The sequence below is a fragment of the Urocitellus parryii genome, chromosome 16, assembly GCF_045843805.1.
Source record: "Urocitellus parryii isolate mUroPar1 chromosome 16, mUroPar1.hap1, whole genome shotgun sequence".
NCBI lineage: Eukaryota > Metazoa > Chordata > Mammalia > Rodentia > Sciuridae > Urocitellus > Urocitellus parryii.
The window spans coordinates 10,834,047-10,906,135 of NC_135546.1; positions in this window are offsets into that span (position 1 = coordinate 10,834,047).

Genomic DNA, 72,089 nt, shown 5'->3' on the forward strand with positions numbered 1-72,089 from the left:
GTAGGTCCTCTCAGAGAGGAGAGGGACAACATGCCTTTCCTGCACTCCAGTTTTATTGGGGATTACAGGAAAATTTCCAGAGAGTCCTGCCCAGGTCTACCTCTTGACTTTTGACTGACAGCAGGGTGACGTCAGACTTTCAGGTACCCACTGCCATTGCAACTGTAAGTCACCTTGGCCCATGTTGACCAGTTCTAATTGGATTTTTAACCATACATTCTTACAGATTTTTATGGTTAGGAGGAACTATTCTTATCCCCAGTGTTTCAGGATCTGGTCACAAAATTCTCCTCCTTCAGGGTAACTTGGGCTCCTCTTACCAACATTATTTGGGGCCTGCGTTTCTCCTGCAGTGAATGAGTAGTTTGTTCAGGAATGTGACATAGCCGGTTCACTTAGGCCAGGCAAGGTCTACAGGTAAATTGCTTCTTAGAAAACAAAGCATGTGGGAGGTCAGCATCATTGGCCCATTTTATAGAATTATTCTCTTAACCTCGTGTTCTCGCCATCCTCATCTGTCTGTCCCTTAACAAAGTGATGTTCACCACTTCCATGCCAGCCCATGACGATCTTTGCACAGATGATTCTCCATACTCTTCCCCATCTTAAGTGCATCTTTGCACAGATGATTCTCCATCCTCTTCCCCATCTTAAGTGCATCTTGAGGCCCAGGTGATGACCTTGGGAGCAACATTACAGATGGTAGAGTTAGAACATGGAGTGAGCCCAGATCCCTGGATCACTGCTTTTTGGAGAACCAGCGACAATCAGGATAATCTATTTTGAACTTTATTTGTACTATAATTAAATTTTGGTTTGTGGAAGTCATTGTACATTTTTGGGTAAGTTATCTGGGAAATCACATAGGTCATATGTTAAACTTTGAAGAAGGGTCAGTCCTTCTCAAAATCACCCATAATAAGTGTAAGTGGTGATGGAGAGGTGTGTTTTTTTTTTTTTTTTTTTTTTTTTTTAAAGGATCATTGGATTCTGTTAGGCAAAAGGAATTCAGGACAGGCTGAATAGCAGATGTCTAACACAAATTATACATTCTCCAAGTCCACCCAAGTCGAGCTTGGTTTTACCCTGTAGTCCTTAGCTGTGTTGGCATCTGGTAAGTTTTTTGAATGCATGAGTGCCTGTATAGAAGGAAACCAGAAAATCAGCTCAAAAACCTTGCCTTTTTCCTCAAGTGCAGCATTATTTAAATGAATTTGAATTTTCTCTCCTCTCCTTCCCTTTGCCGCTGTTCAAGCATAACCTAAACTGCACTTTAAACTGAGCACAGATTTAATGAGTCAACACAATCCCTCAGCAATCAGCTTATGTTTGGGCTGTGTCTATAGAATATTCAGATCCTCAGGGGTCCTTGGAACCAAGGAGTGAACGCGCAAACATGGCAAACAAGTGCAATAGCAAATTATTCATATTGACAAACCAAACAGTGGCATAAACCCAACACAAAGAAATGATAAATGTCTGAAGTGATGGAAAGGCCAGTTGCCCTGTTCTGATTGTTAGATATTGTACACTTGTATTGCAATATCACACTGTACCCCATCGATTTGTACGATTACTCTGTGTCAATTAAAAAAGTGCAAATATAAATATGTATGTATATGTGTGTGCGTAAGTGTATATCTATTTTTAAATAGTGGGGTACAGAACAATTTGACTATAACATATACTGTGACCATTTTTGGTTTTACTTGTAACAATCGATATCATTGATGCAATACATAAAGGAAAATAATAGTTATTTGGAAACTGGCCAGCAAGAGGTAAGCACTATGTACATATTAGCTCCATATTAGCTCATTTCCTTACAGTCCGTGTGTGTGTGTGTGTGTGTGTGTGTGTGTGTGTGTGTCCTTTTTGTTCCACAACACCTGGGAATTAATGCTGGTACAATCTATTACAAGAATAGTCATTATCCTTTCTGGAGCAAACTAACTGTCTTACCTCCCAAAGTATATACAAAAAAAAAAAAAAGAAGAAGAAGAAGAAGAAGAAGAAGAAGAAGAAGAAGAAAGAAAAAGAAAGAAAGAAATAAAAGCAAAAGAAAAATTATTTACACTTTTCTCCTGGAATTTTTTTTTCAGTTTATATTGACACCCTTTTATTATAAGAGTCCTTTCCTATTGGTTGACCTCCCTTCTTCCTTTCTACACCTGCATCTTTCTCCCCTCACTCTAAAACATACTGAGGGGCTCTGGCACTAATAGCTCTGATCTACATTTTCTGAACCCCTGCCTCCAGTAACTTCTTCCATACATGTCCCTGCAGTACTCAGAGAATAGTAATAGGTGATAAAGTCTTCAGAGTAGAGCACCTGTAAGTTAAAACACCAGACAAAAATAGGACTTACCTCGCAGTTGATTAAATTGCATGTAAAACATATAGAACAGTGCCTGGTCCGTTGTAAACCACGAGCTATTATTATTGCCACTGTGTTGTTAGCTGCTTTTAATAACAATTTGGATGCATTGTTGTTTCAAAGTCTTCCTTCCCATCTAGGATTGAGGATGATGAGATAAGGTGGGAAAGGGGATGAGGAACTCCTTGCATTTGTATTTTACATATTTGAGATCATGCTGCATATAAAAAGATATTTTATGTATTTTACTTAGGGTTTTCTTCAGGAACATTATCTCATGTCACTAACATTCCCAGTGTGAATTGACAACACAGCAGCAGTAGTATTTTAGATATCACTTTGAAGTGATATCAGCTTGAGGGGCAGAGACTATTTGTAGTATGAACCCATTTAAGAATTACTACTGGCCTCAACCTTAATAATAATTAATAATAATAAAACCCCAAATACCTGATCAGCTAATTCATTCTATTCAAGTATTCACCTAATGTTTATTGAGCCCTTATTATGTGTTGGGTACCACAGTTATATTTTGACATATCATATATACATGGGTATGATTTCCCCTCTTTGTGGTTGTACATGATGTGGGGTTACATTGGTTGGGTATTCATATAAGAACATAGGAAAGTTATGTCTGACTCATTCTATTGTCTTTCTTATTCCCATCCTCCCTCCCTTCCTTTCAGTCCCTTTTATCTAATCTAGTGAACTTCTATTCTTCCTTCTCTGCTGCTTAATGTGAGTTAGCATCTGCATATCAGAGAGAGCATTTGGCCTTTGGATTTTTGGTATTGGCTTATTTAACTTAGCATGATAGTCTCCAGTTCCATCCATTTACTTACAAAAGCCATAATTTCATCATTTTTTATGACTGAGTAACATAAACACACAAAATTAAATGTGGCTTCTGCTTCTAAGCAGCTTGCATTCTGGAGGAGTATAATTCATCAAATGATTACATAAATACATTGGTATAGCTTGCAGTGAAGGAAAAGCAGAGTGATAAAAAAAAATAATACTTTGGGTACTATCTTTAGCCTTGGAGCTAAGAAAGGAAAATTTAGGGGGAAAAAAGGAAAATTTAGGAAGTATCTCCAGGAAAAAAGACATTAAAACTAGGACTTAACCCATGAATAGGGAATAATAACAAAAAGGTCAAGAAGAAAATTCTGGGTATAGGAAGAGCATGTACAGGGACCCTGAAGTGGGAAGTAGAAAATCTGTTTGAAAAACTGAAAGAAAGGCTAGAGTTGTTGGAATCCAGGGCATGAGGGTGAGATGGTTGTAGTGAGTGGGCCAGGGGTAGGGAGAGACCTTCTTAGTCCTGTAAGGGATTTTTACTCTCTTCACAGAGCAGTACAAGTCTTTGAACAGTTGAATCCAAAAAGTGAATTTGTTCAAGATACTATCAGCAGAATGAAAAGAAATCTATTTCCTTTGGGATTATGCAGGCCATAATGGGAAATAAAGAGTTATTTCTAATATTTTAAATAAAATCTGTAAATGTTGACAGGGCTACACAAATCTGTAATTATGAAACAAAAAGAAACTTTAATAGACCTCTTAATTATGTCTTTAATGAGTCTAAGAATATAAAGTTAGTATTGTTTAATAGATCTTCCTAGAAAAAAATCTTGCTACATGTGGAGCTGTTGTGGACTAGTGGGAATATCCAATAAGAAATGAGGTTTGGGGGCTGAGGTTGTGGCTCAGTGGTAGAGTGCTTGCCTAGCATGTTTGAGGCACTGGGTTCAAATCTCAGCAGCACATATAAATAAATTAATAAATAAAGTAAAGGTCCATCAACAATAAAAAAAAAGAAAGAAATGAGATTTGGGAACCTAGTTGGGGAAGGAAGCTGAGATTCCCCAGGCATGGGAATATCTTACCATTTGAAACTAGCATTTTATTGTTTCAACTAGTAAAAAGCAGGGGCCCAGAGCTGTCCAGGGCCTCTAGCAATTCCTCAGGGTCCAGGGTTATCAAGTGGGTGATCACACCTTTCTCAGAACAAAATGCCCTCTGACCAGATAAATGCAGAGAACATTCAAGGGGCATGCAGGGCTGTGGGTGTCATATTGAATAGGTTAACAGGAAGTAATCTCATTTAGATGATTTCCAATAAGATGAAAATGCCATGTGGTCAACCAGATGTCTACAATATCCAATGAAGAATTGGATTTTTGGAAATGTTAGGCAGCTAGTCAGTCATGAATGGGTGAGCAGGGAAGGACAAGGAAGGGCTGGTGACTGAAAACCATAGGGAGCCTCATCTGATTGTTCAGCACCTGAATAAAGGGACCTGGTGTGTCAAAACTTCCCCCAGCTGTGGTTGCAGGTGGCCTGGATCCCCCATTGTCTTAGAAACTCACAATCCCCAATCACCCTGGCAACCAAAACATCAGACACAAAGATAGCTTGCTGAGGGCTATTCAAAGGTTAATAAACCGATTAAAGGGGTAGGACGTTAAGGTAAAAACAAGGGTACTCTTTCCTTAAGAACTCTAACCCTGAGCACCACACTATCCTCTCTTGGAGGTACTGCATACATCCATTCAGCTCCTAGGCTGTCAATCAAAAGTTAGGAGGTGGATCTGGGCAGAACTCTGAAAACTAACCTAGGACTTCCAATAAAACTGGAGGTTAGGAAGGGCATGTTGTCTCTTTCCTCTATGAGAGGACCCACTCCCTCCCTAAAGAATGTCCCCTTTTCCCCTTTCCTATCCCTTCTAATGAACTCATCCCTGTTACTCTGAGTGGCATGACTGAAATCTTTTTTTGGCATGATTGCAAGAATTAGGGTTTGAAGAGGGGAGTGTCTCTGTGCTACCTTAGTTTCACAGCAGGCTTCTGCTCTGTATTAGAAACGTACTGAAAAGTAGCTTGTTTTACTATTTTCCTGGGTTGGTCTCTCTCTTCTCTCTCTCTCTCTCTCTCTCTCTCTCTCTCTCTCTCTCTCTCTCTCTCTCTCTCTTTCACACACACACACACACACACACACACACACACACACACACCTATATCTGTCTAATCTGGATGAATTTAATTTTTTTTTTCTAATTAAAAACATGTTCTTGGGCGGGGCATGTGGCTCAAGCAGTAAGGCACTCTCCTGGCGCGTGGACCGCTGGGTTTGATCCTCAGCACCACATAAAAATAAAATGAAGATGTTGTGTCCACCTAAAACTGAAAAATAAATATTAAAAAAATTCTCTCTCTCTCTCTCTTCTCTTTCTCTCTCTCTTAAACAAAAACAAAACAAAACAAAACAAAAACATGTTCTTGGAATGTTCCAAGTTCCTAGTTCATTTATTAGATCCCATCTGATATCTAAATACTGACTGCAGTGGTTCTTGTCCTTCATCATTTATTAATGCAAAGTATCTGCATTTTTTTTCTCCCTCTCTTTTTCTTCTCTGGTTACTGGGGCTCAAACCCAGGGTTTCACAGAAGTATCTGTATTTTAAACAAGGCCTCAAGTGAAGCTGCTAGTTGGAGGACCATGCTTGGACTGCCACTGCCCTAAAGAACACTTTACATTTATAAAGGGTGAAATTTGAGGTCCAGGCATCCAGGAGACCAATACATAAAATCAAAGGGTATCCATCCAATGTTCTCCTTAGCCTTAATTCTGAGACTAAGGAAGGTCATTCAGCACAGAAGTGATTCACATTCTATTTCAAATTCCCCATTCAAATATAATAGGATTTTATTTTACCAATCACGTTTTACCTAAAAGTGCTCTATTTTTTTTATACATGGAGATGAAGCAAATTTTATTTTGAAAATTTTATGGAACATTACAGAGGTGTTACAAAGCAAAGTCTGGAATTACCATGACAGTGACTCAGCTTCTTATTAAAGAAAATAAAATGCAAAACGTTTGTCACACATCTCCAGATTTGGGTGATTTATTTTGAATGCCAAAGCAAGTGTTTTTATTTAGAAGCATTTGGATTTCTTTCATTCTGAGACAGGACAGACAGTCCAGGCAGCAGTTTTGGTTTATTCCTTAACTTGACATGTAAGATGTCTAAGTTAAGATGTATGAAGATAGAACTGAAATAAATTACGTGTCCAAAAGCCATATCGATTTTTTTTTCTTCAGGAAAACTTTATCCTAGCATCAGTTTAGACAAAAGAGAAAATGAGAGAGACTAGGAAAATATAGTGGCTTTGGAACTATAAATTTTGATCACTCTTTTACTGTAGATCATGGAGTATTTTTGGTCCTTTTTATTTTTCTATGTTAGTTCTATCCCCATTATTATTTAACTGTGTGAATGTGAGAAACTGAATTGCAATGATTGTGCAATTCAGTTTTCATTTGTCAATCAGTGTTGAAATTGAATTACATTTAGTTTTTAAGTTCCAATCTGTTGTTAATATTTATTCATCTAAAAATGATTGAAGTTAATATTCTGGTATCCTATTGTTCTGACACATTTTGTTGAAATTTGTAAAGAAAATTTAAACATTGTTCTTATTCTCACAGAATTTATGATCTCACTTAAGTTTACAAGTTTGCTCCTTCTGAATTTATTCTTCAGATTCCTAAGCCAAAATAATGTCTTTTATGCGAGTACAGGTAAATGCTGTCAAATTCTTACCAACTGTCTCTCTGAAGCAAAGAGGTGATAAAAGCAAAGGAAGAAACATACATTATAGTGTTTGTTGATTTCAGTGGAATAAATACCCCTGCCATGGCCATATGTTCAGTAGAACATCATTACATAGCATCTGCACTATTATAAATAGGTTATTCTAAGAAAAATATGGTAAAATAAGAAGTAATGAGTTTTGAGTATGTTACTGTTTTTCCAATATAATTAGTTGTAACAAATACAAAGCTGTTTATAAAAAAATTAAACATATTTTGATTAACATGCAATAGTTATACATGGCCTATAGTATGCTATTTTACCACATGTGTACACTGTGTACTGAAAAAATCAGAGTGATTAGCCTTATTCACAATAGCCAAGATACAGAATCCACCATCAATCAATGAATGGATAAAGAAGATGTGGCACATATACACAATAGCATATTATTCATCCATTAAAAAAATGAAGTCCTGTCATTTGCAGCAAAATGAATGGAACTGGAGGACATTATATAAAGTGAAATAACAATTTTTCATAATTATTATGTCCAAGCCTGGCTCAAAAAATTTCTGAAAATTTAATTCTTGGTTCTCAAGAGCTTGTATGAGCTGACTCCTGCACACCACTGGCATGTTTTCCATGAAGATACCAAGACCAGATAAAATGTACAAAGATTTTACTGAGGCCTGCCCATGATTGAAAATGTGCAAATCTGACCCTGAGTGACAGACAGAGGGATAGGAGGTCATGTTTTCAGAATAAGGCTTAGCCTGGTATTCCTACTGTGCCCAGTCACTGCCTGTGGAGCAGCCCATGTCAAGTGCAAGGAGCTACTTCAGAAGAAGCTGGGGCCCTTGCCCAACTCTGTTTCCTGCACTTCCGCCCCACCAGGCACAATCCTATGGCCACCAAACCCTCAGTGTTGCAGTGTTCATGCCTTCCACACCTGGTTCAGTTTATGTCATCACCACAGGTGTTTTTTTGGTTTGTTTTGTTTTGTTTTAATATGTACATATGATCATGTTTTTCTGCTTCTCAAACCACTGAGGAGCTTCTAGATGGTTTCAGAATAATCCTGAAACTTTCCAACACATAGGATCTTCACAATTTGCCCTGAGGTTTCCTTACCATCTTCATCTACCTGTCCCTTCTGTGCTCCACCAGATGTCTCCCCATTGTACCACACCTGGCCCAGACACCCCTATTTCCATCCTTTTGTCAGCATGTAGGTATAAAATCCTTGTAGTGTTTTTTGTTTGGTACCAGGGGTGCTTTAGCACTGAGTCACATCCCCAGCCTCCACTCCCTCTTATTATTATTATTTTTTAGATTTTGATTTAGGGTCTTGCTAAGTTACTTAGGTTCTCACTAAGTTGCTGAGCCTGGCCTTTAATTTGTGATCCCTCTGCCTCAGCCTCCCAAGTTGCTAGGATTACAGTTGTGCACCACCATGCCTAGCCTGACTGTGGTTTTAAAAGTGCAGTTTAGAGTCTCATGGGACAAAGATACAAGTGGATAGTACGTTTAAGAAAGAAAGAAGCATTGTTAACCAGAATATTTACGGTGAGAACCTACTCATTTAATTAAACTTTGGTTAAGGAATAGATTTATACAAATCACACACACCCATATATGCACATGTATATGCATATATGTGTGTGTGTGTGTGTGTGTGTGTGTATATACCCACACACACACATATGAATGCATGGATATATATTAAGTTATGTCTATATCTGTATCTCATATATTTTACATCAGGATAAAATAAACACATGCAGTCTCTTGTTATTTTTGAGTCTACTAATTGGGATTTCACATCATTTTTAGTTGTCTCACTTTAATTTTGTAGCATATTTTGGTCACTGGCTTTTTTTTTTTTCCTTTCCAAAGTGTTCATGTTCATTTATATTCTCATGTAACTGACAGCTTTTTTTTTTTTTTTGACATTTATGTGTGATATTTTTTCCCACTTTATTTACTGAGTCAGTTAGGTAGAGACTGGTTAAGAGGAAGTGTGTAGAAGACACTATAGAGCTGTGGCTAGCAGCATGGACAGTGCAGAGAGCCTGTGTGTTTGCAGTATGACTCATTATTGCATGACTTTTGGGAAGTTATTTTAACTTTTTATGCCATAGTTTGCTGCAAAGAGATGCAAAAATGATACTTTACAAATTTATGAAGGTTAGAGTTTGAAAAGTTGTTTTATAAAAAGGACCTGGCACCTAATAAACCTTATACAAATACATATTAGCCATCATCATCATCCACACCATCATCACAAAAGAGAAATAACCACACTTTGCTATTGTTATGATTTGGATGTGAGGTGTCCCCCAAAAGCTCACATGTGAGACAGTGCAAGAAGGTTCAAGGAGAAATGGTTGGATTGTAAGAGTCTTAACCCAATCAGTTATTTAATCCTGGTAGGGGGATTAACTGAGGGGTAGCTGAAGTGGTAGGATGTGGCTGGAGGAAGTAAAAATTGAGGTGTGGCTTTGGGTATTATATTTGAATCTGGAGAGTGGAGTTTCTCTCTCTGCTTCTGGATCACCATGTGAGCTGCTTACCTCTTCTACCCTCACCCACCATGATGTCCAGCCTTACCCCAAACCCTGAGGAGTTGAGCCAGCTTTCTATGGACTAAGACCTCTGAAACCCAGAGCCCTCAAATAAACTCTTCCTCCTCTACAATTGTGCTGCTCAGGTCCTTTAGTCACAGCAGCAAAAAAGCTGACTAAAACAGCTATGGACCTACTGAGGCTGGACTAACTGGAGTGTGTCAGGCAGTGAAAGTTTCTAGGCAAAAGTGACACCAGAGTTGAGATCTTGAACCATCATATCATAGCAAGATTGCCTCAGTGCCAAATACAGCATTGTGCATGGAGAACGTGCATGAGTACCTGTCAATTGTTAATCATCCAATGGGCTACTGGATGAGACAGGGCCAGGAGAAAATATAAATGAGTTCTAAGCAGTAAGGCAAAAAAAAAAAAAAAAAAAGCAAGAGACAAACATTGTCATTATTCTGTCCTACTAAAGCATGACATTTTACTTCATTATTTTCAATAAATTTTCTTTCATTTTCTAGATACATTGTTAGACATTAATTGGTGCCATACACCAATTAGAAGCCAAATTGCACAATGCCACCTCCTAAGAAAACTAATTTTTCACATGGATAATTGCCATCAGGCTGGATTTGTTCTTTTTAGCACAATTACTTGGCCTGCATTAGCAATTCAAATAATATTTCATAATTTCTTTGCCTGTGCAAGCATGTAAATTAACAAAGGGGAGAAAAGGTTTAATGTTTGATTGAAAAAATATATACTTTTAATGGATTTGGACTATAGTTTTGTTATTTAATAGTTTATACCAGTTTGGCCAAATCTAAATCTAAACTTTGTTTTAGATTTCAAAGCAAGCTCAATAACTAACAATAAAATATTTAATTTATTTTTTTTACATTGCCTTTTTTTGTGGACACACCAAAATAGAAAAAAGTATGTTCTTTGAATTTAGATAATGCAAGTATAAATGATGATTCCACGGTACTTCAAAATATAATCTTTCATACAGTGTTAGGTTAATGAATTCACATTTTAGAATCAGTCTTCCATAGTTTGATCTCCCCTGCTTAGTTAAAGGGGCTTAGTGTGGAATTACTTGCATGGAAAAGAAAAAGTAGATAGGATCTAAAATTGCTGATTCATGACTTCAACTGCTTCTACTTCTTAAACTATATCAAAAAGAGGTTGGAAAAATTATAATAGACTATTGTCCCTACTGACTTTAAACTTTTAACTTTATACAAGATGCAATAATTCATTATCTTTAAGTGAGTGAAACTGAGGTGCTCATTCATCTGATGTGATAGGGTTGTATAACAAGGAAACAATTGTGAATCTGAAGATATTTGGATGGTGTGCCTTCTTCAGTCAAACGTCCTAAGTTTTTATTCCAACTCTATAATGTGTTAACTGGATGGCCTTATAAAACATTGTGCAAATGAGACCTGGAAACCTGGTACTGTTAATCATTATCATTATTACTCTTGTAGGTCAGCTGCATGAAAGCCTTCAAGAAAGCAAAATGGTTGTACATCTCCAATACCTTCAAGTAATTGTGGTTAAAACAGGAGCATCTACTCAGAGTAAAGAATCATGTCTGTACAGTTTAGCGAGCCTTGCCACAACATGAGCCTTGCCACACAACTCAGGGGATATGTGGAATTATTCCTGCCATGTCTTATTTGAGAAAACCTGAGCCCATAAACTTAAAAATAATCATTAGTTTTTAATTTTATAGTGCCCAAATTAAACTTTCATGAGGCAGTTTATTGGCTTACCTAGCTAAGAATAATACAGGAGCAAATCACCTTGTCACAGAAGAGTGGAGGGCACAACTATATTATAAGGTCTGGAAATGATTACTCAATTCAGTTAGGACTTTCCTTCTGTCTTTGATATATTCTGTATCACAGAGGAACCTTTCCCATTATGGAAAGAATCTCTTTCAGCACCCATCACTTCCTACTTCCATTTCCTCTCTAATTCCATTTCCCCAGTCCAAATATCATTTGTTTTTTCCTAAGCTGTAGGATGTAATTCTACAGATGCTACTCTCTTCACAATAATCCTTTGTAAGCAGCACTGCCATGTTATTCTTCCTAAATACCAATTTCTTACCTGACAGTCTTTAGTTACCATAAAACTAAGAAGAGCCTTTTTTATCTTTGCATTCAGAAACCCCTGTAGTATGACCTAGTTTACATTCTCTACACTTAACTTTTCCCAGTTCCTGTGTCTTCTGAAACTGGTCTAATCACTGGGACCTCCTATAGCTCAAGATTTTCTGTCTTAAATTTCCCCCAAGTTCCTCTCCTTTCCCCACTCAAATATAATTTCTCTAATTTCCTCTTAACATAAAGAAAAAGCAGACTTTGGTACAAAATACCTTCTTGCTGGTATAATAAATTCGGCTGAGCATTCTTATACTCAAGATATTTTATAGTCTGTAGGCAGTAATCATCAAACTTGTATTTATTCCATTTTATAATTATAATGATTTTTCCAGTTAGCTTAACTGGTTCTTTTGTGGGTTTTTTGTATAAAAATTCTTAATGTAGAGTTTCTTAAAAATTCTCAACCTAGAATTTCTATAAAACACATATTTTCCTATCATATTTTTAAGCCCAAAGAGTTTTTATAGTTTATTTTTATGATACATTTCCTAAAACATACTTATTATGTGTGGCCAATATAAGTGTCTATAAAGGTAGGTAGTGTTATTTTACTTGGAATATATTTATTTTGTTTATTTATTCAGTAGCTATTTTAATTAGTATCTTAGAGTAACAGGCTGGGCACAAAGGGCCATAACATGAGCAAGACAGACAAAATTTCTTCCTGGAGGAGGGGGAAAAAGACAAGAAACAAAGACATAATTTTCTCTGATCTTTTAAGCTGGCCTAATACTTTTTTGAGTTAATATAACTTATGAATTTTTTCCAGCTAATTTAATTTGGATGTGGTTACTTGCAACCAAAAGAATTCTGTCTTTCCTCAGTTATGAAGTGTCAAAGATAATGATGATCCTATATATCTCAAGAGGTTTTGTTAAACCTCCCTCATTGGCCTTTGATAGAACATTGCCAAACTCAACTTCCTTTTACTGTATTATTCACTTGTTATTAAGTAGCTCTAATGTAAATTCAGGATATGTGTTTTCGAAGTATAGAAATGATCATATGAGTAGCTTCCTGATAAGTTGATGAGAATCATCTTTAAGTATTATAATCCTTGGTCCTTTCAATGTCAGGATATCAGTTTGGGCAGGCCTGGGAGGGTGTCATCCTTACTGTTCTACAGTCATCTGATTTAAATTTCCAGGCCAAGCCAATCCCATCTCTCTTGGAATTTCTAGGTCTCCATCCATGTGGCACTTGCCTTAGGTCTCATACTACTGGTGTAGTATGGGCCCTCCATCTGAGGCAGGCCAACCTCCCCTTTCCCCTCCTGGGTGTTATTAGACAACTTTATGTTTGTTCTCCAGTCCCTTCCAGGGCCAGATGAGGTACCAAACCATCCAGGTACTTCTTCATCTTGTTACCCAGAATTTATTGATCATGGAACCCACCCCTTTTCCCCCACTAAGTAAACATACTAACAGAAGTTGGGAAATGATGTATCATACAGACTCTATTTTATGATTATTGGCTTTGTTTTTCAACTTAATTCCCATGCTTAGTAAGGCACACATCACATTTCTCTTTTGTTGTTTGACAGAACTTATTTCATTGGATAAATGTAGCATGTAATCAGTTGATTGTAGTTGATTATTGAAAGCATGAAAAAGCATTTATTGATTAAACAGTTGGGTTAAGGGATGACTTTGTAGTTTAAATCAAACTTTAACATTAATTAGATGTAGTACTTTAGAGAAATGACCCAATATTTCTGATCCTTGCTTAGTTATCTATTCATTAGAGAACTCACTCATATAGCCACAGTGTTTTGGAGGGGAAGATTGAAAAAGCTACATGGCAGAAGCCTTGATAAATATTTCTTTCCTCACCTTTTTAAAGTATAGTTTTCACTTTAAAAAAAAAGAATGAATTTGGTGAGAAGCATTCGTACTTTGTAGATTTTAGGACGAATTAGTGGGAAATTTTCTTTTGTTTTAAATGAAAATATAACCTGTTCACATGAGTGATTGAATATAAAAACTACAGAAGAATTTGTTAAGTATGCTAATCCTTCGAAGCTATCCAGATGTTCTGAACCCCAAAGTCTGGGAATCAACCTCTAGTGTAAACAAATTACCTAAATGGTATTATATAATGGCCCTTATCTTGCTTTGGGACCTTGCCAAAGTCTCGGCTTGGCACAAGATCACGAGCCACCACACACTTGTAGATTCGAACAGCAATTCTTTATTTCCCAACTCACACGGCCCTGCACAAACACGTTCCGGGGAAATCCAAAATCTGCCCACCCAATTCACCTACTCCACGAGGCTTTTTGCAAATCCCATTTGAATCTCACAAGAACTCAAAGGGAACAAGCAGCAGGAACACCCTAATCCCAGCAGCAATAATCTTCAACCTCGAACTTCCCTAAAACCACATTGTCTTAAACCGGGAACGCCCTAAACCCAAATTGTCTTAAACCGGAACGCCTTAAACTCAAGGAGCGGGAAACTTCCTCAAACTTGATCATCTCTAAACCCGGATCCTCCCTGGTCTTTGAGCAGGGTCACCTTTCTCAAACACACATGCAAGGTCACAGCAAATTTCCAAGGCAAGTCCATTTAACATGGGGTACGCTGGCAAGGAAATATCGATGCGTCATTCCTACTTGGCAATGGCCCTCAGCAGGACCTCCTTGCTCTATGTGGTGGAATGACTATATCTCCATTTACCTCATTGATTTCCCATGTGTGAATGTAGTCATAGTTTATTTCTTTAACAATATAACCATTAAATAGTAGAAGACAGTCTTTGGATTAAGCATGGTATAAGAACATGGGCATTTATTTCCTCTGGTTAGTGCTGACACTTTAATAACATGAGGATCAGGGCATTAAATAAAGAAAGATCTACTTGATCAATGAGAAAAGGAGAAGAGACAACAGCTGATGGGAACTGTCGACCTGTGTTGGAAGATGGAGTGAAGATGGGGAAAGGTCCCTGCTGGGAGGGAAAGTCAAGAAAGAGAGCAGAAGACTGAGGACTCAGAAACAAGACTTATATAAGAAAAATCAATATAAGGAAAAGTTCAATTTTAAAATTACAGCTTTACTCCTTGAGGCTAAATCTGCGTCCTTCTCTTTTCTCAGAGAAGCTCAGAGATACCAGGCAAAGGGGAAGACATGGCTGAGGTAGCAGTCTGATAAAAGAGTAACCAAATCACAGATTCAGAGGCCTAAAACTCCTGAGCATTTACTTCTTTCTTAGTTACCATGATCAGCTGCATATGCCTTGGAGATATAGCCTCAAGCACAGAAATTCAGCTATCTCTCCAGGAGAAGCAGTTGCCTTGCTGGTCACCCCACAGTGAAACATCCACAAACCAGCCATCATTTAATGGACGTCCAAGAAGCTCTAGTACCTTCTGAGTAAAAGTAGGTAGAGAGCACATTCCATCACATATTTGTGGTAGGCCTTTGACAAAAAAGGGAAACCAATTCTCATAGAGGAACAGGAAAAATGTGAACCTGGGGGAATAACAGTGTCCAAGAAAATTACACTTCTCAATTGATAACCTTAGAGAAATTAGAAAGAGATATTGTATCTATGAAATAAGGAGAAAATACCTCTTTGGTAATGATAATTTTAATAACTGATATTTAAAATAACTGAAACATATTTGGAAAATGATTTCAAAAACATAGATTAGGAGCTGTAAGAGAAAAGATAGGACAGATATGGGGTTATTCAAGGAACATTTAATAGTGTTTCAGAAAAAAAAGAATGAAGAAAAGGTAATGGTGAAATTTCAAAAAAAAATAATATAATAAAGTAACCTTGGAATACAAGATTAAGGAGATCCTGTTTTTGTTTTTAAACAGGGAGATAAAGGACTATGTAGTAGGTTATATATAAGACTAGGCATCACAATTATAGTCAGCCAACTCTGAAAAAAAAACACAGAAATGTTTTCACTAAGCAAAGGTATGTAGTGAGGGAGAACATTAAATTCTGACTTTGGTTAGTATGTTTAATAAGGATGTTTTAAGATGAACAAAAAAAATTTTTTTTAACTTCCTGTTCCATTCTTGGAAGCCTGTGGATCTGTGTTCTACCTAAATGAAAGAAGAAGACAGAGGCAAACATGTAATTCCAGAATTAGTAATAGTCTACAATGATGAGAAGACCTGGAGAGAAGGTGTGTAGTGGGTCCAGAGAAAAACCAGGCCTATTTGGAACAGAAGGTCAGAAGCCTTCTGGAGGAAGAGTTCTTTAAGGAAAAAAATGAAAATAATGTTTGGCATCATGAAAAATCTTGTGAAGAGATTTTGCATATTGGTAGAATACGAAAGAGAGCTATACAGAAAAATATAAAAATGTTTTTTGGGCTGGGATTGTGGCTCAGTGATAGAACACTTGCCGCCCATGCGTGGGGCCCTGGGTTCAGTCCTCAGCACCACATAAATAAATAAAATAAAGATGTTTTGTCCATCTACAAATTTTTGACTATCTACTAATTTTTTAAAAAAATGTTTTTTAATATGTGTTTTTGAACTCTAGAAATTAGAACATTGCATGAGAGGAAGTGTTAGCAATAGTGCATACCTTTGTTTAGAAATGAACAGTATTGACAGATAATAGCCAAACTCCAATGACATGCTGCATTGATGAGTATACTTTTCAAAGAGAATGGAGAGTACACATCTAAGGCAGGCGAAGCTTTACCCACCTTAATATAAAGCCAATAGATAATTTTAAAATTAATAAATTCAAAGATAGCAATACAAATATGTTATCGTGCTTTGTGGTGGTAAATACTAGGAAAAGCTAACCCTGGTTACCTGGGTAGTTGAGAAGGGTGAAGCGTGGTTGAACAGAAACACTGTTTTTTCATTTTTTTGTTATAATTTCTTACTGACTGAAAAATTACTATGATTAGCAATAAAAGTTAAATTTAAAAATATACAAACCCACTAATTAGTAGGAGAGCACACTTTATTTAATTTATTTTTTGTCCTGAAAAATAGAAAAATGAGAAAAAAAAAAGAGAGAATCATGCAATTTTACATCTGCTGGAAGATTTTCCAAAGCATGCTCTTATGTGTTGATCTGCATGACAGTTCACAGCATTAGCTATTCAGAGAATTAGTTTTCTGTGTTGTATTTATTTTTAACTATCATAAGATCTTGTTATAAATGAAAAATACTTCAATAGGGACTCTTACAGCAATTGTTCTTTGGAGATGGTATCTACAAAATGTGATTATCTCTAATGGCAGGATCCTAGGAGGTAATAAACCAGAGCAGGGCTCCTGCTGAGAGAGTCCTTTAAGGTGATTTAGAGAAGAAAATGCACATGCTTTCCTCCAAAGGAATGTGAGAAAGGGTTTACAAATCATTCATTCAAGACGTTCGTAATTATTCTCTCCCGAGTTCTGAAGTATGGAATGGAAGACAGGGTGAATAAAGGAGAATGATTAATACAGAAGGGGAGATTGTTTTAAAATGCAGGTTTGGTGATTTTCCAGACATGGGAAGGACAACAAGAAAGACAGTTTGCAAAGGGGGTGGCTCTGGCAGGCCACTCTAGGCAGAGCCACCTGGGGAAGCACAGGGTTGGTCAGGAGGCATGGCAGGAGCCTTTATTGTGGTTCTCAGGGGAAAGGCAAGGCAAACCAGGGTGAAAACAAGTTTAGGATTGCCTAGTTCGAATAACTCCGGGTATGCTAAGGAGCAGGAGCTGCCTCTCCTTGCCTGATACCTGACCCCAGAAGGATTAGGCCGGAGAAAGATTGTCTCCAGTAGAGCCAAATGAAGGAGGTGGTTTGGAGTGTGGGTTCTGGATTGGTTACTTGGCAAGTACAGAGTGCACTCTGATTAAGTGATCTCTAGGGACTGGCTAGTACTTAGTACTGGGAGAGACACACCCTCCATACAAAGACCCACATGCCAGAGAAATAAAACTATAACAAATAAAGGGGTGGGATGTAGCTCAGTTGTAGGGCACTTGCCTGGCATATGCGTGACCCTGGGTTAAATCTCTAGTACTGCAAAATAAAAAAGTGTTTTTTAAAAAGTAGAAAATTGAGTTAATGTATGAACAGGCCAGTGTGCAACAGAATGAATGAAAGTTTTAGGAAGGTATAAGAATCAATTGACCCTTCAGTATTTGATGGCACCTGTCCAAGCAGAGCAGGATTGCAGATGGGCTAACACCATGTTCTCCTGAGGAAGGGCTTCCTGTTGCAGACACGAATCTTATTTAAATAAGTTTATTTAAATAAAGATAATATGAGATTGGGTAACCTCAACTAATTCAACAAAATGTGAGCGCATATGGTATGCGAGACACAGTGTTACAGCAAAGGATCCAGATTTGAGTAAAATGGAGCCTGTTTCTTCATGGAGCATAAAGAAAGAGGAGAAAAGTCAAAGATGAAAATAAAGCAGCAGTGGAAGAAGTCAGGCGACTTGATGATGTCACAAAGGAGGGAAAGGGGCAGAGGTGGCAGCATGGATACTGTCTTCCAGTGCCCACTGTAAATGTGGCCAACAGGTCCTGCTGCTCCTATCTCTTCATCTGATCTGACCTCCATACAGTGTGCATATGAAGCTGCCACAGGGAATCAGGTCATGTGTTCGCCTGTTCTTCCGTGGATGCTCTATAAGTCAGGAGAAAGATACTGTCTTTACTGAGGGGAGCTGGAAAACCATCCTGGACAAGAAGTAATGCTTCAGATAGCCTAAGAAGGGTGGATGTGTTTTCCGAAAGCTTTCAGATTAGGAAATGTGGATTTCAGTGGCCTAAGCAGCAAGAGCAAAGATGTGGAGGTGGAAATGGAGGAGAACTGGGTTAACATTAATTAGGGAGCAAGGTTGGAATTTAGGCTGTGTATGTGTAAGGAAGGGATGACAGACAAAAATCAAGAAGGCAGAGTTGGGCCACACGGAATGCTGGCTGTAAGGTAAAAATTGAAAACAAGTAATATGGTATTCCCAGCCATGTATGCACATGCACACACATATAGTCTGCAAATATATATTCCTTTAAATATAACAGATATAACACTGCATATTTTATTAAACAGTTTATTTATTATGTTATATATTAATAATATGGTTTACTTATGGCAGCGGCCTGATTCTGGGAGACCACAGTCTTAACCATTATATCCTACTGTATTCTAATATTTGATGGAATTTTTTAATCTGTACAAACTGTGAAACTATTGATCTCTGAGATAGAGATGGGTGCTCATAAGGATAGATAGACATTAGGAAGGCCTTCCTGGAAATGGTGTATGAAAAGAGAATGGAAGTGGTGGAAGCAAATCAGTGGACTTTGAATGTGTCATTTTACTAGGCTGCAATATAAAAGTGCTTCTGTGAATTGTTTTATGAATAATTAAGAACCTCCAAATCCCCTCTCCCACAGGAGGGCCTTTGTGTGCATCAGAATAGGAGCAAGAACTGATGCTTGAGAGGTAACTGAGCAGCTCTGTGTCCTGTCTGTATCCAGTGGGAAGTGAATTCCTGATTTCCTCCAGTTCCAAATTACATAAGCAGTACTTGCCTCTGCAGAAATGACCTATTCACATGCTTTATTCAGGGAGATGAGTAATTTCTTGGAGTTGTGGGGGAAGTTCAACCATTTCTTTGAATGACATTGTGATTATACTTAAGAATTCAGCTAAGTCAGATGGGACAGTCATCCATCCCAATGGAAACAAACAAACGTTGCTCTGATTTTCTGCTTGGAATTGCACACACAAGAGCTCCTTGTCTTGGACAACCCTCTAGAATCTTCCCTTGATTCCAAATGAGTAAGCACAGGAGATTCTCTTCCCTTGGCAGAACTGGAAACCCTGAACCCTAGTTTTCACACTTTCTTACTCTTGCTACTCCCATGGGCAGACCCTGGGTCAGGCAAAAATGCTAATTGAATAAAAAAGAATTGCCACTCTTGTTAGATTGTCACAGAAGCTATTGCAATGGAGAATTTGCAAGGTGCTACTTGACTCTATTGTTGGATCCAGGTTTCAATTCTCACTGGTAACTTTTCTGCTCCCTCTTGTCCAAAGTTTAACCAGGAGCCTGGGCTTTGAATGGTGCTCCCTATGGGTTTCCATGGAACTCACCCTACAAGTCCCCCATTCCCTTATGTTTTCAGTCATATGACTACTAGACATTGATAGGATAATGTAGATGGGGGTGGGGGTGAGCAAGCTGCTTTGATGTTATAAATTTTTTTAAGAGAGAGAGAGAGAGAGAGAGAGAGAGAGAGAGAACTTTTTAATATTTATTTTTCAGTTATTGGCGGACACAACATCTTTGTTTGTATGTGGTGCTGAGGATCGAACCTGGGCCGCATGCATGCCAGGCAAGCGTGCTACTACTTGAGCCACATCCCCAGTCCTGATGTTATAAACTTTAGACACAAACAGGAAAATCAGTGTCAGCTGACATGACAGGACTTTTAACTCTTGTCACCTTGAACTGCCCCTAGGAAAGGGGTAATATTCTGGGACAGATGACAGACTATGTATGCCTTTTCCCTTGGGGAGAATTGGTTACCCTGGTCCTCTGCAGTATCACTTTTTGATTCTGTAGAAATGCAATGAGTTTATGAGGTAGCTCCCACTGGACCAGACTGTGAGTCTGAGGAGGCCAGGGGCTGTGCCTCCTTCAATGTGGTGCACTTAGCCTCACAGTTAGTCTGCTCCCTGTGCCCTCAAGTAAAAATGAAAACACACACTCAGGTAGCACATGTTCTTTGATAACTTGAAAGACTCCTTATGCCTGTTGCTTTGGTCCTTCCTTCTTCATTTCAATACTGTACTTGGTCTTTAATTTGTACTTTGGAAATCTCTGATTCAGGTAAATAGTTAACTGTAGTTATGTGTATTGCAAAAATCTAAAGCACATATATAAATGAAAATAAACCCAAAAGGATCCCTTTGTCCTTTCTTGGTACTCCCTACCCTTGATCCACACCCTGCTTCAGAGGTGGCCTCTGTGGCTGGTCTGGGAAGGGTATTATGTGTGTATTTTGAAAATCTCAAGTTATCATCACAGTCCAGGAAGTGCCAGTTCTGGCCACTCTCTGTGCAGAACAAGGACAAATGCAGGGCGTTGGTTTGCAATGAGAACACGAAGATAGGATGCAGAAAACTTTAGAGCAGTTTGATAGTCATTTTTATGTTTCAGGAACTTAATTAAAACCCAAATCCTGGGGCTGGGGATGTGGCTCAAGCAGTAGCGCGCTCGCCTGGCATGCGTGCGGCCCGGGTTCGATCCTCAGCACCACATACCAACAAAGATGTTGTGTCCACCGAGAACTAAAAAATAAATATTAAAAAAAAAATTCTCTCTCTCTCTCTCTCTCTCTCTCTCTCTCTCTCTCTCTCTCTCTCTCTCTCCTCTCTCACTCTCTCTTTAAAAAAAAAATAAAATAAAACCCAAATCCTGAATTTGTGTTTATTTTGTATGTCTTTTCTTTTTCATTTCCCTTTTACTAGTAATTCACATTTATTGTATTTTTAAAGTCTCAGTGCACAATGAACTAGAACAAAAAAGGAAAGAAGCCAAACATGTCTTCAAGTCATGAGGAGTGGAAGTTGCTTCCTCAAAAGCCATTCACAGCAGATATTGTTTTGTTGCATATTCACCCCTTTTGGGGAGAAGAATGGTAGTTTGATGTGATTTATATATTCAGAACTCAGGGAATTGGAAGCTCGTGGGGAATTAGAAATCTCAGCAGTAGTTTCCATACTGCATGTACAGAACACCATAAAATAAAATAGAAGTTTCATGCCTGGGACCAAATTATAACTGCTTTGGGCATAATAACTTTTAGCACCTTGGACAGAGGTTTTATATTATCGCCTGTAATGTTGCATTAATGTGATCTGGGGATTATTGATTTTGGTGAATATGTTCAGTTACATGTTTTTTCCTGGAAGCTTTGCTGTGGGCCCTCAAGAAGTCTGAGGCTCTTTCTAGATCTACTGACATATGTCTTCCTCAAATGTAGGTGTGACTGTGTCATCAAATTCATACTGTGTTTTATCTTTAAAGATGACCAGAAATTTCCTTGGTTATACCTACATGGAAGACTTAGAAAGGGTTTTGTGGACATATGCAGTATCTTACCCAGAGGTGACAACTGATGTTCTTCTCTGCAAAATTCTCTTCCTTCCCTTTTCACAATAAGCATCATGAACACAGAGGAAGATGTGAGTTACAGGTCATTGTGCTAACTCCATGTCATGGTCCTGAAGCTGTGTTTAATAACAGCAGAACTAACACAACTACTATTTAATGAACATTTACTCTATGCCTATGTTATGTTAAAACTTTTGCATATATTTTTTTTTCATGTAAGCTCTACAGTGTCCACTTTTCTATTATGTAGTTGTATTCAAATTTCACAAAGGAGGAGAATGTGATATAAAGGCCAATGGCAGAACAGATTCAGGACAGCAAATTTTCTCTTAATGAAGGGTCATACAGGAAATACTTTAGATTTTTTGATCCAATTAGACTTCTGTTGCAACTACTCAACACTGCCACTACAGCTGCATAGCAACCATAGTAATCAGTGAATGTAAATGAATGAGAGAGTGTAACTATGTTGTAATATAACTTTATTTGCAAAAATAAGCAGTGGTCTGGGTTTGGCTCTCTGAGCACAATTTGCCAATCATTGTCTACATGTCTCATGTATAGTTGTTTGTTTTTTTTTTTTTAAGAGAGAGAGAGAGAGAGAGAGAGAAATTTTTTTTAATATTTATTTTTTAGTTTTCGGCAGACACAACATCTTTGTTTGTATGTGGTGCTGAGGATCGAACCCGGGCCGCACACATGCCAGGTGAGTGTGCTGCCACTTGAGCCACATCCCCAGCCCTAGTTGTTTATTTTTTTTGGTGATGGGATACCAGGGTTTGAAGTCAGGGGCACTTGACCACTGACCCACATCCCCAGCCCTATTTTGTATTGTATTTAGAGACAGGGTCTCATTGCGTTGCTTTGTGCCTCCCTTTTGCTGAGGCTGGCTTAAACTCGTGATCCTCCTGCTTTAGCTTTCCAAGCCACTGAGATTATAGGTGTGGGCCACTGTGTCCAGCTACATATCTAGTTTCATAAAGGGTGTTGCTAAGACCAAGACTGAACATGGACTCATCCAGAGGCAGTAATGAGAAAGATTTATGTCTTTCAGATGTCAAATCTTTTGTCACTTGGTACCTTCTGACAATGATCCTTAAGCATTTTGCCTAATGTGATACATACTATTTTTTTTATTTTTTCAAAACATTTTTTAGTTGTCAATGTACCTTTATTTTATTTATTTATATGCGGTGCTGAGAAATGAACCCAGTGCTTCACAAGTGCTAGGCAGGTGCTCTGACAGTGAGCCACCACCCCAGCCACTATTTTCGACATTTACATATGTAAAGGGATATACTCCTATGAGATTATAATGTAACCTTTCTCTCCCACTCAAACAAACTTATGTTTTTAAAAAGAGTAGTATTACTACAGAAATAACTCTGCATTTATTCTGATTTACTAAATGATATTAAAGCACACATCAACATCCAAATGTTTTCACTTAAAAATAGATTGAAACACATTTTTCAACTGATTATGACTTGTGGGAATCCTAGTAAATCAGGAGCTGAAGAACTACCCGTCTTGCTCAGTGTCAAGTGTAGACACGTTGATTCTGGCCACTCGTGTCCTTATAGATCCTTTTTTTTTTTTTTTTTTTTTTTACTGTCATGTCATTCAGGTTTCTCACATTTGTCACAGAAACCCACATTTCACTAACTACAAATTTTTTTCAATGACACCTGAAGATAATTATGATAACCCTTTGTAACTGAAGGGAAATAATGTGTATTTTTAATATTTGTTATGTCCCTTCATAGATTGCCCATTACAAGTTTCCAAGATACCTTGCTTATTCTTGGATAGGCATTAACAATGATGTTAGTACAATTTTTTTTCAATGTTAAAATAGAAAATTGATGAAGAGATGAAGCCTTTTAATTATTACCTTTTAAAACCTGAATTATTTTTCTTAGAGAGTGAATAAAAATTTAAAAGTTTATTAACAGCCTAAATGTTTATGAAAGCCTCTGAGATTCATTGAAATTGCTGCTTGAGAATTTATATATTTCAATCTAGAAAAGGAAATAATTGAGCCATAATTTTTGTTCTTCATTTTATGCTTCATATCATAGTAAAATTCTAATGGGGATGCTGACATGAACCATACCCTTAAAAAAAGTTTTTGTGGAAAGAAAAAAAAAAGTTCTCACAAGAAATTTTATACTCCAGGTGGCAAACAGACATGGTACATGCCACTGTAATTCTGGTGTTAATGAAGGATTTCCAGGTCAACTTTGCTGGCCAGGCTGGATTCAACTCTTATTTAAAGTTTACATCTCCTTGTTTAGCTGGGTCTTAGCTGTGGTTGGGACATCAGAAGGGACAAATAATTCCAAACACAGGGTTCTCTTCCCTTCATCTTTCCGTAAGAATGGGGACTCTGTTTACAACGAATTTGAGTGACATTGTGAAACTTGCTAGAGAAAATTAGCTCAGAAAAGAAAGTTGCATAGACCATCTAGCATTTTTGAGAATTATTTAAATCTAAGTTATTACTTCTTGAAGATTCCTGATATGCAACTAATTCATGGTCTCTATGTTGTCCTCTTTGATCCTAATTAGGGATCTTGGGAATAGTATATTCACAAGACACTCAGAAGTTCTCTTTTTCTGTTTGTGTTTTTTCCCCATTGCATACCTATCTGAAGTTAACTTTTTTTGTTGCTTTTTCTTCTATTTTTGGTTTCTGAATATCAAAATATTTGTCAATAGGTTTTATTGTCTCTGAGTGACTTTGTTGTTTGTGTGTGTATGTGTGTGTGTATATGTGTAAAATTAAGAAATATCTAAATATTCAGGGAATGTACCTGGGGCCTAACTACTAAAGCATATCTTGCAAACTTACTTATTCTGTGCTGAAGAAATGATCTTGAGAGCTAATGACTTACCTGTTAAAATAAGATATATCTCAAGATCAGCTGACCTTCACATACAGGGTGGTGGTATAGAATATAGAGTATGGACTTGACATACTCAGATAACCTAGGTTGGAAGTCAGTGACTGAGCCTTCCCAGTTGTATGAATCTTAACATAATTTGAGGATCGTTTATCCAAAATTCTTGGCAACACAAGTATTTCAGGCTCTGACTTTTTTTCAGATGGCAGGATATTTGCATATCTACAATGAGATACCTTGGGGATGAGACCCACATCTAGAGAGAAAAATCCATTTATGTTTCTAATACAACTTATACACATAAACCCTAAAGGTAGTTTTTTTAAAATATAATTTTTAATTTGTTATACATGACAGTAGAATGCATCTATGCACTTGGATATACCATACGTAAATGGGGTATAATTTCTCATTTTTCTGATTGTACATGTTGCAGAATCACATTGCTCATGCAGTCATATATGTACATTAGGTAATAATGTCTGTTTCATTCTACTATCCATAAAGAAGAATAGAATTACTTCAAGTGAAGTAGAGAGGATTGAAGGTAGTTTTATACAACACTTTTGGTGCCCTTGTGTTTTGACGGTGATACACCACATGAGATCAGGCCATCTCTTAACTGGCATCCTGTTGGTTCTCAAAAAGGTCTGGATTTTGGAGCACTTGAGATTTTGCATTTTCAAATTAGGGAGGTGAATGCCAATAATTCATCTTATCAGCTTGGGCAATTATGAAGACAATAGGAGGAATATTAGTACTCTTAGAATTCAGTTAATACTTGGTATAATTCTGGGTTTTAAGAATCCTCAGTTTTTTTTTTTTCATTAAGAGATGACGCTAGGATCTAGAAATGTGTCCACATCTCTTTTATTACATGAGTGTAAAGTTGTGTTTTGAATCAGACCATGTGTTTATTCATTTCAGATTCAGATATGTGTGTTCTTTCGGTTGGGATCTGATTATTGCTCCTCAAAATGAATTTCCTTATGATTTGCTGGAGATGCCTTTTTAAATCTGGTTCTCTCCAAAGTACTAATGGCTCCCAATATCCTTGTATCCTTTGCTAATCCATCCCTCTTCAAAAGTTGTTTGAAGACCTAAACCTCCTGGATAATAGGTCTAGGGAATTGCTAGTTAAAAGAATAGACTCCTTTGTAGATTTGAAATTGGACAAAAGCAAACTGAGAAGGACAGTAGGTCTCTCTCACTGGCCTTTTCCCAGGGATTGACCTAACTGCAGGAGAAGCTGAAGAGTGTTCCATTGTGCCAGAAAAAGGAAAATGAAAAGGGCACTTTGCATTGTCTCCTCCAGCCAAGATTTTAAAAAGAAGCATGCTGTATCTCAGTTGTTGCTCTGATCTCAATCTTAAGTTATATTTCCCTTATTCACAAAGCAACCAATCAATTTTTCAACACAGAACTTTATACTCAAGGAGGCAAAGAAGGAATCAAGTTTTAAGAAGATTACATTGAAAAAAAAAGTCTATAGTTGTCTAGTTCATGGCTTTAGTTGACATCCTTTTAAATTTCTATGTGACCATTTTTATTTCCACTGTCACTGAACACATACTGTGTTAGTAGGCAGAGTTCTTTGACACAGGCATGTCACATAACATACATTGATAATGTTTTTGAGAGACAAGATTGAAAATTTTTGGCTTCAACACAGAATTTTAATGAAATGAAATTATGAATTCAAATTGGTCACCTCAGAAATTATGAAAAAACATCAAAACAAAAAATGGACTTGGCTCCAGTTCCACGGTTGTTATATAAATACAGTTATCCCTCTTTTATTTCTTTACAAGCACTTAAAAAAAAATCCTGATTTCATTATGATCAATAACCTCTTAAGTTTCCCATCTCCAACGGATCTTTATTCTCTGTTATTCAGGATTTTCTTTCTCCTGATTCATCCCCTGGCTGTTTCTAAATGTCCTGCCTGTTATCCCCCTCTAAAGTTTCTTCACTTTAGTCATGCCTCTGTTTATGTGACTGTCCTCCCTAAATATGTCTAGATAACAAGGTCCTACTCAAGGTGTAAGTCTCAGTGTGGCCTTCCTCCAGAATTATCAAGCCCACTTTGATTCTTTATACATGACTTTTTAGAACTTTTGTCTGTGTGTCCTTGTAAGAAAAGTCCTTGCCTTATTCATCATTTTATCCCTAGAAGTAGCATGAGACAGAACATAGAATGGGTTTAATACCCATTTGTTGGAAAAATGAATTGTTTTAGTCAGCTTTTTTTGCTTCTGTGACCAAAAGACCTGAGAAGTACAATGTTAGAGGAGGAAAAGTTTATTTGTCACTCCCAGTTTCAGAAGTCTCAGTCCATTGATGGCTGACTCCATTGTTCTTGGCACAAGGTGAGACAGAACATCATGGCGGAAGGGTGTGGTGGAGGAAAATAGCTCAGGACATGATGATCAGGAAGTAGAGAGACTATGCTCAATTTACCATGGACGAGACATACACCACAAAGGCACAGCCCCCGGTGATCCAACTCATTTAGCCACACCCTACCTTCCTACAGTTACCACCCAGTTAATCCCCATAAGGCGATTAATGCACCGATCAGGTTAAGGTTCTCATAACCTAATCCTTTCACCTCTAAACTTTCTTGCATTGTTTCACGTATGTGCTTTTAGGGGCACTTCATATCAGCCACAATATGAATGCATTTATATATTTGGTCCTTATGTTTGTTTTACTGATTTGGATGTCATATTGCTCTGGACAGACTAAGTCATTCTCCCAAGTACTGGCTGAGGAAAACAAAGGCTGAATGGTAGAGTGCTTGCCTAGCATGCATGAAGGTCTTGACTTCAAACCCAAGTACTGCTGATAAACAAACAAAACTCAAAGACACTGCATGTTCTTTGTGGTTCAGTTGGGCCAGGGCTGCATGTGATATTTCCTCTAGTCCCAGAGTTGATGGAGCCTCCTCAGTCAAGAGCATTCTGATTATTGTCAGCATAAGAAGAAACATGGCACCCACAGCCTCATTCTAATGCTTCTGCCTGGAAAAGACATATGTCACTTCTGCTATTTTTTTGATTAACCACAGTGAAACATTTTGAGTTCAGTAGAGTGGGGATATAATAATTCACCCTTAGGGAGAAACACAATACAGAGGAAATTTGGGGCAAAGAGTAATATAATCTACCATTGGAACCTAAGCATTTATCATCTAGCACATTTATTTAATCATTTGAGTTGTGAAACATACACAACCAGATTGAAGAATCACTATAGAAGGAAAGTCCCTTTCTCAGGTCAGCAGCAGGCTGTCCACAATGAGTAAAGAACATGAATCTTGCCATGTGTGGTGGTACACACCTGTAATGCAACTCAGGAGGTCAAGGCAGGAGGATTGCAAGATCAAGGCCAGACTTAGCAACTTAGCAGGCCCCAAGTAACTTAATGACACCCTGTCACAAAATAAAAAATAAAAAGGGTTGGGGATATAACTCAGTGTAAAGCATCCCTAGGTTAAATCCTCAATGTCCCAAAATAAATAATAATAATAAAATAATCTTCAAGGACTATGAGCTAGTATAGATGATATCATTTTTGATAGCTTGGACCACAGTTTTTATATCATCCCTCTGATGAAACATAGACACAGAGCTGTTCTTGTTTGTTTTGTGGCATGGATAACCTTGTTCCCAATTTTACATTCTCTCAAATGCAAAGACCAGGATGTTGAATAAACTACCTTCACTGTTAATGACTTTCCAGTCTGGTGCTTTTCTCCACAGTCTGCTCCCTTCTTCGATTCTTGCTGTAGCCCAGACCATTTCAGATATCTGAACATTTGGGCAAAAATTTCCATACTGCAGGACAATAAAGTGATTAAGACCATCATCATTTGTCTTTCTCTCTTCGATCCGTGTGACTTTCATTAGCTTTAATTTAATAACAGCATCTCTTGTTATTGAACGCACTTAGAGTTCACTTTGTTGGTTTAATTTCTAATTTTACCTTTTGCAAAACTTCCAAAATATTTTGTTTGAATCTGTGGCTTTCTGATGCTCACTCTGTCTGCTTTATATGTCCCCCATTTCCTCCCTCCCTCCCTCTCTCCCTTCTTTCCTCTTTGCTTTCTATCTTACCTCTCTCCCTTTCTTCTTCCCTTCCTTCCTTCCTTCTTTTCTCCCTCAATGGAAAGCAGGCAGGAGTTGTGACTGGAAGAGTCCTTCATTTATTGAATGTCTACCTGATACCAGGTGCATTGCTAAGGAGTGGGGAATTTGTATCCTTCAGATCAGACTAAATATGGCACATTCATATGCACAAAGAATACACAAAGTTTATTCTTCTAGTGCAAAAAAAAATGTTGTAAACTGATGGCCATAAGGTATTTAGAGCCTTGTCTGAGGAATCCAGACATCCTTATTTATCTGAGTCATCCTTAGCAAGGATAAAAAAAGGGATAGCTCCACCTTTCCATCTGCACTTATTACGAATGCACCTGAAATAACTTTTTTATTTTTTATTTTGGGTACCATGGATTGAAGCAGGGGCACTTAACCACTGAGCCACATCTCTAGCCAATTTTTATATTTTATTTTGAGACAGGGTCTTACTGAGTTGCTTAAGGCCTCACTAAGTTGATGAGGCTGGCCTTGAACTCACGATTCTCCTGCCTCAGCCTCCTAAGCTGCTAATATTACAGGTGTGCATTACTGTTCTCAGCTATAACTTATCTTTAATAGGTACACATAGCTCACATTTGCTTTTATTATTGACATTCTAACTCATCACCACCTTGGGCCCTTTTAAATAATAAAACAAGGCATACCCTGTGCAGTTCCAGTCAGGGATCCTTAAAGGCAAAGTGATAGCAGCTGTTTTTCAGAGGAGTTCACGCTGATCATCAGCACCCCAGACCTCCTTTCTCCTTAAGCTTGGAAATGTACTAGTTTCAGGACCAATGTGCATTTGCTCCCATTGATGAGATGTACTCCCTTACTCTCTCTTCTGCCAGGTCAGTGCAGTCCATGTCCTAGGGCAAAGTCGTACACTCATCCATTCATTATCTAAATATTATGGAGCACTCCCTATTTTGCAGGTAATATTGGGTACAGAAGTCCGATAGTTAAAAACTCTGTTATGGCCCTCATGGAATTCCCAGTTCCTTGAAGATAGAAGCAGCCTAGGAAATGATCAGGTTGAACAGAGAGAGACAGAAGCTGTAATCCAAGGAATCCACATGGTCCTCTGAAAGTATGAAGGAGAGTCATCAACCCCACTTGGGGGAATGTCATGAGAAAAGGGATATGTTCCCTTGATCTGCACTGTACACTCTTTATCATCTCCCTGCTCCAGGCAGTGTTTGTAGAATGTCCTGGTGAATCCTTTACATTCCACTTAGGAGAGTAGCTCAGTTGGTTGCTAAAGTATATGTTTGCAGAGAGGATGTTTTTAAAGCAAACATTTCTTTGAAATCTAATATGCATGCAGAAAAATTCACAGATCACAAGTGGGCAGCTTGGTGCATTATCATAATAAGACTAGGGTTAATGCACAAAGCCTCGCCAGCCCCCAGAAGTCCCCTTTGTGTCCCTGTCTGGCATTATCTCCTGTAGGGTGAGTGCTGCCCTGACTTCCACCACTGATTAGCTTTTCTCGGTTTTGAACTTTATGTAAGTGCAGTGAAGGCTGATGTCCTGTTGTCTTTTGTGTCTCTTTTCTGAGCCAGCTTATTTGTGAGATTCTTCCATGTTGTGAGGTTTAGATGTCTGCATATATTTTTATGATTTGTAGGTTGGTCTAATATTACAGTGTATGAACCTACCACAATTTGTTTATCTATTCCAGATTGAGGGCTATTTGAGTTTGTGGGTTTTGTATACCACCATCATATCCCTCTCTCTGCTCAGGACCTTGGCAAGCAACAGTAACCACCTGCTTTGATGATGTTTTCATTTTTGTACCCTTATGTGATACTTTCTATTAATTTGCAAGTTATATAGTGTCTTTTTTTGTTTGCTTACTTAAGAAGTTTTATCTTAAATTTAAACACCTTTTTAGCATTCTTAGTGATATCAGAAGTAGAATGTTAATACAGGTGATAAACATCATAGAGGTGGAATTCAAATAAATAAATTGAAGATAGTTTGGCTCAGAGATTTTTTTTTTAAGGAAGCCAATAGTTTATACAGTTTGGATGTTAGCAACCATCATGCTAAACCTGCTGGTTTAATAATTTATCAGAGTACCGGTGATTGATTCAAGCTTACTTATTAAAGTTCAAGAAAGAGCTGGGTTCTGGATGCCAAGAGTGTGATTCGACCCAGGCACAGTCCACAGCAAGAAATCTAGGCATAGGGAAGGAAGCAGGGGAAGACATGCAATGAGGGTTTTCATTTGGGAATGGGATTGACAGAGAAACATACGAAGAACGGAGTGGCAGTGCTAAATCTTTTACGTGTCTCACTGAAACCCAGGACCCCGATGCACAGGATGTGTTAGGAAGATAAAATGATTGGCTTTCATTTCTTCCTTCTTTCCTCATGAATGCAGCAGCATGGAATGTGCAAGGCACCCTCCGCAGTCTGTTCCATTTACTCTATAACAGCAAGCCTGCAGGAGCAATGTGTCTGGCAGTGGTGGGTATAGAATGGCCTTCATGCTTGGAACCTGTAAATTTGTTGCCTTACAGTTCAATTTGCTAATCTGCTGACCTGATGATAGAGAGATTTTCCTGGATTATCTGGCTTATTCTGATATAACACAAAGGTCTTTAAAAATAGAAGGTAGGGGGTGAGATTAGAGGGAAGTGATGGCAGGACTTGAACTACTCTTGCTGATTTTGAAGCTGGAAGAAGTGGGCAGGAGGGTGGGGGATGAGGAAGGTCTTTAGAAGCTGGAAAAGAACATGAATCCTGCTTGGAACCTATAGAAGGACAGCAGGCAGCTCTGCCAATTTTAGGGCAGTGAACCCATGTTAGACTTTTTTTTTTTTCTCTTTTGGTACTGGGGATTGAAACCAGGGGTGCTTAACCATCATGTCACATCCCTAGCACTTTTTATTTTGTGACAGTCTTGCCAGGTTGGTTAGGACCTCACTATATTGCTGAGGCTGGCCTCAAACTTATGATACTCTTGCTTCAGCCTCCTGAGTAATTGGAATTACAGATGTGCATCACCACACCTGGTCCATGTCAGACTTCTGCTCAACAGAAATGGAAGATAATAAATTTGTGCTGGATACGCCACTAAGTTTGTACCCAGGCAAATTCATTGTGGTGTGCCCTAATAAACTACTACAGTTCCTAAGAGACGCTGAGACAGAGGCAATATAAGTAACAAAAACAGATTGTAGCCTGAGAAGTAAAAAGGGCTGGATTGGAAACCCAGTCTGTCTGACTCTGAAGCTAATAGTTTTGTTTGCTAACTCTAGTGAGCCAAGACTGGAACACAGATTGGGTCATTGTGTGCTTTAGATGTTTTAATATGCCCATTGGATATGAGAAGGAAAGTCAGAAGAACTCTAGGAACTATAAAAGAAGATTATCATTTGTACAAAAGGATTTATGGAATTGTAAAACCTTTTCAATACAGTTTTACATAAAGTGATATCTATGAGACTATTCATGATGTATGTAACAGAAAAACCAACTCAAAGCAGCTTAATAATAAAGGGACATTGTTGGATTACATAGTAAAACAATTCAGGGGTGTCTCTAGCTTCAGTGTAGATTTAATCTAGCATTACAATTGAGTTAAGATTATCTCTTTCTTTTTTGCTTCTTTTCTCCCTCTCTTCCTGCCCCCTTTATCAAATCATCCTCTTCCTCCTGTTCCTTCCTCTCCATAGTCTGCTACCATTCTTTCCTTTCTTTTTTCTCTCTCTCTCTCTCTCTTTTTAAATTTTGGTTCTAGGGATTGAACCCAGGGGCACTTACCACTAAGCTACATTCCTAGCCCTTTTTATATTTTATTTAGAGACAGGGTCTCACTGAGTTGCTGAGGCTGGCTTTGAACTCAAGATCCTCCTGCCTCAGCCTCCTGAGCCACTGAAATTATAGTATGCATCACTGTCTTGTTTTATTTTAAAGCTACCTCTCACTAGATCCCTGGACAGTTGCCTCCATCTCATGATGCTGGGTACTCTCTTTGTGCATGCATTCCCTTTTACAGGAAAAAAGAGAATGTACTTGTGTTACTAGAAAAGCAAAACAAAAATTGAATTAAAAATAAAATGAAATTCCCCGTGATCGAAAGAGTTTAGGCCATGCCCACAGCTGTCCAGTGTAATTAGAAGTACATCTTCCCTAGGTCACATGTGACTCCAGAGAAAGGATGCACTTTCCTGGAGTCACATTGGTCACCACATAGAGAATCCACTGGGAAGGGGGACTGGTTCACAATGATGCAGAGGAAGCTGAAGACACACTCAGGCGGAAAAGGGGATCTGCCAAGGTAGCAGAAGTGATCCATCAGACCAGGAGGCCAAGTCCTCCTCTGGTAAGACAGAGACAGAATCCTTTGTATTTACAAATAGTCTGTGTCACACCTGTTCAACTGTGAGGTGGCTGAATTTTCTGTTTGGGCTTAAGGATTCATAGAAACATTGGATCTAAACATTTCATAGGATATGATCTTACCAATGTGTTATATAACCATTGAAATCCCTGATTAAAGGACTCTAGGATTTTTTTATAGTATTCTCTCTCTGTATCCATTTTTTTTTCCTGTTCAATTCATTATTTCATTATTTCTTGAAAAGCATGATTTGGCAGGATACCATAATGACAGAGAATCCTGTTATTTACTTAGTAGCTATTATTCTACCCTAAGTCACAAGGTTTTTTTCTTACTGCCTTAAGAAAACTTGGTAATTAAATAAGCGAGAGGTTGACAATCTCTAGGTTTCTATTTATAAGAACTCCCAACTCCCCATTAAACTCACAGCCAAGAAAATATTAATCAGTTGCCAACAAACAGTTCTGTGCTAGAGTTCACATATGTTTCTCCTAGAAATAGCATATGCTTGGATGAATACCAGAGAGCTGTACTCACTAGGGGAAATATTTTTGTTATCAGGGGTTCCTTTATACTGTGACTGCATGTGTGTGTGTGTGGGGGGGGAGGGGTGGCCATTTAAAACACCGAAACTCACCTGGTGGTCGGACAGGAAGATAACTGGTTTTTCATTTCAGATTTTTACTAAGTATTCTGCTTGCTGATTACATAGAGGGTGAATTATGCTAATATCTACTCTGAAATCTGTATTTAACCAGCAAAAAAAAAAAAGTTAATAAAAGTTCTCTTAATCAAGAGCAAAATGTATGGTTACCTGTGCCAGCCAAGTGATCATCACTGACCCCTCTGATCCTAAAAAGATGGCAATAGTGATAAGATTAATTGCACCTATTGGGATTACTGTAAAGAAACAAAAATGAGAACATCCACACAAGGCATTTAGCAGATTGAGAGCTCACAGTGAGTGAAGCTCATCTGATTATCATTACAATTTCATCTGATCCTCACATCTGTTTGCACAGGGAAGGAGACTGAGGTTCACAGAAGTTGAATGACTTGTCCAAAATTTCGCAATCTAATGACTGACAGGTTCATATCAGTTTCCCAAACTCCACCTTTTGTTCCCTTAAGTGGACATTATTCTTCCCTTGGGCATTCATTAGATAGTCACTAGTCTGTCTCTCATTTTATAAATCTAATTTTTTAATTGGAGAAAATTATGGTTGATCCACAAAATAATTTTTTCAAGTATTTCTTTTTAGTTGTAGGTGGACACAATACCTTTATTTTATTTTTTTATGTGATGCCCAGGATGGATCCCAGTGTCTCACACAAGCTAGGTGAGTGCTCTACCTCTGAGCCACAACCCAAGTCCTCCACAAAATAATTTACAAAGAATGATAAACATTAATTTTTGATGTATTCCATATGCAACTTGTTGGCACATTCCATATACCACAAAATCAGTATTCAGCCATTCACAATATATTTGTTAGTGCCATACACATTTTTGTAATTATTATGTTGCATTGTGAATTCTGGCACCCACATTAATGAATCCAGAATTTTCTGCTTACACACAATCTGAACTCACACCTCCTAATTCTCTATCTGATAAAGCAGGGAGAGTTATCACTGGGATGTAAAAATGGGTGATGTGCTGTCATATATGCAAATGAAATAACTGTTGTCAAAATAATGATATTTGCTCATTGGGAGGATTAATAGTTACAGTCTGCCCTCTTTTTCTGTTGAGGTTTAATTTAATTCTGTGGTGTGTATTAACTGAAGAAATTAATTTGGGTTTAATTATTGTGTGTGGCTGTTAATGTGCATGCTTCCGATGAGTATTTAGTTTCAGTGAACCACCAATCCAGCAGTGATGTTTACACTCATCTGCTGATGGTGAACATCTGATGGAGAAGGTGGCATATGCTGGATGGGTTCCAAGTGCTAGGTCATCAGTAATAGGTTGCTGTAATTCATGGGGGAAGAAACACCAGGCCTGGGGTAGAGGGGCACAGCAGTTTGGGTACTGACTGTGCTATTAGCAAGCTATGCATAAGTTTCCACTAAAGAAAGTCAAGGGAAAGCCAATTTACCCTAGGGATTTGTTTTAAGAATTAAATTAATTAGTGTATGTGGAAACAGATTTACGAGTGGCAAACTGCTGATTGAACTGAAAGGAATATCTGGAATAAAGTTCTTGTGTATTCATTTAATGACAGATTCATTAAAGACTCAGGTAAGATTAGACAGGTACTTACAAGGCTCTCAAGAAAGCATTTGTTGATGAATAGAATGCAGGTTGATTAGATCAACATCCTCTCTACTAAAAATATTAACGTAAATAAAAATTCTTTATTGCACTCTGGGGATGCGGCTTGGTGATAGGGCACTGGCCTAGCATGCGTAAGACCCCGGGTTCAATCTTCAGTAGCAGGAAAATAAATTCCATATACCAAGAAAGATGGTTGAATTTTCTAGAAGTCTGCTCATTTCAAACAATAATTATCCCAACAGCTCAGGAGGTTGAGGCAGGAGGAAGGTGAGTTCAAAGCCAGCCTCAGCAAAAGTGAGGCACTAAGCAACTCAGTGAGACCCTGTCTCTAAATAAAACACAAAATAGGGTTGGGTATGTGGCTCAGTGGTTGAGTGCCCCTGAGTTCAATTCCTGGTACCCCCCATTCCCCCACCCCCTGCCCAAAAGAAATTCCCATGTGATTCCTTGTTACAAGATTAAGATACATGGATCCCTGAGCCAGACAGGTGGTGTAGCTGTGTCATTCGCCAGCTGGGTGATTAAGCTTTGTGAATCAGGGTTCAGTTTCCTGATCTAAAACCAGTGGGTAAGATTTCAGGCACTTTTATGAGGATTAGCTTTGACATTGTTTATAAAACAAATCCTAATCCATGGAAGCTTCTCAATCAGTGTTCACTTCATCTCCAGTAAGAGTTTTATCATTTTAACAGGATTTTTCGTAATGGCCCATAATTCTTTCAAGAGAACCAACAAAGATGACAAATTGTCTCAGTATCGACCATTCAGACTACTGGATGTGGTCCTGGGTGTGTTTCAAGTTCACACTCCCGTGGCCTTTCCTTTCCCTGCTCGGTTCCTAAGCTCAGATTTTCTTATAAGTGAGGAAAATAATGATGTTGGGCTGTCCAGCCTCACGCTGTGGTCCTGTTGGCTCGGCGAGGTCAGTTGCAACTCTATTTGTCCTTTGTTTGCTCAATCCATCCCTGTAAGGTCCAGAAAATAAATGTCTAGAGAGGGGAGACATAGAAGAGGCACAATGGGAGAAGCTGACCTCAAGTTAATGGAATTTGGGTCCTTTGAAAGGGAACACATTGCCTGGGGAAGCAGGCACAAGCTGTGTTCAGCAGCCAGGCAAGGCCTTCTCCTTTCTTCCTGTGTCCTTTCATTCTCATTTTCTCAACACAGAATACATACCCAGCCATTTCTCACACCCCACACATAGCAGGTCTATTTAGACAGCAGTTAACTCTTCCATGCATTTTACACATGTCTGGCATGGGGACAGTTGGCAAGTAAATCTTTAAAGTTCAGGAGAGTAAGCCATTCGTTCAACCTGTTAGCAAATATTTATTGGTAATTTTTCCTCTGTTCAAAAGATTGGGGACAGAGGGGAGGAGAAAATAGGTCAAATGAATATCTAATTTTTTTTTGTACCAGGGATTGAATCCAGGGGTGCTTAACCACTGAGCCACATTCCCAGCCCTTTTTATATTTATTTAGAGGTGGGCCTTGCTAACTTGCTCAGGCTGGTTTTGAACTCACAATCCTCCTGCCTCAGCCTCCTAAACTGCTGGGATTATGGGCAGGCACCACCACGCTTGGCAATGTCTAACTTTTTTGAGTGATTATTTATTTATTTATTTATTTTTAAGTGCGCTATTATAGTGCTCAGGCTTAAATAAGTTCATTAATCTTTGCAAACTTATGGGGTAGATACCATTATCACCAATTTATAATGGAGGAAACAGACTCTAGGAGGAGGTTCAAGAACTTGTTTAAGGATCTAGAGCTGGTGTAGAGTAGAGCTGGGAACTTACCACATTGAACTTGCTGATCATGTGCCTCCTGCCAGGGTCTCTGTAAGAGCTGGAAAATAGGGGCTGGGGTGGTGGCTCAGTGGTAGAGAGCTTGCCTCGAACATGTGATGCACTGGGTTCGATCCTTAGCACCACATAAAATAAATAAAGGTATTGCATTAAAAAAATGAGCTAGAAAACAGCAAAAAGCTGTTAGAAATTCCAAACAGCCCTATATGACTTAGCAAGTGTATAGAAGGATGTTTCACAGGATTAGTATTGAATATAATGATTCTCCAGAAGTCTTTCTTTTTTTTTCCTTTTCAAGGCTTTGTGCTACTCAATTGACTTGTACATCCTACAAAGTATATGTGTTTGCTACACAACTCTGAGGAGTGGCATTCTATTTATGAGCAAATATGTTATCCACCTTCAGTATGGTTCAAATGTGATAGAAACACCAATCTCCTTCCCTGTGTTCATTACTTTTCCCCGTGCACATGTGTTTTTCCTCAGCCATATTACATGTGACCTCTCTATTGTAACGTGAAGACCATGTTGTAATTATTAGAAATCATCTTACCACTTCTGTCTTATTCCCTTCAGTCTACTGCCTATTTAGATGTAGTCAAGTAAATATAGTCAAGTAGTATCAGAATCACAGAGGGGGGAAAAATCTTTTGATTGTTTTTTCCCCTTCTCTGTGATTCTGATACTACTTGACTACATTTTCCATTTAAACAAGATTTGGTGGAAATAATCTAATATTTTCTCAAATTCCCAAAGACTGGTCTTATCTTCACTACGAAATTAACCTGGATGAAGAGCTCTCTTGATTATTTTGACCATTAAGAATAATTTCTTATTATTCTATATTTAAAGCTCACTCATTACTCCCATGAAAAGCAGCTGATATTCTCCTCTCTTTCCTATGGGGGCAAATAAAATAAAAGATAAATAAAAGAAAAGAAAAGAAAACCCTCATACTTCAACTAGACTTGAGTTCCATGACCAGCCATTTTTCAATTTCTTCCAGGGGAATCTTCCTGCCTGGCCCCCTGGAGACCTTCTTTGGGGGCTGTCTGGCCAAATGTTAAATTTTACTACCTGCAGGTGGTAGGATGTATTCATAATGAGTTTGCAAATGTTTCTTTCCTTTCCTGAGCATTTAAAGAATAATTCTCTCTCTTTCTCTCCTGCTTTCCTTTTTTTCCAGCTAAAATTCAGACTGAGCTTGTCAAGAGCAGTAGGCAGCAGCTTCAAAAGCTGAGGCCCCCTGGGCCTTCAGGAACGTGAGCCTTGCCAACGAGGAGCTCACATTGTCTTATGAATTCTGATAAGGCCTTTGAATTTGAGAAAACTAGAAACTAAGTTCTCTTAGTTTTCTTTTAGTTTTTTGGAAAACTTTTCATTCTTTTTAGATCTTGATGCTCTACACTTCACTAAGTGCTATTGTTGGCCACTGTTGCCAGCTCACCTCTGATCAAGAAATGGGAGAGTCACTTTGAGATAAACTGAGGCTGGGTTTTCAGAGTTCTGATTTCTTTCATTCAGAAAGATTTGAGCCCTTGACCTTGAATCCACTTAAACTTTGAACCAAAATAAGATTTTTTTTTTTTTTGTCAAAGATTTCTTTGGGCCAGGTGCAGTGGTGCACACTTGTAATCCCAGCAGCTCGGGTGGCTAAGACAGGAGGATCATGAATTCAAAGCCAACCTCAGCAAAAAGCAAGGTGCTAAGCAACTTAGTGAAACCCTGTCTCTAAATAAAATACAAAATAAGTCTGGGGATGTGGCTCAGTGGTTTTTTGCCCCTGAGTTCAATCCCTGGTACCCACCACCAAAAAAAAAGAAAAGAAAAAAAGATTTCTTGGTACCCACCTCTCCCTGGGCTTGAAGACTTAATTTTTTTTTTTAATTTTGTGTATATATAATTTTATATATAAATAAAAATAGTAGTTTTATACTGGGAAGTGAACCCAGGAGTGCTTAACCACTCTGCCATATTCCCAGCCCTTTTTATTTTTTTTATTTTAAGATGAGGTCTTGCTAGTTTTCATAGAGCCTCTTTAAGTTGCTGAGACTAGCTTTGATCCTCCTGCCTCAGCCTTGTGAACCACTGGGATTGCAGGCTGGGTTCTACTTTCCCCGGCAAGACATAGCATTTGAGCACTTATAAAACTAAATTTAGAGACTCAGAAATAGAAATGCAATATGTCCGGAAAGTCTCAAAAGACAATGACATTTAACTTCTGTCCTTTTTTAAATTTCCTATTCTCACCCATCAGGTTATGATGACAAGTAGGCTATGATATCCTTTCTTTCCAATTTAATCTAAAAATCAGTCTCGGATGGTGACTCATGCAATGTAAACTTGAAAGCAACTCACAGGAAAACATATGACTGGTCACTTGGACAAGGGGAGCTGTCACGTGAATCATCTGAGTGGCTCCTCTCTTCCTGCTCTACCTCACTGCTTCAAAAGATAAGATGATCTCATGTGAGGGCACATAATAACACTCAGGATTGGAACAGGTACAAGGATCTCAATACACATCTACATGGGACACTTAGGGGCCCTGGGACATTTTCTGTAACTCTCTTTAAAAAAGGAGAGGGAATTAGACCTGGATTCCCATTGTCCCACCATTTCTTCCTCAAGGGAAGAAATCAAGAGGGTGAGAACACATGCAGTCATCAAGTGGTGGCCCAATTGTGGGGCCAGGTCCTCTGTAGCAGGCATCCATCACCATTCTGTCTTTGGACACCAACATCCCAAGAGAACTCATTTATCTTAGGCAACCGAAGGCTTCAAACTTCAAACAAGACTAGGGAACAATGTTAATATTTTGTCATGGCTTGACATTAAATATTGCGAAGGTTAAAGGTTTGTTTTTTTTTAAGTGTGAGAGACAGAGAATGAAGGAAGAGAAAACACATGGGAGAGATGATAGAGGAGATGATTATACCTCATCAGAAATAGGTAATAATAATGGAAAATTTGGGGCTGGGGTTGGGGCTCAGGGGTAGAGCGCTCGCCTCCCATGTATGAGGCACTGGGTTTGATCTTCAGCACCACGTAAAAATAAATAAAATAAAAGTACAACTAAAAAAAGAAATAGAAAATTTGCTTGATAATAACTTCCCTGTAGAAAGGATTTAACTTTGTCATAGAATTGTTGCTTGTGACTGAAGTGTTCTTGGTAGTTTAAAGGAAGTGTATTTTGTTTGTTTGTTTTCTTTGACCACAGAGCACAGAGAAAAGAAAATAGGATAATACTGGGCTTTGAAATTTCATAAAAGACCAGAACATTTAGGAGCCAGACTTGATTATTTTGTTCACCTTCTACCTATTGGTCCTCAAATTTAACCCTGGAACATTAAAAAAAAAAAAAATCAGAGAAAGATGTTACCAAAAAGATGTTGTTGGGTCGTTTTGGCAGATCCTAAAACACAGAATTTGGAAAGAAGAATAAAAACAGTTGGATTATTTAGCTTGGAGAGATAAGAACTCAGAAAGGGTTAATAATTAAAGTAGCTACCATAGTACCTGTGTAAGATGTAAATCCATAATAACCATGAACATATACCAGTTTGCATTAATGAGATTTAGGGTGAATTTAAGGGTGCAATCATAAAGACTATTCGAGTTCCTTTCACTGTTTCCCAGATCCTTCTAACAGCAGGATGCATTGGTATTAAACCTTATTCTCAATGAGGAGAACAACATAGGTAGAGCCTTTTTTTATTGTAAATGTACATTTATTTTGCTTATTTAAATGTGGTACTGAGGATCGAACCCAGTACCTCACACATGCCAGGCAAGCGTTCTACCACTGAACCCCCAGCCCCAGCCCCAGAGCCTTATTTTTTTATGCAAGAAGAGTAAGGCTCTGAAAAATGCCAAGTCTTTATATCAACCTTGAGGAGACTGTGACTGTTGTTTGCAAAAGTGAAATGGCTAGTTTTGCACTTTTAATGAAGCTTGGAGGCAAACAGTTTATAACCCTGGAAATATTTAATTTGAGGAAGTTTATGTTAAGATAATAAAATAATTAACTTTTTCTCATTAGATGCATACAGAGTGGGTAAGGTTATGTGTTCTGGAAAATTACATTTTTGCTCTCTCATTGACTTAACATGTGCGGATTGATGCAGATCAGATAGCTAACTGACAGGCACTTTACAAGTTTACCTTGTCTTAACTAATTGCCTGTTCAGAGTCACTGGAGGTTCCATTTTAAATTAATGACTGTGAGGTATTAAATTCAAACATGTATCTTGAGAAATTAGGAAGAGAATAACAAACAACATACTGTATCTTAGCCCAGAAAATAAACAGTTCTTAGTGGTCTGATACATTAAAGCAAGGGGGAAGGAAACTGTGCCCACTACAGCAAACTTGGCCCACAACCTGACTTTTTTTTTTTTTAAATAAAGTTTTATTTGGAATATAGTTGCTCCCATTTGTTAGAGTGCTACTGGGGCTTCTTCCACATTCCGAGGGCAGAGTTGAACAGTTGCAACAATCAACTTGCAAAGTTTAAAATATTTATTATCTAGTCCTTCATAGAAAACCTTTGCCAACCCCTACAATACAAGATCCTACTGCAGAGCAAGATTCTGTAGTGGTTCGTAATGCAATGTAGTTTTGGCTGGAGGGTGGTCTTCCCAATGCAAAGTTTACATTTTCAGCAATGAAAACACAACTTGAGCATTCTGTTGCAGTCCTTTATTTTAGTCGTTGTGGCTCCTGGCACTTTTCTTTGGATAAGAGAAGTCTGCATGACTTGGTGAAATTCAGGATTAATTTTGGAAACTGATGTAACATGGCTTCTTTTGGCATCCCTATGCTTCACGATTCATGCTTTCTTTGCCACTGGACTTTATATAGATTATCTTTTTGGCTCATTACAGGTACAGGGAATTTGTAGGCAGGCTGTTCCATCCATTCTCTCACATCAAAATATTGTTAATGTGTCACGAAAAGAGGAAAATACATGTTAATTTGCTCCTACAACTAGAATCTTGGCATGGCTAGTTTTCTCTCTGGGTAAAGGAGAGGACTAAACTCTCTTTGAATCAACTCTGTACATTACTCTGGCCCCAAGGAAGGATTAGTAAGAGTAGAAAAAATGTAATCTTTCAGGCTGAGGCAGGAGGATCCTAAGTTCAAGGCCAGCCTCAGCCAGTTAGTGAGGCTCTAAGTAACTTAATGAGACCTTGTCTCAAAGTAGAAAATAACAAAAGCTGGGGATGTGGTTCAGTGGTTAAGCACCCCTGGGTTCAATCCCTGGTACAAAAAAAGAAAAAAGAAAAACAAAGAAAGTAACCTTTCTGTTCCTAGCCAAACACTTGATTTAAACATAGTATGCCTACCTCTTCTCCCTTAGAATGAATTCTTGTCATTTGAATAAGAATGGTGAAAAAGAATTATGCTCTGTGTTGAATATAAAAGGAGAAACACAGTGGATTTATTATCGAGGAGCTCACAGTCTCATGCACTCCAGGCTGAGAAACTGTCAAGGTGATAACACCAATGCATTTGGAAAACAGTGTGGTGTGGAGAGAGTCTAAGAGGCTTGAAGTAGCAGACACCCATCCTGAAGGAATATACAGGCCAATAAAATCATTCACTGTATGTAGAAAATGAGTAAGAATGGCAGATCAAATTGAAGGTGAACGGTCAGGAAGGCAATATTTAAATAAGGTGTTTTGCTAGAGACAGAAAAATTACATTTTTCATCTTTTGACACGTTTTGGCTTTAAGTGTGTTTGGTACTTGAGTAAATTGTACAATTGGTACGAAGTTGCCTTTTTATCACTGTGACAATGATACAATGCAAAGAAAAGAAATATGGATGCCTCTCATTTATTTATTGGTGGGTTTTATTGTGCCAGAGTCAAAATCTCTCCCTAAGAATCTTAAGTTCTCCCTTAAATCATTCATGTATCTAATGCATTCAATTCATGCATTAAACAATGATCATATGGGATCTTTGTTTTATTTAGTTAATTTTTAGTTGATGCATAATTGCATGGTGTAATGTATGATGCATGTACACACTGTGTAGTAATTAGGATATTTACCATATCTATAAGCTCATATGTGTATCACTTATTTGTAGTAAGACTGTTTGATATCTTTTCTGCTAGCCAATTTGAAGTGTTCAATATGATATTGCTAGTCATGTCTCTCCAATTGTGCAGTAAAAACAAACAAACAAACAAACAAACAAATAAATAAACCAGAACTTATTCTTTCTCCTATCTAACCACAACTTCTTGCTTGTTCAGGAAAATTGCTGTTGAGTAGTGGTTCTCCATGCATCTGATTTTGCCTTCCCTTTTTCCCAGACACCATTAGTAGTATCTGGAGACATTTTTGATTTTTACAACTAGGGACAATGAGTATTGTTGTCATCTAGGAGGTGGGAGCCCAGGGATGCTGCTGAGCATCCCATAATTGCAGGTCAGTCCCCTTTAGCAAATAATTATTTGATCCAAATGTGCATAGTGCCAAGATTGGGAAATGCTTGTTTTAGAATTATGTCTTCTGGTTTCCTGTTTTAGCCTGTTGGTGTGTGTGGCCCAGGAAGTAAGCAGGGTTGAAGGTTTACAACAGAAACACAGGGCAATTATGAGATCAGATAAAAGTTCAATATTCTAAATATGCAAGCTTCATGCACAGCATGTGATTGAACTCTTCCATCCCCAGAGGACAAGAAAGTGAACCCTACCTGCCTTCTTGGTGTATTTTTTTTTTCTAACTAGCATTTGTGGAGCATTTTAATGTGGAAATTCAGATCTGGGATTCAACTAAGCTACCTTTCATTTAAAAATAGAGTTTCTGGAGGAAGACTCCATCTAAATAATTGAAATCCATGTTTGGTTACGAGGTACTTTTCTAATTAAAAAGAGAAAAGAAAATCACAGACTCTCTTCTGTGCTACACTGTGAGTCTCCCAAATTAGTCCTGCAACTTTGTGCTCAAAGAAGTTTCTAAGATTTTCCTGCCGTAATGTGAAGTTGCTTTCATTATATTCTTCTTTGAAAAGAAATGGCATTGACAGTACATAGAAATTAAAGAACTGTATTTTTTAATGCCCAGAAAAGAAAGGATCACCAGTGTTCTATTCACATATGTATTCCAGGTAATTCATGGCGTTTATGATTTATGTTGAGTCAGAGTGAAAAAACGCTGACAAATTCTTTTTTTTTTAATTGTAGATGGACACAATACCTTTATTTTATTTACTTATTCATGTGGTGCTGAGAATCGAACCCAGTGCTACACACATGCTTGGCAAGTGCTCTACCGCTGAGCCATAACCCCAGCCCTGCTGGGCAATTCTTAACCATAAAAGAAGGAAAGAGTGGGGGTGATATTTCACACAGAACTCTTAGGAAAAGCAATGCTAAGGCATGGATTCATCTTCCAGAGGTGGACAACTGGCAGTGGTACAGCTATACCCTTTACTGCCTATTACCCCCACAATTTAAAAAAAAAAAAATCAATAAGCCGGTCATAAAATTTGAGCTAAAACAATTACATTGAGTCCTCCATCTCTGTTTAATCAAGTTTCTTATAAACATATCAAAATCATTTTATTTTTCCCACAAAGAAGCCAGCTCTTACTCTGGAACCCTATGGGTGAAAGAAGTTGCCACCTCCCAGGAGAACTGTGGCCTCTTGGCCAACAGGTCTTGCCTGAGTCAAGTTCTCTACAAGGCATACTCTCTTAGCTGTTTGAAACCCTCTGGAAGATAAGTCCTGTCTTCATCCTCTAAGTTGCTATATGTGCTGTTCTTTTCCTCATCTTCTTAGAGAGGTTGAAAAGAGAATGGTTCGTGATTTATTTTTCTGCCTCCCAGGGCATTCTTTAAATACTGACATCACGACTCTCTTCTTCGTGAGTCTAGACTGTTATAGACTGCCAGAGTCTAGAAATGAAAATAAAGGGTTTTCAGAACTCAACTAGGGCTGTTCTGCTTACTTTGCAAACAAGGAAACTGAGGTTTAGGAGGCAACGCCACTTAGAGTAGCAGATTACCAGCTAGTAGTAGAAGTCCATGGAGACAACCATCTTCAGTACTGCAGTCTTCTCCCAGGACAGACCTTGCTTCTGATGCCCAGATGTCAGCATTCCCAGCTACATTAAATGGAAACACAGAGCTAGGGCTATGAGATTATTCATGGTTTACCTGAAATTCAGATTTAACTAGGCATTCTCATTTTATCTGGCAAAACAGCCTGACTATGAGAACCTTGTGTTCTTGGTTTATTAGAGCATTTGACCAAACCCACACCCTTAAATATGGCAGGACCCTAAAATTTTATCCTATCTGTGGTCTTTGATTGTCGTTGTTATGGCTTTGTTCTTTTGTTTTGGTCTCAAGGCTTGAACACAAGATAGAGAATAAAAATTGTAAAAAGAAAAAATTGAGGATATTTACGAATAGTTTTTCAGTTAGAAGCACTGGATTTATTGGAAGTGTGGTATATGTGATATACATTCTTAGGCACCCAATTGTCTTAATAATTTTAAAATTATTTTTTATTTTGTTCCATTGGCAAATTCCTAACTCATTTATAAGGTACATAAATAATTAACTGTTTATGTAATATTAAAAGAACTAGTTAAACCATAAAGTCATTTATTACTTGTTCATTCATCTATTCATTTATTCTATAGTCATTTATTCCTTTTAACTCCATGCTTTATAAAGATAAGTGCAATGCTTGGCCTCTAATGTAAGAGAGCTCAGATCTGCATAGTTGCTTGGAACAGGTCTGATATAGAATAGAGCTTTTGTCTACCTCAAGAGCTTCTGGGTTAATCAAATATTTTTCTAGAAAGACATGATTTACTTTCTGTGTAGCCAAATGGATGTAGATGCTCCCTACCCAAGTGCCTGGTCCATGTCCTAATACCTTGGGTAATGTCTGGAATAGAGCTCAGCCCTAAGAAACAGGAAATAAATGTGTTGTTTTTGGTAGCGGTTTCATGTGATTAAAGGCACAAACTGTAATCTACACTAACACATGTAATCTTGGGTGAATTAGTCCCTCTCTCTATATGCCTGTCTTCTCTTCTGTAAAGTAGAGGTGATAGGATTCTTGTTAGGCTATGCTAAAAGTTAGTACCATGCAAGTTTCCTACTCCTAATTTTGTATTGTTTATTATTATTTTGCCTTTTTGCTTCATTTTTATTTTTTTCTTCTAGTAATTTCATCTGTACTTCTAATGCTCTTTTTTTTTTTTTTTTGACATTGCATGCTGACTTTGGGGTCTCTATGAATCCCAGTCCCACAACCATGAACTAAGCTTAGCCCAGTGTTGCATCAAGCCCCAGCCCTCAGAACATAAGCCCAGGTCAAATCCTCAGGGCCTTTGGTTTCATAAGAAAGGAGCTTAGGGTAGTGAACTCTCAGGTGTATTGTTCACTTCTCGGTCCCTCGCTCTTATGAGAGGGACTATTCATAATTGGAAGGTGGCACATACTTGCTAAATGAGGGAAGAAATAGGTCCTTTTAAGTGAAGATTGAGAGAGAAATTTTCCTGGGATAGGAGACACTATTTCATTTAATTAGATATCATGAGAGAAGAATCTTAGAGCAGATGATCAAACTTATTGAGATCCCAAATATGGCATTTACACACACAGGAAGACCCTCAGATCACTTAATTTTTCATTTTATGAAGCTGTATAGCATCATTCAAGAGATGAGATATCCCATAGTCATTAAGATTCTCATTTTCCTTTACTAGCAGGAACACAAGCTTTTAAAATAAAGTTTCTCTTGAGTAGGCATTATTGCGTCTTTGTTAAAGGAAGTCTGGATTGACTCATGAATTTTCCTGTGCTGTTTAGCTCATTCAGTGCTACCCTCCAGATTCCTTTGTTGGGCAAGGTATCAGAACTTTTCTATTAAAGCATTTTATTTCTAATTTATTTTTATTTATCTTTAAAAAAAATTTTGTAGTTGTAGATGGACACATGCTTTTATTTTATTTGTTTATTTTTTTAATATGTTTCTGAGGATTGAACCCAGTGCCTCACATATGCCAGGCGAGCACTCTGCCACTGAGCTACAGCCCCAGCCCCTATTTATCTTCTTTTCCTTAAAAATTATTTTTTAGTTGTAGATGGACACAATACATTTATTTTATTTCTTTCTTTTTATGTAGTGCTGAGGATCAAACCCAGTGCCTCACACGTGCAAGGCAAGCCCTCTACCACTGAGATACAACCTTAGCCCCTTCATTTATCTTCTTAAAGGCCTCTGAAGATCTATTTTTAAATAAGAATTACAGAGCTTCAATTTTCGCTTGCCAAAAAGGATTTCACAGAAGGGTTTTTGTTTGCTTTGGTTAGGGTTTGGTTTTGATTTTGCTAATAGGAAGGAAGGAAGGAAGACCTATGAGAATATACTCTGATAATATTCAAAAAAACTTCTTAAATCTTAGTATCCCAGATGGTTTCAAGTTAAAATTCAAAATCAGCCCAGACCTTCTTCTGATGGTAGTTTTCCATTTAACTCTGCATCTGAAGAATGCTTGCGTGTGCTAAAGGAGTATTATTCAAGTGATGGGATATGTGGCCTAGCCACATAAGTAAAGGCATAATCCAGGCTCCATGTGCTTTTTCATTATAGTTTATCCTCTGGGAATAATTCTTGTTATGTACTATAATTATGCAATAGAAATATCAGTGCATATAGTCAAAATTTCAGCAAGCCTCTGATAGTGATTATTCTTCTTCTCCAGAAAGAGCTACAGATTTTCAGGTCTATAATTCTTTGTGTGTTCTTTGGTGGTGTTTGAACTCAGAAATCTCTCTTTCTCTTAACTCAGGATAGATGAGGTGCCTATTTGTTGGTTATTTCCTGGCATATTTCTGGAGACTATTCACAAATATCTTAGCTTTCCCTTTTCAGGAATGGGGTCACACTATAGTTCCCCACTCTCTTTGAATTTACATGTAGCTGTGTGACTTGCTTTGGCTGATGATGTGAGATCAAACCTGGTGTGAAGAATCTTTCAGAGTGACTACATGCTTCTGAACATTCTTTTCCCTCTCTTAGCTCATCTGTCAGTGTTCTCGAGAATGGTTGTTCTGTCCACCTAAATCCTGGAGCGAGAGCAATGATCATATAGAACAGAACTCCCAGCTAACAGTGATGGAATATTAGTAGGAAGTGAACATTTATTATTCTAAGCTAGTGAAATTTGTGGATCATTTGTTACCACACTATCTTCTACTCTATTCTGTCCAGAAAAACTTCCTCAGCATCCAGCCTGCTTTATACTTAGTAGTCTCTCATAGTTATTTGTGGGTTTATGCAGATTTTAGAAAATCGACTTCTTTCATACTCCAAGGCTAAAGAATATGATTAAGGTCAAATCATCAGCACATTCCATCCCCTGAAGGGAATAATCAATCCAGACCTGGGAGTGACATGTAAAACTGTCTGTTGAAAATGAATCTCAGTATATTTGTAAGGATTTGGGGGAAGCAGTTGTGTTTTAGTCAACATTTTTGATAGACACTTCCATTGCTCTGGCTGGAGGTAAGGCAGAACGTCATGTGGAAAGGTCTGGAGGAGGAAAGCAGTTCAGGACATGGTAGTCAGGAAGCAGAGAGAGAGAGCTCCACTTACCTGTGACAAAATAGAAGCCCCAAATGCATGTTTTCAGTGACCTCCTCTAGCCACGTCTTATCTGCTTATAGTTACCACCCAGCGAATCCATTTCAGTGGATTAATGCACTAATTTGGTGAAGGCTCTCATAACCCCATCATGTTACCTTTGAATGTTCTTGCATTGTCTCACACATGAGCTTTGGGAGGACCTTTATATCTGAACAAGCTGCTTTCATTATTTTTCAATTTGAAAGCGGTATCATACAATTCTGGGCATTTTTTTGTTTTCTGTCTTAGGATATTGAAAAAATCCAAGCATTAGGATAAAATGGAGATTGTAGAAGATAAAAGGAGAAAGCTTAAAAAAAAAACAACACAAGGTGGTTGGAGACATCATGGGTAAAGATTTACTAGAAACCAAACCTTATGCTAATTATATGTGCCAATAAATTACCTTTATTATGCTGCCCACTTCAGATCCATTTTTGTCTGATGCTTGTAACTAAAATTATTTTGATGTACATAGTGTTTGAGTATGAGGTCCCTGATGTGATAGGTTTGGAAAACTGGAAAACCATCATCACCGATGTGCAGAAACCAGGCTGCACTGTGTCTTGGCTTGTAGGAAGACCTGATGGGGAGGGAAGAGTAAAACATGGCCGGAGACCACATGACCATCAGACCAGAAGCAATGTGAAGTTCCTGACAGATGTATGTTCAAATCCTGTGTCTGCCACGAAACATTATTTGACTTCTCAGAGACTCGGCTCTCCTATCTATAAAATATAACTATTCACTGCCAGTCATAAGTGACATAATGTGGATTTCACAGGTTAAGTTCTTTTCATTCGTGAATTTTGAGATTCAACCATGCCAATAAACATAGTGTATGAATTCCTACTAATCTCACAAAAGCCTTGGATCCCCTCTGCAGCTAGCCATTTACCCTTCCTATTCCCACAGAATAAGATACTTTATTACTTACACCTTAGAGCATGTCAGGGAGACTATGGAACCCTTATCTCCTCATACCATAGAATAAATTACCCCATCTAAACGAAAGCTCTCATTGATTTATTTCTTTTACTGAGGATGTGGCCTGTGTATGAGGAAACAATTTTAAATGCTGGAAAGATAGCTGAGGTCTTATTTTAAATACAGTATTAAAAAAAGTCCTATTTATGTGTCCAGTCTTGTACATCAAAGTCAGAATGTTGTCTCCACTACTTTATCACAATGACTGACTTGTCCAACCTTGATCTACAGGTGTAAATGTAAGGCAGAGAACACTTGTAGCAGTTGTGATTACAAGTGTTTCATGGTAATTTTTGTTTCTAATTCTTTCATCCCCATTATCCTCAGTGGCTATCACTGAGGAATTCTGAGCAAATAACAATTTTGATTCTGTTAAGTGTATTGCTAGAAAAAGCCCAAGCTCATCCCATTCAAAAATAAAACGGAAAAAAAAATCTATTTTTCTCACTCTGACCTCCATTATAAAGTCTTTATGTTGGGAAGGGGGAAGAAGAAAGACATAATTGTGCCATATAGAATATAGCAATCCTGTGCTCATTTTAATTAACTTTACCGTCCCATAGGAGCTATTGAACTCCTCAGAGTCATCAGAAAATCCTATAATATTTTATTTCTGTTGCATGGCAACATGGAGATTGGTTGGTTTCTCCCATGGGACCTGAGACATTATACACAAGAGACACAGAGTGCTGTTAAGAATTAATCATTTTGAGATAGAAAACATTACTGGGAGCAGTGCTATTGTTCTAAAGATTTATTAACTGTCTGGCACACAGTCATTTATGCATAGAGCCAACATGGCGCTTTTATATTTCCTACTAAACATTTCTCATTGTTTTCTCAAAGTTATTAGTGTATGGCTAGCACTGAGTGCACATTGAATTAAAATGTGACATGGCACATTTGCCTGCCTCAATGGGTTCCAAAGATAGTTATATTATGGGGATTTGTGATTGAATATACCATGGATGGGGGTATTCAGGAGCCTAATTGTAAAGAAACAAAGTTAACACTTAGATCTGTGAGGTCAGAGAGACCTGTATTTGAATCAGAGTCCCAAGCACCTGGCAAACTGTGAGCTCACTAAGCTTTAGGGCAGGATATATTTTCCACATTTCTTCTCTCTTTGTAGAAGCAGCTGGGGAATCAACAAACTTTGGGTCAACAAACTTTTTCTGCTAAGAGTCAGTTAGTAAATATGTGTGGCTTTGTAAACAGTAAAAACTCTATGGAAACTCTTTCATTCTCCTGTTATAGTGCTCTGTGAACAAATGGCCCAGCTGTGTTCCAATGAGACTTCCTTTATTTAGGGTCCATCCCTAAATCTTGAATTTTATGTAATTTTATGCATCATGAAAGTATTTCTTTTCATTTTTGAAAACTATTTTGTGAAAAGTCTTCTTGGTTCATGGGTCATTTAGAAAACCAGACAGCAGCCAGATTTAGCCCATAGGGCTGCTTTTGGGGATTTTAGACTCTCTTGGTAAAAGGAGTCATGGTAACTGAATTCCCATGTGGAAGAAAACTGCTCAAAAACTTGGAATATCTGCCTGATTTTCCTATGGGAAATAATCTCTATTATATAATCTCACAAATCATGCTTTTTTTTTTCTGTCAGAGCTGATAGAGATACCTTAACTATTATGCCACCCCAAAGGGATATGTGAGAATAAAATGGAAAAATGTTTGAAAGTAATTAGTGATAAGTGTTTAATGTTGTGTTCTGGGACACACACAATGCTGGCTTAGTCTGTGTGGAAGCAGTAGACCTGCCAATTTTGAAAAATTATGCCATATTTAAGATGTTCATGACAGATAAATGGCAGGTCTCCATTAGAATTTCTCCTGATCTTGATTTAGGACTCGTTTAGTGACCATTCTTCAAGGGTGGCCACTAAAGGCCCATGTTTCTAAGGCTTAGTCCCCAGGATGGCACTGTTGGGAGGTGGTAAAAACTTTAAGAGGTGGGGCCAAATGAGAGGTCTGTATTCCACTGGGGTGTGCTCTTGAAGGGCATTCCGCAACTTCAGTCTGTTCCTCTTTCTCTCTTTTATCCTTTCTATGAGGTGAGTGGTTTTGCTCTGCCTTGTATTCCTGACCTTGATGTGCAACCTTGACACAGGCCCAAAGCAACAGGCCTAACCAACCATGGACTAGAACCTCCCAAACCTTTTCTCTTTATAACTGGGTTGTCTCTGGTGTGTAAGTGATGGAAAGATGTCCAACATAGTAGCCTAATGATCCTAGGTATCCTTGCATATGGTACCCAACAGGTTGGTCAAGCTCTCCTACAATACATGGCACACTGATTCATCTTTGCTGACAAGATTATAACCAGGATATTCTTAAGGACAGTTTTATACTTTAGAAAATATTTCCTCTATGTGTAGAGCAGAAAACCATACAAAACCAGGAGGCATTTTTTTACTACACCATATTAAAAGTGTTAATATGTGAAAAAATATGTTCAGTATTTTATTGCTATATGCTTTGTGCATGTTCTCATAAAAATAATCATTATTATCAAATGCTATTTGAAGTCACAGGGCAATTGATACCTTTTCTCATAGAAAGAATTTAACATTGTCAAGTTTGTTCTCAAATCAATTCAACAAGTTGCCTCAGGAAATTCCCATCTTATTTTCTGAGATTTATTATTTTACTTAGGTACAAAATTTAATTACCTACAAAATATTTTACAAAATGATAATTTAAAAATTAGTAAGATACCTTTACATGGTACATTAATTTAGATCTTTATGCTTAGCTTGGAAGATTAAAAAATAGTTTAAAAAACTTAATTTGTATGAATAAGTAACAGAATGAAGAGTAGTAGAATATTTAGGAAATTTGATCTTTTGGTCCTCTTGTGGCTGGGTGATTTAAGGAGACTTACTAATGTCTTTGTTCTTTAATTTTCTTATCTGTAATTTAGAGACAATAATATGCACACTGCAGGTATGTAGTGGTGATAGAATGAAATTATGTCAGAGCAAGTGCTTTGTAAACTACAAATCACCCTAATTATGTGAGCAGCTCTTATTTAGTCAGGAAATTACCAAAGTATTAGCTTTCTGTCACTGTGATTAAATACCTGAGAAAATCAGCTTAAAGGATGAAAGATTTTTTTTTTTTTTTTCTCAGATTTCAGCCTATGGTCACCTGGCCCCATCACTGTGGGGCTTTGGTATGGGAGAACTTCTTGACAGGGTGCACACAGTGCAAGAGAGGTGTTCACTCCATAGCATCCAACAAGCAGAGTGAAAGAGAGAGAAAGAGGGGCTGGGGACAATACACCCTTGGAAGTAGGCCCCAGTGACCTACTTCCTTCAACCTGGCCCCACCTCCTAAAGGTTGTTCCACCTCTTAACAGTGCCACAGGCTGGCTGTCAAGACTTCAGCACATGGCCTTTTGGGATCATTTTATATTCAAACCTAACAACTAGTTCATAAGACTTTCCTTAATCAGGTCCTATTCCAGTGGATGGTGTATTTTCCAGAAGCTGTCTCTATCTAACTCTCTCCACACAGGCATGCACACATCGTGATGCTGCATTGAGAGAAACATTTTGTCCATTGCTTGAAAAGCAACTTCTGACCATATTTCCTCTTTTCTCTGTGGGTGGAATGAGAAGAAATCTGGATAGAAATGTTGAAAAATGAGAACAGCTGACTGGACATTGGCATGCATCCATTGAAGTTTTATTCCTTCTGGCTTTGAACTCAGTTTGCTAACAGGCAAAATTTAGAGCAAAATAAAATAGTTTCTCCAGTGGTTTCACACATTATCCATTTGCAATGAAATATTTTTGTTGAGAGTCACAATAAGAAGTGGATAGACCAGCCAGGGGTGGTGATGCACACCTGTAACCCCAGCAGCTCCGGAAGCTGAGGCAGGAGGATCCCAAGTTCAAGGCCATCCTCAACACCTTAGTGAGGCCCTAAGCAACTCAGCGAAACCCTGTCTCAAAATAAAATACAAAAAAGGGTTGGGGATGTGGCTCAGTGGTTAAGTGCCCCTGTGTTTAATCCTAAGTACAAAAAAAAATTTTAAAGTAAATATACCATAAATTTTGGAGCACTTCTGATATTTAGTATTGAAAAAATGACTGTTTTCCCATATGTTCCCAAATACTCCATCTTTCTCACAATTCCTTGAGGTTCTAACTTGATCCCATGTACTACCTGTTGGTGTTTTTACTAAGAAAACTTGCATTTGGTGATTTTGAAGTTAGTAAGGCATGAAAACTTGACATTCTCATTGGGAATAAATGACTTATTGTTTAGTGATGTTGATTTAAGCTTAGCATGGAACAGGATTACCAAGTTAAACCCAATGGAAGCTACGTCACTGAAACAACCCCTCAAATACCTCACTGACGCAGGGGAATAAGCCTGAATTCTAATGTTGCTTTAAGGAACATAGGCCCTCATTCACTGTTTTGAAACTTGAGTCCTTTATTTGTTTGTTTGTTTGGAATGGGAATGAGTTCTTTATTTGAGAGGCCCATCTCCAACTGTCTCAGTCATAGCTGTGACATCTGGGTCAGTTTACTCAAGGAAGGGCCTTCTAGAATCACTGTGGAAACTGAGAACTCCTAGCCAAAGTGGATTTTCAGTGATTGGCCTCATGGAGTCAGCCCTATTCAAGATCTCACTGGGCTTTCACAGCCTGTAGTGTGGTATTGAAAAAATGGGAAGGGAACGGAGAGAAGGACACTGTGGCTGACTGTCCTCACTCCTCTCATTGGTCTCACAGAAGTTAGTACCTCACCATAGATTCTATTTGGGGAATTTGTGCATGGCTCTTTTCCCTGATTTTCTAATAATGAAGGTGGAGAATCATTGAATACATGGAGACCAGGGATGATTGTTCTACAATTAATGATCCTGTCAGGAACAAATAAGAATTGTTCCCTATCTTGAATAACCTGAACTACTCTGCCTATGCTCATCTGAACTCAGCACCCAATTCCAACATGCATATAAAGAGAAAGGGGTTTTGCCTCATTTCAAAATACACTGATTTCTTTCTTTCTTTCTTTCTTTCTTTCTTTCTTTCTTTCTTTCTTTCTTTCTTTCTTTCTTTTTTTTCTTTCCTTCTTTCTTTCTCTCTTTTTTCTTTCTTTCTTTTTTTACCAAGAAAAATAGTTTATTTTTTATATGGATAAAAGTCATATGGGTGTAGAATACAACTCAAACAATATCAATATTTTCAAAAAATAAAATGAAAATTTTCAATAATATCCATGAACTGCAATAAACCTTATCTCAGCTATGTAACTGAATTTTTACTAACAAACATTTTGTTTTGTTTTTAAATATACATGACAGGATGAATTTTGACATATTATACATACATGGAGTGCAACCCATTCCATTTAAAAAAAAATATTTATTTTTTGGTGTAGATGGTCACAACACAATGCATTTTATTTTTTATGTGGTGCTGAGGATCGAACCTGGGTCCAGCCCATGCTAGGCAAGCGCTCTACCGCTGAGCCACAATCCCAGCTCCCCGTTCCAATTTTTGATGCCATTCTTGAGGTTGTACATGATTTGGAGTTACACTGATCATGAATTCACATATGAACATAGGAAAGTTATGTCCCATTCATTCTATTGTCTTTCCTATTCCCATTCCTCCCTCCCTTCCCTTTGTTTCCCTTTGTCTGATCCAATGGACTTCTGTACTTTCTTTCTCTACCTTCCCTTGTTATGGGTTAGCATCCATATATCACAGGGAATATTCAGCCTTTGGGTTTTTGGGACTAGCTTATTTCACTTAGCATGATATTCTACAGTATGAAACTGCTCTGTTAACTGCGGGAAGACTATTATTTTATTGTTGTTTGTTTGGAAACTTTCTGAAAGTTGCTCAATGTCACAGAAAATCAGATATCAATGGTTGTGCTGCCTGTGGGTTTTAAAGAAGCTCTTGGAATCAGTCTGCATTTACTCTATTCATGGTGATTCTACGTGTAGGATACATGTTTGAATACTTTGTGTATTTAGTGTAGTTGTACCCATTTATTTACTTACTGAAATACACACTATTTTATTATAAATTACTATCATTTTACTCCTCTGAGTACTGTATGGCATTATTTATTTGTTTTGAGATTGTGTATATAGGGTAGGATATATTGTCTATGAATCTCATTTCAGGGTAGTAAAGAAAAATTTCAAGAAATTTATTATCAAAAGGAGACACTGAATCCAATAGCTTGAAAACCACTGGGATTCATTGTCATGGCTTTATAATGCTCACATTTCAGAGAGGACCGTGAGACTCAAAAGAGGTAACCAAAACTTGAAATTTCTGATGTAGGTAATATGAAAAACCTCTGACTCAACCACTATCATTATCACAATAAACACAGACTGTTTTTATGATGGAGTGTCAGTCTAGCCACCTCAGAGAAATCACATTTTCTCTCTTCGGCAACCAGTGGCTCTTTTGTAATGAATTACTGAATAGTAAAACAGTTCCTAGCTTCTTAGAGATGGAAAGAACCACAGAAGTCACTGAACTTCCTCACAGGAGAATACTGTCTTATGCAACATCACCTACAAGTCAGCATCTGTTGCCTTAATGCCTCCGTGGGTTGGAAACTTCCTATCATGCAGGAGAATTTGTTTTCAGTGTTCTGAGATCAGTTTTTGAAAAGGTCGCAATAAAGTCTCTCTACTTAAAATTCTATCCTCTCTTTCAAATTTTGTCCTCATTAGTAAGACAGAACCAGTTTTTACTTCCCCATGTGGACTTGAAAAGAATGCTCACATAGTGATGAAATTAAGCCAATACTACAGCCAAAAATGTTCAGGAAAGTGTGAGCATGATTATCCCCGTACTCAGGACCCTATAGCAGAAACCTGGGTTGAGGACAGAGCCAGAGGCAAGAGGAGATTTTCTCCAGCTCCTGTGCATATTTGCAGATTACTGCAGCCATTTCTCCTGTCGCATCAGTTTGGTTAAACCCACTTGCTCAAGGCTTACCCGGACATTTTTAGAGGCAAAAGTACACAGGGAAAAGCATTTCAGTAGAGAAGTTGAACTTTCTGAGCTCTAGTCTCTTAGATATCAGATTCTTGTGCTTTCTGTGAAAGCTGGAAGGCATAGCTCAACACTCTCTGTCTTGGACATCTTTGGGGACTAAAAAACTTTTCTATGAGAGGCAAAGAAAAAATTCTCCTCCTTCTTGAGTCATTTTCACTAGTATCCAAGATTCTAAGCTTGTCTTTAAACCAATAGATGTAAGTGTGTATATGTGTGTGCATGTGTATGAATTTTCCTAGTGACACCCAACTTAGCTGTGTGCTAATCTGAGAAGCTTTTCCTTTGTACCCCTATCCTTGTTGTAGGTCACTTTGCCTTCTCATTCAGGTGGTTAAGCACCTCTGGGTTCAATCCCCTGTACAAAAAAAGAAAAAGAGTATGCATTGATATTAACATTTTTCTTTCTGAAATTTCTGTGACAATGACCATTGTCATATTCTTCATATGCTCTGTGATCATCAATAGGACTTCTGAGCATCTACTGCCTGTGTGCATGTTATGTGTCAATCACACTTTCCATTGTGTCTGCTAACTGGTAACTTTGTGACTGTGCTTATCTCTCAGGCCATGGCCCAGAACATGGCATATCTGACTGGTGACTAAGTGGTCAGTAGAGCAGCAGTGTTGAGTCAGTATCCCAGCACTACTGAACCTTAGAATATCTCATTATCAGGACCCAGCAGAGTGTGCTTGAAAGTGAAGTATTAATTATGTTGCATCAGAAAAGTTTCAGGAAAGATGACAGAGGTTGTAGTATTAGTCTTTTGAATTTAGCCACATGTTAAGGCAAGAACTCTGGTCACTATTCACACACCACTAGAAAAATTCTGTCAGATGTCTGAAATATGAAGTAGAGATCTGTTAGTATCACCCATAACCTTTTCACTGCAACTCTAAATAATACTACTTTGTCCTAAAAAGAATTCCAGACAACTATCAGGAAGACAGGTGCAAAATGTGATGGCTCTGGGTGCAATGGCATATGTGGTCACCCTATCATACCCATAGCTACAGGAAAATGATGACCTCTCTCTGCTCTTGCCCTCCAACCACAGCAAAGATGAAACTGAGTTTTCACCCTAGGCACTAAGTCACCTGACAAAGTTCTCCTATATAATTTTGCTAGGATACTTATCTAAAAATACACTACTGAATCTAGAGATCAAAAGTCAATTGAAGTAGGTATAGGTTCACAATAGGGCAGACTTTCGAGGGCCTCCAAGGAATCCACAGATTCCCTGCACAGCACTACTTTCTGTTCCTATAGTATGATAGACACCCCAATTTATCCCTTGTATGTTTTAGGATCTCTGAGGCCTTGCCTGACATTTCTTTCTTTTACACATGCTACTTAGTTTGGTATCCTATTTCTGAAAACGTGGTGTGCAGACCAATTTGGTTACTTCAAATTATACTTTAATTGCACAACAACTTCATGATTTAAATGAATCCCACTGTGGATATATGTGTAAATAGTCTCCAATTAATTTTATTCTTATGTAACCTATCTTAAAATGAATTAACTCCCTTTAGATATAGTTATAAGCACTGTTACATAATAATGCCTCATTATTAATCACTGAGAAAAAAAGGAGGCTCAAGAACTTGCTGAAATGACCACAGTTTGAAATTATGCTTTACTAATACTTTTCTGTATAACTTGGTCGTTGCAAAAGTCAAGTACTGGTTAATGATTATTTTCCTTTGAGAAAGTCAATACATTGTCTTTGTAAGAACTCTCCCTCATCACTTAGTGCCCCTAATTCATTGAAATGGGTTTTGTTGAAACTAGTAGATGTGTTTGTATTTATTTGCTTTAATGATGATTTATCATTTAGACCCAATTGTTTAATGAGCCCTTTTGAATAAGATTTTAGATTAAAAACAAGTATCTATATGTATATTCACCCAGTTATTTTGAGTGGAATTAGACAGTGGTGGATATGCTACTGTTTTTTTTGTTTTTTCTGTATCAGGGTTTGAACCCATATTCCCAGCCCCATAGATAGAGATAGATAGATAGATACATACATACATAGATACATTTTATTTTATTTAGAAACAGGGTCTTGCTAAGTTGCTCAGAGCCTTACTAAGCTGCTGAGGCTAACTTTGAACTTGCAATCCTCCTCCTGAGCCTTCCAAGCTGCTGGGATTACAGGAGGTTATGGTGACACACATCAATATATGCTACTTTTAAAGCTTAAATATAATTAATTACCATCCCATGTTGCCATCTATGTACTGGGTCTCAAATTTCATTTATTATAGATCAAAGCCTAACAAGGTGAGAATAACTCAAGGCCAACATTTTCTTCTGCACCCTTTGTTTATGGCAAGGATCTGAATAGTCCTCCAAATGGATTTGTCCAATCCCACAAAAGGAGAATATTTTTTTGTGTCTGTTTCACACTGTGTTAAACCATTTCTGAGTTTGATGTTTGCTTCGCATTTTAATGACCTGGAAAAAATGCCTTTTTTTTTTTAGCATGTCAAATCCTTCCTTCTGCCCCCAAGTTTGGGCATCTTTGAAGAGGATTTATTGGAGGAATTATCCAGTTCTTTCCTAAAGTCATATCCTCTTCTGGAAGAAATACTTTTTATTAATTACCTACTATGTGCTCAACAGTATGCTAAAAATGCTTATTTGATTTATCTTAATTAATATCTCTAGTCCTGTACAGCAGGTTCTATTACTGTTCTTATATTAGAGAAGCAGAAATTGCAGATGTGAGGAATGTATTCAATGTCATAAAGCTAATTTATAGCACAGCTAATTTATGGCAAGATCATTCAAGCAATAGCATTTATTGGTCCTGGCCATGTTAATCAAATTAAAGATTATTAAGTCTATGCAAGCATGGAGTGGTGAGTGAGGTCTGTAAATACAGATGGAGATGCACCTCATATTTGAGCGAGGATATTGTCAGATGAAGTTGGGACTGGGACTTTTCCTGAACTACGTTTTAGCTAATATTGGACCTGCATTTCAGGAAGAAGCAGAGTACAGGCTTAAGGAATTTCTGGAACATGGATTAAAAGTCCAACCATTTAAAAATTTCAGTCAAAGAACATTTATTTTAACTAACTTGGTGTTCAACACTGGATTTAGCCCTGGGCATGAAAGATAGAACAGATGATCAAGTCTAAAGGGTTCTGCGATATTCACCAGGGAAGACAGAACTATGTAGATAATAACAGGAGTGTAAATTGGTACAATCATTTTGGAAGCAATTTGATAATATCTTGTGTTCACCTAGAAGGTCCAGTCTTTGAGATACTTCAATATGTCTGATTTTCACAAACACTATGAAAATGTAGGTAATAACCCATTTTGTTGAATAAGAAAGTTACGACATAAGGGAGCTTAAGCCTCTTACCCTGAGCCATTTAGCTCAGTGTAATGGTGGTGGTGGGATGTCAGGATTTGGATCAAAGTCTATTTGATGGTAAACCCATAGATTTTTCTCAATGCAGTCAGCTAAGGTCTTGCTGTTAAGGTAAAGATCCAAGACTTATCAGTAATTTACTTCTTATCCTAGGTGAGTTTATCAGATCTTCCAGAAGTACTGATCCTATCAGGAAGTAGACAAACAATGAGTAATAAAGTTGGGAGTTAGGGCTGGAGTTGAATGGCTTCATGAGAAGCCAGCTGTGGTGGCCTGAGCCTCTAGACATTGGTGTTGGATTCCTTGGCAGGAAGGGAGGGGCAGATATGGGCTAATGTGGAAGAAAATGTCTATTAATGTTTAATGTTGTCTTCTCTCTCTCTCTCTCTCTCTTTTGCATAGGACTCAGATGAGAAGAGGAGAGGAAACATAACTGAGCCACCAAAGACCAATGTAAGTGCTAACTTTTTTCACCCACCTGCTTTCTGAGACCTTTGTTATGAGTTGGCTTTTGCTGCATAACTAACTCATAACCTACTGGGTTGAATCAACTCTTTTATCACTTTTAAAAATTCTACAAGTTATTTGAATAGTTTTTAGTCTAGATGGCTTACCTAGGAATAAACAATTTGAGATTAACACATTCTGGGGCTCATCTTGACTACCTTGTCTCTTTCCACATGTTCATTTGTCCTTAAATTGGCTAACCCAGGCTTATCCCCATGTTGGCTATGTTCCAAGAGGGCAAAAGCAGAAATTTCACTTGTGCTTCATTCTGTTGGTCAAAGGAAGTCACAAGGCCATTCCATATTGAATGTGGGATGGAGAAGTGGTATCCTCTTCTTGATAGACAGAATTGCAAAGAATTTTGGAAATTTGTAATAGACTACTCCTTTGTTGGAAAAGTGAAGCTTCCTGGTCTGTGATCAGTGTTTGCCAATGGCAAATGTTTCCTGAATGCCTGGCTCATATGCATCAGTTTTCACTTCCTGTAACTGTGTCACTAAAGAATCTAAGGAAGCACGGCTGGGGATATAGCTCAGTGTGAAAGTGCTTGCCTACCATTTGTGAGGCACTGGGTTCAATTCTCAGCACCACATATAAATAAATTAAAAAATTAAGGTTCATTAACAACTAAAAAAAATTAAAAATAAAAAATCTAAGAAAGCAGTATTTCCTGTAGAGAACCATGAAAGTCTTACAAAAGTAAGAACATTTGTTAATGTTGTATTTCTAGATAGTTGAAAAGTTTAAAGATGGTATTCCCATTTTGACCAAGGTTTACATGTTTTTTATGTGCTTGACATCGAGGAAAATATTGCCATTTCTGTAACAATGCTCTTTGATTATAAAACTGAGGCATAGGTTCTGCCCTAAATTGACATGATATTTTCAAAGGGAAAACTTGTACAGTTTAGAGAACATTATCTTTTAGAAATTCTGATTAAATTCCAAAAACTTCACATGTGGATTGAAAGAGAGTACAAGTTTACCTTCCTAGGTCTTTGAAAATAGAGTAAACAGCTTCAAGTCCCAGAAGCTGCTAGCTATAATTATGTATTTGATCATTATTTTTTTAAACACTCTAATTTTAATGATATAAGCCATTGTACACCTTGACTTCCATGTGTTTGATTGCAAAGATGGTTCCCTAACAGTACCCTGTAGTTTGGGGAGTTATTATCTCAAAGAATGTTTCTTTGTGTGCCCATACCAGTCTGCCCTGTGTTTTGATTCACACACCACTTCATGTTCTTTTCTTCCAAGACTCTTATAATGAACCACTTCCAATGGCCACTGTAAGAAGACCATCATTTCTACCAAGGGTACCATCTCCAGATGGTCCTTAAACTCCCAGGTCCATCGATATCAGAGAAGTGACTGGCCTCTTTATCAGCTTTCTAACATTTATTGTCTGGATATCAGAGTAGCTCTGCCTGTGTAACCCGAAGTCCATCTCTCAACCCTACTACCTTTGTGGCTTAACAGTTCAAAAACCTCTCCCTGCTCAGTCAGTGCTTTGAGGCCTCTTGTGGCAGGTTGGCTTTGTCCTAGGTGCTGAAAGATAGTCACGAACAATGAGGCAAGATCCTGTTCTCTTGTATGTTAAATTTGCCCAACTATTCATTTCTCTTCTTCTTCCTGCCCTGTGCCTGGTTTTAGACTGATCTCTCCTTCCAAAGTTACTAAAGAATATCTCTTTAGGATTGGAGAAGATATATAAAACTCCTGAGGATTGCAAGTGGAGATGATTGGCATAGTTACAGTAGCAATCTCTGGCTACACCTGCTAAAAATGCCTGCTTACATTTTTAGGACCACAATTCAAAAACATTTAGGCATATTGTATTTAAGTAATGTCAAAGACATTGGTTGAAAATGGGAAAATCCAGCTCATTTTGTTTCATTTATTGCCACTACTCAGCTCAAATATTTTTACATTCTCATTTAATTTGGATGAATGTGTGGGACATCAAGCAGACTCGGGTTTGGTCTCTTGATTGAGTTGAAACAGAGAGCTTGATGAAATCCCAAACAAAAAGCTAGATTGCATCTTTCACATTCCATCTGGGCATCTCAGTCTTTTATCATAAAAATCAGGGAGTGAGCCTAACTTATCTTTAAGACGGCCCCTACCTGCATTATGCCTAGGAGAAAATTATGTTCATTGAACTTAGTATTTTGAAAAAAAAATGAAGAGTTTGGGTGAATTTATATGACGTTTTTCAACATGGTGGGACCCATAAATATTTTAAAATAAGAAACCTGAGAATGTGGAGCATATGGCTTGGAATAAAAGAAGAAACAGGGTTTTACCCAAGAAAATGCCTCATTGCTATACAAAATTACATAAAAGAGGTTGTGAGGGGAATGGGAAAATAAACAAGGAGAGAAATGAATTACAGTAGATGGGGTAGAGAGAGAAGATGTGAGGGAAGGGGAGGGGGGATAGTAGGGGATAGGAAAGGTAGCAGAATACAACAGTTACTAATAGGGCATTATGTAAAATTGTGGATGTGTAACCCACGTGATTCTGCAATCTGCATTTGGGGTAAAAATTGGGAGTTCATAACCCACTTCAATCTAATGTATGAAATATGATATGTCAAGAGCTTTGTAATGTTATGAACAACCAATAAAAAAAATAATAAATAAAAAAATGGCTTTGGAGATGGGAAAGAGAAAAAGTAAGATATTTTCCCATGTGTTTACATACATAACTAAATGGAAGGGGCAAAACTTGTAATGTAAACTACCATTTATTCTGTGCTTCTCATGTATCAGAATTTAATTCTGAAAGTGCTTTACAGTGATCTCATTTAAACCTCACATCAAATAAAGACATTTCTATTAGTATTCTTATTTGTGAGGAGACACAGGCACAGAGAGATTAAGAGACTTGAAAAACACTGCATAGTTACCAAACGATCAATATGATTGATCATTAATTTAAAAAAAGATTCCTAAGCTGTTGTTTTGTTTTTTGTTTTGTACTGGGGATTGAACCCAGGGATATTTGCAATGTCCCCAGCCTTTTTTATTTTTTATTTAGAGACAGGGTCTCATAAGTTGCTTAAGGCCTCACTGAGGCTGGCTTTGAACTCATGATTCTTGTGCCTCAGCCTCCCAAACCACTGGGATTATAGGCATACACCACCAAACTTGCCTAAGCTGTTGTTTTCAACCAATAGCTGCTATAGCACCCCAAAATTTGTATTTTAAAAACTTTCTGGATTTTGAATTATGTGTCTCATGTTTTCTTTGATATAAGGAGGCTGATTCATAGTGGGATAGGGAGCGAATAGATGAACTCTAGATAGGGCAGAGGGGTTGGAGGGGAAGGGAAGGGGCATGGGGTTAGAAATGATGGTGGAATATGATGAACATTATTATCCAAAGTACATGTATGAAGACACAAATTGGTGTGAATATACTACCTTGTGCTCTATATGTGTAATAAGAATTGTATATATATATATATATATATATATATATATATATATATATATATATTCAACAGAAGGGATTCCCATTGTGATGGAAATGTTGTATATCTTGATTATCAATCTCAATATTCTGACTGAGATATTGTACAATAGTTTTTCAAGATTTTGTCATGGGGAGGAGACTAAAGGGTACACAGGATCTTTATTCTCTCTCTCTCTCTCTCTCTCTCTCTCTCTCTCTCTCTATCAGGGATTGAACTCAGGGGCATTTAACCACTGAACCACATTCCAGTTCTTTTTTTTGCATTTTAAAGACAGGGTCTCACTGAGTTGTTTAGGGCCTCACTAAATTGTTGAGGCTGACTTTGAACTGGTGATCCACCTGTCTCCGCCTTCAGAGCCGCTGGAATTATGGGTATACACCAATGTGCCCTACTTCTGAATTATCTCTTACAATTACATGTGAATTTACAATTATCTTAAAATAAAAAGTTGAATTAAACTAATGGTCTGCAAAAAATGGCGGTAAGAATGACCATTTTGAGCAAAATAGTGAAATAATATATGTAGAAGAGAAGTGGAAGAGAAAAAAAAGCATACCACTTTTGCAACCTCAAATATGATATAAAAGAACTTTTTCATGTGGTTTTAAAGCTGAGTTTTTAGGGGAGATGGAAGTAAGTTTAGAGACATGGTAACTTCAACATTTAGAGCTCTGCCAAGTCTGAAGTATAAAACAGAGATTAGCATTGTTAAGAAGAACTAAAAGATGATTCAGCCCATGAAAGTCAACAGAAGATTTCGGGAATATTGCTTCACAAAGAGAAGGAAGTAATTTAAAGATCTGTGTCTATGCATAGCAATGGTACCTTAGCTGTGTTTTAAAGAACAACATGAATATGTATTCTAGGGATGAAATACTAATTGAAATGTTTTCTTGTCTGTGGTCATCTATTTGTTTCCCTCCATAGAATGATGTTACAAGTAAGCCAGTTTTCTATTTTAAATCAAGTGGAATCTCATTAGTGAGATTTGGTCAAAATAATAGATAAGACTTACCTTTGAAACATAAATAGTCGTCTGCTCGTCATCACATAAATAGCTTAAATCACTATGACTCAGCCTATTAATGAGGTTAGCATACTGCCTTTACACGTATTTGCTTTATAAATCGGAACATGGTATTCTTGACTCCTAACTGTGTCCTATGAGGCATAGTAGGAACCAGTGACGTATTCCCTGGAGAGAAGAAGTCCTGGGGGACACATCATTGGATACATATATGAAGCACCGTCCTATTACAAAGGGAATCCAGTTTTGTGTGGCCACAGGAAATGAAGCTGGGACGGTGGAGGGAAGCCACAGGATGACAGATTTCAGTTGCGGATAAGGTAGAGGTTCCTAATTGTCTCCACTGTCCAAAGATGCCTCAGGAAGCAATAAATTACCCATCTCCAATCTCTGGATCTGTACAAGCAGACAGGATTCTAGCAGCTTACAGGATATTGGCACCTCTGTGTTTCAGGACTTCTGAGGATCTTGCCAAAGTCAAAAGCTGATTAAAGGTTTCTTCTCTCTCCCCATTGTAGAAACCTATTTTTTTTTCATGGATGGATGGAGATATCCTATAAATCTATATTTATATTCATACATCATATATATATATACACATACATATATATATATACACACACATACATACACACATATATGTATGCCTTGTATCCATATGTATTTATAGTTTGTTACTAATTTATCCATATAAACAGCTTTGTTTTGATCAATGCATAATAATTATGTGGCACCAATGTCTAACTTTCTGCATATATAGTTGCAGTATATTACCTTGATCAAATCAGGTAATAAGCATATGTATCATTTAAATGTGGATCACTTCTTTGTGGTGAGTACACATAAACTCTTCTATTTCTTTGAAATATATGTTACTTGTTTTTTATGGATTATTTTTAGTTATACATGACAATAGAATCTCTTTTGACATAATTATAAAAGCATGGAAAAGATCTTGTTTTTTAATCATAGTCACCTGGAGGTATGGATCATGAGTACCCATTTGGAATGCTACAGCTTGCATCCCTTTTATCCATTTCAATTCATATAAAAATCATGGTAACTAGAAGCAGCTGGTGCCTGAACTTTCCCAGTGAGTGTTTTTGTCCTAGAATAAAATATCTCCTGTAGCCATGCTTTTTACCTCCCTTCCCTGGTTCTTCCTGTGCTCTGATCTTTAACTGTTATTATTCTTGAGAACTTGGCTTTGTGCCTCTTTTCATATTCCATCTTTCACCTTGGTAAACCCACATATCCCTGTAATTTTTTTTTGTACTGGGGATTAAACTCAGGGGCACTCAATCACTGAGCCACCTCCCAGCCCTATTTTTTGTTTTATTTAGAGACAGGGTCTCAATGAGTTGCTCAACACCTTGCTGTTGCTGAGGCTGGTTTTGAACTTGCGATCTTCCTGCCTCAGCTTTCCAAGTCACTGGTCCCCATGATTTTAAGTGCTATCTATACTGTGAAGACTTTGAGATTTTATTTTCTGTATTTTATAAAAGCTTCAGTATTTTCTTTTCCTTTGTGCCTTATTAAAACAACAACAAGTAACTTTTATATTGAAATAATCATGGACCTATGGGGCTGGGGCTCAGTGGTAGAGCGCCTGCCTTACACATGTGAGGCACTGGGTTTGATCCTCAGCACCACATAAAAATAAATAGATAATTAATAAAGGTATTGTGTCCATCTACAAGTAAAAATAATGTTTTAAAAGAAAAAAAAAGAAATAACTGTAGACTTGTACAAAGTTGCAAAATTATTCCATAATGGTCCCAAAGTAATATTTTAAAAGTACTCATCTGGTTGTGTCCCTGTCTTGCCTCAACTCCTTTAGACTTTTCTCAGGAAAGTAAACACTGCCTTTGGAGCCTGGGAATCCCTGCATGATCTCTGCCCTGTTTCTTTCTTCTGCTTCCTTTACATCTGCCGTCTTTTGGCCAATGCATGGTGCTTCATTTATGCTGACTACATTTATTTTCTAGCAGAAATCTCTTCCAGCCCAGTGTCCTCTTTATGTATTTCTCTGATACTCACCCTTCAACTCATCATCTACCAGTTCCACAATCTAGGTTGGCTCTCTCTTGTGCCCTCTTATTTCTCATTTTCCCTACACAGTACAAGAATATTTGCTTAATTTCTGTCTTCCTAACTCTTCTTTAAACACTCTTGTTCATTGTTCTAAGTTCACTACCTGGCTAATAGTAGGAGCTTTATAGGGTTTTCAAATCAATGAAATGTAGTCTGAGCAGAAGAGTTGCGATCCCTGTTTGGAATTCCATCTTGAGAGGGCTGTCATAGGAGCAGTGTGTTAGACTTGGATCCAAATATTGGTTCTGTCAATGACTTGATGCAAATCTTTCATCAGATTCCTTAAACATACTGAGTCCCTGTTTACTCATTCAAAACTGCATAACATCTTATGGGCTGAGTAAAAGCACAGTATGTTCAGTATATTATCACTAGTTATCCTGTAAATCTTGGACTCAGGGCTTTTTAAACTTTGTTTATTCGGACAGCAGACATATGCATGGCCCACACACATATAAAACTCAAAAAGATAGTGTCTACCTATATCCCAGAATACAGTGTAAGCTTTCTTTCCCTCTCCAAATGATAGCATGCTTATGTGTGATCTCAGATTTTTTTTGTCAGATTTTTAAATATTATTTTCTTTTGCAAAGATTGATTTTAATATTCAAAACATAGCTTTGGGCTTCTTTTCCTCTTGCCTTCTTCTGACTATGAAATACATGATAAAAACAGATTTTCTGGGTGTAAGATTCTTGTCGATTTTTCTAAGCCAAACAAGGCTGTTTCGCTTGAAGAAGAACTTTGGGAATCAAGGCTTAGGCAGACTCACCTTTGCATGGTGAGAACACAATAATATATCCAATTCCTGGAAAATATGCCATTTTTTATAATTGATGTTGAACCGAGGGATCAAAGACATTTTGAAAAATGGTTGTGGTCTTACAAACCCAAGAGAAATGGTGGATAAATAATGTCTGAAAATTCTTCCATAGAAGCAACGAAAAAAAATACTGGCAAAAGCTGTCAACATTTACTTTTTCAGAACTCTGGGAATGGACCAGAGGCTTTCAGCAATTCAAAGAGTGTTAATTCAAGAAAATGGCTTTCTTAAATAACCTCAGTAAAAACAGAAGGCTTTATTGCATTTTAACTTGCCCAGTCCCTATCACTCCATCTCTCCATCAGCCTTGAAAACCAACAGCCCATGTCATGGTAAAAACCAGCATTCTGGAGGTGGCGGAACTAGGTTTGAACTGTTTCAAAACAGTATTCAGAGACTTGTCATTTTGTGACCTGGGTGTTGCCTAGGAAACCCCTTTCGCAAATATGTTTGTATTTGACTTATAAAACTCAAACAGTTCTTTTCCTGGGGGCATTTATCAAAAATGATCAGAGGCGGTTGTTTAACATTGTAGATGCCTGAGGTGGTTAATAATAGCAGAGCCACACACTTAACAGTGGAAAGAATGAAAAGGAAAACTTGGGAAATAAGATGTCCATAGGGAACTTTGTTTCTGTGAGTCTAGAAGGCCTTGGGCATATGTAGACTCATGTACATTCCATGGACAAGTAGGTCCTAGAGATCTGATAAGGACATAAACTCATTACCTCTGGCCAACCCCAAGGCATGTTGCAGGAAGTGAAGGCTAAGGCAGAGTTGTCAAAAGTTCAGTAACAGTTGAAAGAACACCCCAGGATGCACACAGAGTTCTCTGCAAAGGTGGGACAGTTAAAGTTTACAGTCATTTGAGAAAATCTGCACAATTGTTAGCTGATCAATAAATGAGCCAAGTAGGGAACAGTGACTATATATGACAAAGAACTCAGACTTTTCAGAATTGGTTCAGAAAAGCTATTAACCAAACTGTACTAGTATAGTAATAACAGATAGTAATAGCAATAAACCCAGAGAAGGTGACAGGGAAAGAATCCAATGTCCAGATTTCTAGAATATTATTTTATCTTATTTCATTTTATTAATTAATTTATTTTTGGGTACCAGAGATTGAACTCAGGGACACTTAACCACTGAGCCACATCCACAGTCCTTTTTTATATTTTATTTAGAGACAGGGTCTTGATGAGTTATTCAAAGATGCTGAGGCTGGCTTTGAACTCACAATCCTCCTGCCTCAGCCTCCTGAGCCACTGGGATTGCATGCATATGCTACCGTACCTAGCAGGATATTATTTTAAATGATCACTTTAAAAAACTTATGAAACATGTAAACAGTAAAATAAGGCCCACAAAGAAGGAAAAAAGAGTCAATGGAATCTGTCAGAGAAAGTTCAAAGTTCTATTTAATAAACAAAAAACTTTAAATCAGTTGTTTTCAAAAATGTCCACATAGAACTAAAGGAAAGTATGAGGATAGTGTCTTCCTAAAGGTTATATAGGTAAAAAGATAGATTCAAGCTATAAAAATACAGAACCAATGGAAGTTCTGGATATGGAAGGTACAACAACTATAATAAAAAAAATCATTTTTGGGCTTAAGATTACATTTGAGAAAAGATAAATCAATCAATTTAAATATATGCCAATTGAGATTATCTAGTCCAAGAAACAGAAAGAAGAAAGAATGAAGAAAAATAAGCAGAGTCCCAGAGACTTTTGAGACACCACCAAGTATACCAACATATGGATAATATGAGGCCCAGAGGAGTCCAAGTGACAGAAAGATACTTGAATAAAAAATGGCTAAAAATTTCTCAAGGTTCATGGAAACATTAATATGCATATCCAAGAAACTCAGTGTCCTTCAAGTAATATAAACTGAAAGAGATCCATAAAAAGACACATTACAAATTGTTCTTAAAGCCATGGTGGGGGGAGCTCAGCCAAGAATTTTACATCTATCATAAACAAAGGATAAATCAGGACATTTCCAAGTTAAAAAAAATAAAAACTTTAAAAAAAGAAAGAAAAGCTGAATCCATCCCTAATAGAGCTAATAAATGTTATGGAAGCCCTTTAGCTGTAATGAAAGGACTCTAGGTAATACGTTGATTCCACACGAAGAAGCAAAGCACACCAATAAAGGTAGTTACATAGTTACATGTAAGTTACATGAGCTTACAGTATATATACATACATAGAGAAGACATTTGTATGCAAATAACAGCATAAATGAAGGGAATGTAAAGAGGATACGTGTGGATACCTTGTTGCATACTACTGAAAATAATATGGCATTAATCCAAACTAGAATGTTTTAAATCAATTTTAATCTTTGGGAAAACCACTAAGAAAATAACACAGAGGAAAAAAAATAGCAAAGAGAACAAGGGAATTTATAATGCAAGAAGAGGTCTATTCAATAAAAAAAGAAATCAACAATAGAAAAAGAAAGATACAAAAAGAATATATAGAAAACAAACAAAATTTGTGTTAGATTTTTCATTGCTTTGACAAAATACATGAAAAAAATAATCAAAGGAGGGGATATTTATCTTGGCTTGTGGCTTCAGAGGTTTCAATCCATGATCAACTGGTTCTTTGCTACGGGCCTGTGGTAAGGCCCATCATGGCACCGAGGGTTGGTGGAACACCTTATGGGAGCCAAGAAGGAGATAGAGAGGAAGAAGGGGGCTCAGGACAAGATAAGGGGCATACCCCACAAGGACCTGTTCTTTTCTACAAGGTTCCACCTTCTACAGTTTCCATCCCCTACCAATAGCCCATTCAGTTATGGATCCATCGGTGGTTTAACCCATTGATGTAATTGGAGACCTTATGATCCATCACTTTCTAAAAGTGCCCACCTCTGAACATTGCTGCATTGGTGAACAAGGCTTCAACACATGAGCCTTTTGGAAGATATCCCAGATCCAAACTGGTAGTGTAAGTTCCACCTACCAAAAGTTACATTAGATGACCATTGATTAAACCCTCCAACTAAAAGGAAAAGATTGGGAAGATGGCTTTATCTGTAAATTCCAAATGTGTGGTGTTTACAAGAGGTGCACTTTAGGTTCAAAGACACAAATAAATTGAAAGTAAATGATTAGAAAGAAAAAAATATATATCCTATGTAAAAAATGAGCCAAAGAGATATTAATATCAGACAGAATAAACTATGGGGAAAATGTTGCTAGCAGTGATAAAGGACATTTTGTAGATAAAAGAATCTATCAAAATATTTAACAACTATCAACATGTATGCATCCACAAAGAGAGGTCTGAAACATATGAAGCAGAAAGTGGTGGAATCAGAGTAATAGACTATTCAACAACAGTAATTAGAAACTCCAACATTCCACTTTTCATAACGGATAGAGCAATAAGACACAAGGTCAGCAAGGAAGGAGAGGATGTGAACACTCTAATATAAATATTTATACTATGATATCCAAATGGATATTTATAGGACTTATACCCCAAAGTAATATACATTTTTTTGAGTGTACATGGAACATTCTCCAGTCTAGATGATGTTAGGCTGTGAAACAAACCTCAATAAATTTAAATGGATTGAAATAACAAAAATGCCCAGCTTGAGTTCTACCATATTTAATGAAGAATAATAATCAACTAATTCTATGGGGCCAGTATCACACTGATATTAAAACTAAAGACTTTATAAGAAAATCTATACCT